Below are 72,089 nucleotides of genomic sequence, written 5' to 3'. Positions count from 1 at the left end.
TTACTGACCAATAAAAACAAAGCAGGAGGAATCACGCTATCAGACATGAGACTGTACTATAAATCCATAGTGATCAAAATAGCATGGTACTGGCACAAAAGCAGAGAAGTAGATGTCTGGAACAGAATAGAGAACCAAGAGATGGATCCAGCTACTTACCGTTATTTGATCTTTGACAAGCCAATTAAAAACATACAGTGGGGAAAAGATTCCCTATTTAACAAATGGTGCTGGGTAAACTGGCTGGCAACCTGTAGAGGATTGAAACTGGACCCACATCTTTCACCATTAACTAAGATAGACTCTCACTGGATAAAAGATTTAAACTTAAGGCATGAAACTATAAAAATACTTGAAGAAAGTGCAGGGAAAACTCTTGAAGGAATCGGCCTGGGTGAATATTTTATGAGGAGGACTGCCCAGGGAATTGAAGCAGTATCAAAAATACACTAATGGGACCTGATCAAACTAAAAAGCTTCTGCACAGCCAAGAACATAGTGATTAAAGCAAGCAGACAGCCCTCAGAATGGGAGAAAAGTTTGCAGGTTATACCTCCGATAAAGGTCTAATAACCAGAACCCACAGAGAACTCAAATTTATTAGCAAGAAAAGAACATGCGACCCCATTTCAGGGTGGGCAAGGGACTTAAAGAGAAACTTCTCTAAAGAAGACCAATGCAAAATCTACAAACACATGAAAAAAAGCTCGTCATCCTTAATCATCAGAGAAATGCAAATCAAAACTACTCTGAGATTTCACCTAACCCCAGTAAGAGTAGCCCACATAACAAAATCCCAAGACCAGAGATGTTGGCGTGGATGTGGAGAAAAGAGGACACTTCTACATTGCTGGTGGGAATGCAAATTAATATATTCCTTTTGGAAAGATGTTTGGAGAATACTTAGAGATCTGAAAATAGATCTTCCATTCAATCCTATAATTCCTCTACTAGGTATGTACCCAGAAGACCAAAAATCACATTATAACCAGAAATGTTGGCGTGGATGTGGAGGAAAGGGCACACTTCCACACTGCTGGTGGGAATGCCCACTAATACGTTCCTTCTGGAAGGATGTTTGGAGAATACTTAGAGACCTAAAAATAGACCTGCCATTTGATCCTATAATTCCTTTTCTAGGTTTATACCCAGAAGACCAAAAGTCACAATATAACAAAGACATCTGTACCAGAATGTTTATTGCAGCCCAATTCATAATTGCTAAGTCATGGAAGAAGCCCAAGTGCCCATCGACCCACGAATGGACTAGCAAATTGTGGTACATGTATACCATGGAATATTATGCAGCCTTAAAGAAAGATTGAGATTTTACCTCTTTCATGTTTATATGGATGGAGCTGGAACATATTCTTCTTAGCAAAGTATCTCAGGAATGGAAGAATAGTATCCAATGTACTCGGCCCTACTATGAAGCTAAATTATAGCTTTCACATGAAGACTATAACCCAACTATACCACAAGACTATGGGGAAAGGGCCAAGGACAGAGCCCTTCTCCTGGCCAGAGACTGTTGGAGCCTTGGGCTCTCTGTGCCAAAGTCACTGAGCGCCAGGAACTCCCATAACCGTGTGTACCACCTCCCACCCTGTTGCTGGATCCAGGTGTGTCACATGCCAGAGCTGCTTCCAGAACCAGAACATCCCCCGAGGAACTACACAGGGTCACTCCCAACAAAGATCCAGAAACAATAGAGTGATCCCGCTGGGGTCTAATCTTGGAGGGACACTTCCCCAACTCTGAGGACATCCAGTGGCAATGGTGAAAAACAATCATGAGGTGAAATCAACAGAAAAACTCTGGCAATATGAATAATCAGAGTAGATTAACTCCCCCAAGGATCAATGGGGCAGACACAGAACAAGATCCCATGCACAAACAAATAGCTGAGATGTCAGAAATCAAATTCAGAATCTGGATAGCAAATAAGATCAAATTAGAATTCCAAGCAGTAACCCAAAAGATATCTCAAGAATTCAACAAATTCAAAGACCAAATGGCCAAAGATTTTGACACATTGAGACAAGAAGTTGCAGCCCTCAAAGATCTGAGAAACACAATAGAATCCCTCAGTAACAGAATGGAGCAAGCAGAAGAAAGGATTTCTGATACGGAAGACAAAGTTTTCGAATGCTCCCAAACTCTCAAAGAGAAAGAGAAATGGAGGGCAAAAACAGATCACTCTTTCAGACAGCTCTGGGATAATTCAAAGAAAACCAATATCCATCTTATGGGGATCCCTGAAAGCGATGAAGTGGCTTCACAAGGCACAGAGTCTCTTCTCCATGAGATTATGAAGGAGAACTTTCCAGACATGCCAAGAGATTCTGAAATTCAGATAGCAGACAGTTTCATAACTCCAGCATGACTCAACGCAAATAAGACATCCCCCAGACACATCATCATCAATTTCACTAAAGTGAATATGAAGGAAAAAATTCTGAAAGCTGCCAGATGAAACAAAACCATCACCTACAAGGGGAAGAATATTAGAATAACTGCAGATTACTCTGCTGAAAACTTTCAAGCTAGAAGAGGATGGTCATCAACACTTAATCTCTGAAAACAAAGTAACTTTCAACCCAGGATCCTGTACCCAGCTAAACTGAGTTTCATTTATGATGGAAAAATTAAATACTTCAATGACATTCACATGTTGAAGAAATTTGCCATAACTAAACCAGCTCTCCAGGATATTCTCAGACCTATCCTCCATAAAGACTAGCGTAATCCTCCACCACAAAAGTAAACCCACCCAGAAAATTTTGATCAAATTCCAACTTCCACAGTCACAAAAGGATTAAAAATGTCCACCGGAATCTCGAAAGGCTTATCAATATTCTCAATTAATGTGAATGGTTTAAATTGTCCTCTAAATAGGCACAGGTTGGCTGACTGGATACAAAAACTCAAGCCACATATCTGGTGCATACAAGAATTACATCTTATATTAAAAGACAAATATAGACTCAAGGTGAAGGGATGGTCATCTATATTCCAGGCAAATGGAAAGCAGAAAAAAGCAGGCATTGCTATGCTGTTCGCAGAAGCACTAGGCTTTAAACCAACCAAAATAACGAAGGATAAGGATGGACACTTCATATTTGTTAAAGGTAATACTCAATATGATGAGATTTCAATTATTAATATTTATAGACCCAACCACAACGCACCTCAATTTATAAGAGAAACTCTAACATACGTGAGCAACCTGATTTCCTCCAGTTCCATAGTAATTGGAGATTTTAAAACCCCTTTAGCAGTGCTGGATAGACCTTCCAAAAAGAAACTAAGCAAAGATATTTTAGCTTTAATCTCAACTATTCAACATCTGGAATTAACAGACATATACAGAACATTTCACTCCACAAAACTGAATACACAAACTTCTCATCAGCCCACGTAACATACTCCAAAATCTACCACATCCTAGGCCTTAAATCTAACCTCAGAAAATTAAAAAAAATAGAAATTATTCCTTGCATCTTCTCAGATCATCATGGAATAAAAGTTGAACTCAATAACAACAGGAACCTGCATACCCATACAAAAACATGGAAGCTAAACAACCTTATGCTGAAGGATAGATGGGTTATAGACGAGATTAAGAAGAAAATCACCAAATTTTTGGAACAAAACAACAATCAAGACACGAATTACCAGAACCTTGGGATACTGCAAAGGCAGTCCTAAGGGAGAAATTTATAGCACTGCAAACCTTTCTCAAGAAAACAGGAAAAAAGAGTTCTTTTGCAAGTGCTTCCTGCACCCAGCTCAGTGGCTCAGTCTGGGGCCCCATACAATGCCCAAAGTTCTCCACACTCCTGCTCAAGCTCTCCCCAAGGCAGTTCAACTGAGTGCCAAGTCCAAGAACACTGAAACAGTTCACAGCCCTGTTTTCTCTCCCAGATTCCCGTAGGCCAGTCAGCTCCCTGCTCAAGAGCTACCGTACAGAGTCCATGCTCCTCAAGTAACCTGAACTGGGGAAAGCGTCCTCCATCTCCACAACTCTAGCATCATGTTCCAGAACACAGAGCTAAGAGTGCTGCTGCCCAGGGTTCCAGGACTGGTACAGAGTCATCCATTATGGGACTAGGAGGAGGAGACTCCATAAAATGTGGCACCAGACTCTCATCTGCCAATGCCTGTTGCTTTTGCGGAATGGTCTTTAGCCAATCTCTTCTCTGAGCCTCAGTTTCTTTTCTTGTAAAACAGAGCATCAATTTGTTATTTATTGATTCCTTTCATGGATATTTTGAGAAGAGAATGAGATCATGTCTACAGTGTGTCTTATGTTTCTTGGATCAAAGATTCTCTGTAGCATTTTAAGGACAAATTTTCTGGATGAGCAGAATTCACCTGACATGGTACCAGCCATGCCGCGGAGGACACAGACTGGTAAAATGAGCCTGCCAGGGTGTTCCTCTTCCTCCCCTCCCAAAGAAAGCACAGGCCCACGAGAACCGAGGGAACAAGTAAGAACTCTCTGTCAACGAGGTCTATCCCCCTCCTCTTCATGTAGGAAATTTGAGAATTTGAAAAAAACACCTGGAGAGAAAAGACACCTGGAGAGTGACAACTGGGAATCTCTCTGTGAAATGCCCGAAGTCCTGTCCTGTCACCTACAGTAAAAAAGCCCTTCCAGAAGCACAGAGCTTTTAATTCCAGCTTCTTGGCAACTTGTGAATGGACAGTTGAGGATCAGCAGAAACAAGAAATAATTTTGAGCAGAAATTCTGCATCATGGATTTTGGAGTATTTGAATAATAATCTATGTTGAATAATCTAAAAAAAAAAAAGAAAGAAAACAGAAAAAGAGAAAGTTAATAACTTAATGGGGCACCTCAAGCAACTGGAGAAGGAAGAACACTTCAACCCCAAACCCAGAAGAAGAAAAGAAATAACCAAAATCAGAGCAGAATTAAATGAAATTGAAAACAAAAGAATTATGCAACAGATCAATAAATCAAAAAATTGGTTTTTTGAAATGGTGAATACAATAGATAAACCTTTGGCTAACCTAACCAGGAAAAAAAGAGTAAAATCTCTAATTTCATCAATCAGAAATGATAAAAACGAAATAACAACAGACTCCTCAGAAATTCAAAAAATCCTTAATGAATATTACAAAAACTTTATTCTCAGAAATATGAAAATCTGAAGGAAATTGACCAATATTGCAAACACGTCACCTTCTTAGACTTAGCCAGATTCAAGTGGAAATGTTGAACAGGTCCATATCAAGTTCTGAAATAGCATCAACCATACGAAATCTCCCTAAAAAGAAAAGCTCGGGACCAGATGGCTTCACATCAGAATTCTACAAACCTTTAAAGAAGAACTAGTACCTATATTACTCAACCTGTTCCAAAATGTAGGAAAAGAAAGAAGACTACCCAACACATTCTATGAAGCTAACATCAACCTCATCCCCAAACCAGGAAAAGACCCAACAAGAAAAGAAAATTATAGACCGATATCACTAATGAATATAGATGCAAAAATATTCAACAAGATCCTATCAAACAGAATCCAGCAACACATCAAACGAATTATATATCATGACCAAGTCAGTTTTATCCCAGGGTCTCAAGGCTGGTTTAATATACGTAAATCTATAAGTATAATTCAGCACATAAACAATTTAAAAAACAAAGACCATATGATTCTCTCAATTGATGCAGAAAAAGCTTTTGATAATATCCAGCATCCCTTCATGATCAGAACACTTAAGAAAATTGGTATAGAAGGGACATTTTTTAAACTAATAGAGTCCATCTATAGCAAACCCACAGCCAATATCATATTGAATGGAGTTAAATTGACATCATTTCCACTCAGATCAGGAACCACACAAGGCTACCCATTGTCTCCACTGCTCTTTAACATTGTAATGGAAATTTTAGCCATCAAAATTAGGAAAGAAAACGCAATCAAGGATATCCATATAGGGTCAGAAGAGATCAAACTTTCTCTCTTCGCAGATGATATGATTGTATATCTGGAAAACATCAGGGATTCTACTACAAAACCCTTAAAAGTGATCAAGGAATACAGCAGCAACTCAGGTTACAAAATCAACGTTCATAAATCGGTTGCCTTTATATATACCAACAATAGTCAAGCTGAAAAAACAGTTAAGGACTCTATTCCATTCATCGTAGTGCCAAAGAAGATGAAATATTTGGGAGTTTATCTAACAAAGGATGTGAAAGATCTCTATAAAGAGAAGTATGAAACTCTAAGAAAAGAAATAGCTGGGAATGTTAACAAATGGAAAAACACACCATGCTCATGGCTAGGAAGAATCAACATTGTTAAAATGTCCATACTACCCAAAGCAATATACAATTTTAATGCAATCCCTGTTAAAGCTCCACTGTCATACTTTAAATATCTTGAAAAAATAATACTTTGTTTTATATGGAATCAGAAAAAACCTTGAATTGCCAAGACATTACTCAGAAATAAAACAAAGCAGAGGGAATTATGCTACCAGACCTCAGACTATACTATAAATTGATAGTGATCAAAACAGCATGGTACTGGCACAAAAACAGAGAAGTAGATGTCTGGAACGGAATAGAGAAGCAAGAGATGAACTCAGCTACTTACAGTTATTTGATCATTGACAAGCCAATTAAAAACATCCAGTGGGGAAAAGATTCCGTATTTAACAAATGGTGCTGGGTGAACTGGTTGGCAACCTGTAGAAGACTGAAACTGGACCCACACCTTCCACCAGTAACTAAGATAGACTCTCACTGGATTAAAGATTTAAACTTATGACATGAAACTATAAAAATACTAAAAGAGAGTACAGGGAAAACCCTTGAAGAAATTAGTGTGGGCGAATATTTTATGAGGAGGACCCCTCAGGCAATTGAAGCAGCTTCAAAAATACACTACTGGGACCTGATCAAATTAAAAAGCTTCTGCACAGCCAAGAACACAGTAAGTAAAGCAAGAAAACAGCCCTCAGAATGAGAAAAGATATTTGCAGGTTATGTCTCCGACAAAGGTTTAATAACCAGAATCCACAGAGAACTTAAACGTATAAGCAAGAAAAGAACAAGTGATCCCATTGCAGGGTGGGCAAGGGACTTGAAGAGAAACTTCTCTTAGGAAGACAGATTCATGGCCTACAGACATATGAAAAAATGCTCATCATCTTTAATCATCAGAGATATGCAAATCAAAACTACCTTGAGATACCATCTAACTCCAGTAAGATTAGCCCATATCACAAAATCCCAAGACCAGAGATGTTGGCATGGATGTGGAGAAAAGAGGACACTTCTACATTGCTGGTGGGAATGCAAATTAATATATTCCTTTTGGAAAGATGTTTGGAGAACACTTAGAGATCTAAAAATAGATCTTCCATTCAATCCTATAATTCCTCTACTAGGTATGTACCCAGAAGACCAAAAATCACATTATAACAAAGATATTTGTACCAGAATGTTTATTGCAGCCCAATTCACAATTGCTAAATCATGGAAAAAGTCCAATTGCCCATCGATTCATGAATGGATTAATAAATTGTGGTATATGTAGACCATGGAATATTGTGCAGCCTTAAAGAAAGATGGAGACTTTAGCTCTTTCATGTTTACATGGATGAAGCTGGAACATATTCTTCTTAGTAAAGTATCTCAAGAATGGAAGAAAAAGTATCCAATGTACTCAACTGCTTATTCAAAATATACTCATGAAAGGAAAATGCCTTTCACCAAATTCTGAGAGAAGATACTGATTGAGTGGTTAGACTTGGATCATTCACCCACATCAAACCAACACTGTGGCCTGTGGGGGATGAAGTATACTGGGCTCCAGGGTAATGTGACCACACCTACTGTCAAACACTGCCAAATAAAAATAGGAAAGGAGAAGTTCCCTAAAGACACACTAAGTAGTTTAAGAAAATAGGTGGGTCACCACAACAGTATTATTTAAATTAGTCCTCTTAGAAGGTTAAAAAGACACTTAGCCCTACTATGAAACTAATTTATGGCTTTCATAAAAGCTATAACCCAGTTATAACCTAAGAATATGGGGAAGGGGGAGAGGGAGGGGACAGAGTGGGGAGAATGGGCAGTGGGAGGGTGATTGGTTTGATTACACCTGAGGTGCATCTTACAAGGGTACATGTGAAACTTATTAAATGTAGAATATAATTGTCTTAATACAATAACTAAGAAAATGCCAGGAAGTCTATGTTAACCAGTGTGATGAAAATGTGTCAAACTGTTTATAAAACCAGTGTATGGTGCCCCATGATCGCATTAATGTACACAGCTATGATTTAATATTAATAAAAAAAAATAAAGAACATTGTGATGTCAAATTATAGAGCAGAGCACAGAGGCTTAACTTTTTCTCATGTATTTCCATTATATAAATATGAATGTAATACTCGTGTCTATATGTACATAACAGTACCTTAAAAATACTTAACAATATACTTTACCAAGGAAATAAATAACTTAAGTGGTGAAATATAAAACACTGCTGAAAGAAATTAAAGCCCACATAAATAAGTGGAATGGCAGCCTATGTTCATTGATTGGCAGAAGTAACATTTTAACATGTCCAAAGTACACAAAGTGATTAAAGACTCAATGAAACTGCTATGAAAATGTCATTTTTTACAGAAATAGAAAAAGGAATTCTAAAATTTTGAATGGACTCACAAGACCCTGAGTAGTCAAAGCTTTTTTGAACAACAACAAAAACCCAAAGTGGGACATGCCATCTTTTATCTCACCCCCCCCACCCCCAAAGATATCACAAAGCTACAATTCTTAAAATTGCATGGTTTGGGCATATAAACAAACCAACCAGTGGAAACAGAATAGTCAGTCTAGAATTAAGCCTATTCAGATATGGTTAGTGGATGTTTGACAGGGGGCCAAGAATACAAAAGGGGGAAAAGATAATCTCTTCAATAAGTAGTGTGAGAAAACTGGATCCACATGAAAAGGAACAAAATTGTACCCCTTTCTTATAGCACACACAAAAACTAACTCAAAGTGGATTAAAGACCTAAATGTAAGACCTAAAACTATAAAACTCTGAGAAGAAAACATAAGGAATAGGGGGTTATATTGAATCTGTAGATCATTTTGTATTGTGATCATTTTAACAATGGCACTTCTTCCATTCTATGAATATGTGATGTAGATGCAGGTCCCCTTCACCTACCCCATTTTCTGAGCTCCCAAAAGCTCATAAGCTGGTTTGATTAATGTTCCTTCTAAGCTGCCACTCTTAGGGAGGGGTGGAATGCCCCAAACATGACCACATTTCTACACAACGACAGTTTTTCTGCCCACAGACCTCTGGCACCAACAGCTGTGACATATTTCATTCATTTATTCCATCTCCTCAAACTCCCCTGCCTTCAGGGTATGAAAAGCTGCGTATAAACCCTTGACAGAGAGCTGAAATGGGCTACTCACTCAGGACCTCCCTCTGCTCTGCTCGAGGCTTTGCCCTTTCCTTTCTCTTTTCTCTAATAAAATCTATCCATTCAATTTCTCATGTGGTACACAAATTCATTTTTCAAATTTGCAAGACCAAGGAGCCAGCAGAGAGATTCTGATAACAATGTCTTTCCACTTGCCTACGTCTTTTTAAATTTCTTTCATCAGTATTTTGGTAAATTTTTTTTTGAAACAGCCTCAAGTTGTCGCCCTGGGTAGAGTGCCATAGTATCGCAGTTCACAGCAACCTCCAACTCCTGGGCTCAAGAGATTCTCCTGCCTCCATATCCCAAGTAGCTGGGATTACAGGTGTCCACCACAATGCTCAGCTATTTTCCTTCATCAGTATTTTATAATTTTCAGTGTAACATAACTGATTTTTTTATGTTGATTTTATATCATGCAACTTTACTTAATACCTTTATTAGTTCTAAAAGTTTATCCTTGAGTCTTTAATGTTTTCTATGTATATGATCATATTATCTGCAAACAGACATAATTTTACTTCTTTTTGTCTGATTTAGATGCATTTTACTCCCTTTTAATGTCTAATTGCTCTGGCTAGGATTTTTCAGTACATTGTTGAAAAGAACTGTTACTTATGTGTGAAATATAAAATAGTCAAATTCATAAAAGCAGAGGATAGAATGCAGAGGCCAGAAGAGGGGAGAGGAAGGAGATGTTGGCCAATGAGTACAAAGTTTCAGTTAAGCAAGATGAGTAACTCCTGAGGATCTAATGTACAAGATAAACATATAATAGTTAATGTGTTATATACTTGAAATTTGCAAAGAGGACAGATTTTACATGTTCTCGCCACAAAGAAGGAAGAATAAGAATGAGAATATGTTAACTAAGTGATGTGATGGATATGTTAATGAGCTTGATTGTGGTGATTATTTCACAAGGTATATGTATTTCAGATCATTACATTTTACATCTGAAATATACAATATTTTTAATGGTCAAAAAAGAATGAATTATTGTTACCAGTAATAATAGGGATGACCATTGCAAATCTAATGTTGATCAACAGAAGGCAGAAACATTGAATGATTCTGTTTCTACAAAGTAAATAAATAGGCAAAATTAAAAATCGGAATGTAAAGGAAAAAATATGTAAGGGGAAAGCTTTTCAGCACTGGTTATGGCAATGATTACCTGGATATGACACCAAAAGAAGAGAAAAGCAAAAATAGACAAATGGTTTTACATCAAACCAACATCTGAACGGTAAAAGAAACAATAGAAAAAATACAAAGCCAATCTACAGAATGGGAGAAAATATTTGCAAACTGTATATTTGAATAAAGGTTAATATTCACAGTGTATAAAGATTTCCTACAAGTCAAAAATCAAATAATCTAGTTAATAAAAGACCATATGATCTGAATAGACACATTTTTAAAGAAGGCACACAAATGGCCCAATAAGAAAATGTGTTCAACATCACTAATCATCAGGGAAATCCAGATAAAAACCACAATAAGATACCACCTCTACCTGTTATGATGTCTATTCTCAAAAAAATCCGAAAAGATAACAAGTGTTGGTGATGATGTGAAAAAAAGAGAACCCTGGTACACTGTTGTAAGGAATGTGAATTGGAACATCTACTATGGAAAACAATATAGAGTTTCCTAAAAAATTATAAATAGAACTACTATGTGATCCAATGATTCCACTTCTGAAATTAAAACCAGAATCTCAAAGAAATACCTGTAGTACCATATTTTTATAGCCTTACAATAATCAAAACATGGGAGCAACCTAAATTTTTATAAATGAATGAATTGATTAAAAATATTTGTTATATACATGCAATGGAATATTATTTTACCTAAAACAATAAAATCATGCTATCTATAACAACATGGATGAACCTGAAGAACATTGTGCTAAATGAAATAAGCCAGATACAAAAGAACACATAGTGTGCAATACCACTTATATGAGGAATTTAAAACAGTCAAACTCACAGAAGTACAAAGTAGAATGATGTTTGCTAGGATCTAGGAGAAGGGGAAGATAGAGAGCTATTTTCCAAAGGTTACAAAGATTCATTTATGAAAGATGTATAAATTTTAGAGATCTAACATCTAGTGTAGTGTCTATATAGTTAACAATACTAAATCATATACTTAACCACAAAGTTATGAATATAGATATTACTCACTGAATCTTTAAGTTTTAGAGAGGCTATTAGAGATATTCTAGTCCAACTTTCTATTCAATACAGGGAATCGTTCTCCTTTTCTGACAGACATCTAATGCATACCAACTAAACATCACCTTAGTAAAAGAATAAAATTCTACAAATTTTGAATTCCCATAAGTATCCCCCCCAAAGTATCATTTAAATTAGAGCTACTGATGCTCCCTTAAAGACAGATGGAATGGATACAGAAATCTGAGTTGAAGAGAGAATAGGAAATTAAAAAAATTAAAATCTTCCTTCTTTCAGAGCACAAAACCCAGTTAGGCTTAAAGTCAGACACAGAAGATGGTTTCAAACAAGAAAAGTGTGTTTTTCTGTTTTGTTTTGTTTTGTTTTGCAGTTTTTGGCTGGGGCTAGGTTGGAACCCACCACCTCCAGCATATGGAGCTGGCACCCTACTCCTTGAGCCACAGGTGCCACCTGAAAAGTGTGTTTTTTAAATATTATTTATGCTCCTGAAAATTACTGTTTGATTATCTTTATTCTTAATTATAGCTTTGGTTAATTTAGGGAACTGACAGCATTAGTGTGAAAATGTATGGGGCTTCTGTAGCCTGATTTCAGAGAAAGGCATTCACAGGACATCATCTCTGCTAAGGAGGACTTTTTGTGCCTTGCAAACTTTTGTATACAAACAAATCATCTTTATCATTTTACATTGGTAAAATGTAGATTCTGATTTAGTCAGTAGGGATTCTGCCTGAAATTTTCCATTTCTTAAGAGCCCCATAGACAGCAATGCCACTCTTCAGAGGGCCATTTGAATAGCAGAGATCTTCAGCTTTTCTCTTTATATTGAATTAATATTTAAAAGATATGATGGTGGTGGTGGTGATAGAAGTCCAAGCTCATCAACCATTTCTCCAGTCAGGCAAACTGAACCTTATTCCAGTATGCTAGTTAGGTTTATAATTACTGATAAACCTCTAAAATTGACTTACAGCTTGTAGAAGCTACTTACTTTCAAAACTTTCAAATATTCTGGTCTTTTAACATCTAAAACTATTCGTTACTTTCAAGTTAGATTTCTATTATAAGTGAACAGTTTCTTAAAGCTTTATTTTTGAAGGAATAAACTTGTGGAACATAACAACTTAGATACATTTAACAAGGTCTTTACTACATGCTTATTGATGGGCAAAACTATTCAAATATGACAAGTTAACATAAAATGGTCATTGATTGAGGACAGTCAGAAATTAGTTTTGGCTCAGTATAGTATTCATTATGGTCAAATAATAGTCACTGTTTTTTAGAACTTGGAGAATTATAAAACCTTTCATTCAAAAATTCAACATCTTCTTGAGTTTCTGTGTATAATTTTTTCCCCAGTAATTAATCATATTTTATTAGTTGAAATGGTGACTGACTAAATCCAAATCTCTCTAGACTTCTTTTAAAAAGTACAGGGAACAGGAAACCAATCAAACACACAAAGCTTTCTACAAATTTTGAATTCCCATAAGTATCTCCCTCAAAGTATCATTTAAATTAGAGCTACTGATGCTCCCTTAAAGACAGATGGAATGGATACAGAAATCTGAGTTGAAGAGAGAATAGGAAATTGAGATTAAAACAATCCCTTATAAAGAAAAATGAATTTGAAGTATAAAATACTAAAAAAGAATTTAGATAGAGCAGATTTATAACTATAAGGAAGGGACTAAAAAGTGCCATTGGAACTTGAGGAGGCAATTTCTGAAAGGTAATGGATTTTGGAGAAAGGAAGGTAAAAAATGATGGCAATGTCAGGTAAAATTAAAAGTACAGGAGAAAGTTTTAAGACTGTGGAAGGCAAAAGCTCCAGAAATTTGAATTACATGCAATTATAGCTCTCCAAAAGTCTAATAAAGAAAATGCAATTAAGTTTTCTTGAACTAAAAGTCCCATAGCTCAGTGGTTAGGACACTGGCCACACACACACTGGGGCTGGTGGGTTCGAACCCAGCTCAGGCCAGCTAAAAAACAATGACAACTACAATAACAACAAAAAAATAGTTGTGGCAGGTGCCTGTAGTCCCAGCTACTTGGGAGGCTGAGGCAAAAGAATCACATAAGCCCAAGAGTTTGAGGTTGCTTTGTTGTTGTTAGGGTCTCACTGAGAAGCGAGTCGTGGAGGATAAGACCCACAATATTGAAATTGTATGGAAAATAAAGGGGACCACCACTCTTTCATGGCATGTGGCAATCTTCATTTCTTCCACCAAAGCTTATATAGGCACATAACTTAATCAATAAACACATGACTTAAACCTTGGCTCCAGGCCTTTTATTGCCTGGTACTTATGGGCCTACTGATAAACCAGATTAACTGATAACCATTTTACTAACATTATCTAAAGCTATCCTTATGGGCTAAGGTTTAACGGTTTAACTGATAACTACTTCACTAAAGTTATTCTTATGCTAAGTAATCAAAAACAAAACCACAAAACAAGATTCTGGGGAAATAAGCTGTTTGAATGTTTGACCACCTGGAGGCTGTTAATCATCTTTAGGAAGTAGTCTGGAAAATCCTGAGATATACAGGTGACTGTCTGCAGCCCTGCCTCTACAAAGCTCCGCCCTAATCACTTTTACATGATTAGGTTTTAAACCACATATGAAGTTCTCTCCAGGATTTTTTCCTTTCTAACTCACAAAAGACTTTAAACTTGCCTTCACAAAATGGAATAATTTAAGGTTTACTTATAGGCTTTTTGCCTATATTGCTGTGAGCTGTGATGTCACAGCACCCTACCGAGGGCAACAAAGTGAGGCTTTGTCTCAAATAAATAAATAAATAAATAAAAAGTTTAGTTAGCCATTTCAAACCACCAGCCTGTTTATGAAATGCAGAGAGAATAGCCTTCACATAACTTCAGATAAGGCTATTATTAGAAAAGTATTGGCAGAAAGAATCAAAATATGAGTACTTCAGCTGCTAAAAGTTCACTTTGCCCCTCAAAACAACTATGAAGCAAAATATCAAGTTAAACTACTATTCTCAAACAAATACTGGGGACTTAAAACTGATTAAAAGCTAAATTAGAATCAAATATTTTAAAATAAGAATAGAAATGAGCCTTACTAGAAATAAATGAAACAAGAATTTCAAGGAATATAAAAAATTCCCAAATGCATATGAAAACTGAATTATACTTATTCAAAGAAGAATGTATTTTTTTTTTTTTTTATTGTTGGGGATTCATTGAGAGTACAATAAGCCAGTTACACTGATTGCAATTGTTAGGTAAAGTCCCCCTCGCAATCATGTCTTGCCCCCATAAAGTGTGACACATACTAAGGCCCCACCCCCCTCCCTCTGTCCCTCTTTCTACTTCCCCCCCATAACCTTAATTGTCATTAATTGTCCTCATATCAAGATTGAGTACATAGGATTCATGCTTCTCCATTCTTGTGATGCTTTACTAAGAATAATGTCTTCCACTTCCATCCAGGTTAATACAAAGGATGTAAAGTCTCCATTTTTATTAATGGCTGAATAGTATTCCATGGTATACATATACCACAGCTTGTTAATCCATTCCTGGGTTGGTGGGCATTTAGGCTGTTTCCACATTTTGGCGATTGTAAATTGAGCTGCAATAAACAGTCTAGTACAAGTGTCCTTATGATAAAAGGATTTCTTTCCTTCTGGGTAGATGCCCAGTAATGGCATTGCAGGATCAAATGGGAGGTCTAGCTTGAGTGCTTTGAGGTTTCTCCATACTTCCTTCCAGAAAGGTTGTACTAGTTTGTAGTCCCACCAGCAGTGTCAAAGTGTTCCCTTCTCTCCACATCCACGCCAGCATCTGCAGTTTTGAGATTTTGTGATGAGGGCCATTCTCACTGGGGTTAGATGATATCTCAGGGTTGTTTTGATTTGCATTTCTCTAATATATAGAGATGATGAACATTTTTTCATGTGTTTGTTACCCATTCGTCTGTCATCTTTAGAGAAAGTTCTATTCATGTCTCTTGCACATTGATATATGGGATTGTTGGCTTTTTTCATGTGGATTAATTAGAGTTCTCTGTAGATCCTAGTTATCAAGCTTTTGTCTGATTGAAAATATGCAAATAGACTCAACCACAAGACTCCTAGAAGTCATCAAAAAATACAGTAATGTTTCAGGATATAAAATCAATGTCCACAAGTCAGTAGCCTTTGTATACACCAATAACAGTCAAGATGAGAAGCTAATGAAGGACACAACTCCCTTCACCATAGTCTCAAAGAAAATGAAATACCTAGGAATATACCTAACGAAGGAGGTGAAGGACCTCTATAAAGAAAACTATGAAATCCTCAGAAAGGAAATAGCAGAGGATATTAACAAATGGAAGAACATACCATGCTCATGGATGGGAAGAATCAACATTGTTAAAATATCTATACTTCCCAAAGCAATCTACCTATTCAATGCCATTCCTGTCAAAGTACCTCCATCGTACTTTCAAGATTTGGAAAAAATGATTCTGCATTTTGTATGGAACCGGAAAAAACCCCGTATAACTAAGGCAGTTCTTAGCAATAAAAATAAAGCTGGGGGCATCAGCATACCAGATTTTTGTCTGTACTACAAAGCCATAGGGCTCAAGACAGCAAGGTCCTGGCACAAAAAAAGAGACATAGACACTTGGAATTGAATTGAAAACCAAGAAATGAAACTAACATCTTACAACCACCTAATCTTCGATGAACCAAACAAGAACATACCTTGGGGGAAAGACTCCCTATTCAATAAATGGTGTTGGGAGAACTGGATGTCTACATGTAAAAGACTGAAACTGGACCCACACCTTTCTCCACTCACAAAAATTGATTCAAGATGGATAAAGGACTTAAATTTAAGGCATGAAACAATAAAAATCCTCAAAGAAAGCATAGGAAAAACACTGGAAGATATTGGCCTGGGGGAAGACTTCATGAAGAAGACTGCCATGGCAATTGCAACAACAACAAAAATAAACAAATGGGACTTCATTAAACTGAAAAGCTTCTGTACAGCTAAGGACACAATAACCAAAGCAAAGAGACAACCTACACAATGGGAAAGGATATTTGCATATTTTCAATCAGACAAAAGCTTGATAACTAGGATCTATAGAGAACTCAAATTAATCCACAAGAAAAAAGCCAACAATCCCATATATCAATGGGCAAGAGACATGAATAGAACTTTCTCTAAAGACGACAGACGAATGGCTAACAAACACATGAAAAAATGTTCATCATCTCTATATATTAGAGAAATGCAAATCAAAACAACCCTGAGATATCATCTAACCCCAGTGAGAATGGCCCACATCACAAAATCTCAAAACTGCAGATGCTGGCGTGGATGTGGAGAGAAGGGAACACTTTGACACTGCTGGTGGGACTGCAAACTAGTACAACCGTTCTGGAAGGAAGTATGGAGAAACCTCAAAGCACTCAAGCTAGACCTCCCATTTGATCCTGCAATGCCATTACTGGGCATCTACCCAGAAGGAAAGAAATCCTTGTATTATAAGGACACTTGTACTAGACTGTTTATTGCAGCTCAGTATACAATCGCCAAAATGTGGAAACAGCCTAAATGCCCACCAACCCAGGAATGGATTAACAAGCTGTGGTATATGTATACCATGGAATACTATTCAGCCATTAAAAAGAATGGAGACTTTACATCCTTCGTATTAACCTGGATGGAAGTGGAAGACATTATTCTTAGTAAAGCATCACAAGAATGGAGAAGCATGAATCCTATGTACTCAATCTTGATATGAGGACAATTAATGACAATTAAGGTTATGGGGAGGGGAGAAGAAAGAGGGACAGAGGGAGGGGGTGGGGCCTTAGTGTGTGTCACACTTTATGGGGGCTAAACATGATTGCAAGAGGGACTTTACCTAACAATTGCAATCAGTGTAACTGGCTTATGGTACCCTCAATGAATCCCCAACAATAAAAAAAAAAAAAGCAAATATGCAAATATCCTTTCCCATTGTGTAGGTTGTCTCTTTGCTTTGGTTATTGTCTCCTTAGCTGTACAGAAGCTTTTCAGTTTAATGAAGTCCCATTTGTTTATTTTTGTTGTTGCAATTGCCATGGCAGTCTTCTTCATGAAGACTTTCCCCAGGCCAATATCTTCCAGTATTTTTCCTATGCTTTCTTGGAGGATTTTTATTGTTTCATGCATTAAATTTAAGTCCTTTATCCATTTTGAATCAATTTTTGTGAGTGGGAAAAGGTGTGGGTCCAGTTTCAGTCTTTTACATGTAGACATCCAGTTCTCCCAACACCATTTATTGAATAGGGAGTCTTTCCCCCAAGGTATGTTCTTCTTTGTTTTATCAAAGATTAGGTGGTTGTAAGATGTTAGTTTCATTTCTTGGTTTTCAATTCGATTCCAAGTGTCTATGTCTCTTTTTTTGTGCCAGTACCTTGCTGTCTTGAGCCCTATGGCTTTGTAGTACAGACTAAAATCTGGTATGCTGATGCCCCCAGCTTTATTTTTATTACTAAGAACGGCCTTAGCTATACAGGGTTTTTTCCGGTTCCATACAAAACACAGAATCATTTTTTCCAAATCTTGAAAGTACGATGTTGGTATTTTGATAGGAATGGCATTGAATAGGTAGATTGCTTTGGGAAGTATAGACATTTTAATAATGTTGATTCTTCCCATCCATGAGCATGGTATGTTCTTCCATTTGTTAATATCCTCTGCTATTTCCTTTCTGAGGAGTTCATAGTTTTCTTTATAGAGGTCCTTCACCTCCTTCGTTAGGTATATTCCTAGGTATTTCATATTCTTTGAGACTATGGTGAAGGGAGTTGTGTCCTTCATTAGCTTCTCATCTTGACTGTTATTGGTGTATACAAAGGCTACTGACTTGTGGACATTGATTTTATATCCTGAAACATTACTGTATTTTTTGATGACTTCTAGGAGACTTGTGGTTGAGTCTTTGGGGTTCTCTAAGTATAAGATCATGTTGTCAGCAAAGAGGGAGAGTTTGACCTCCTCTGCTCCCATTTGGCTACCTTTTATTTCCTTGTCTTGCCTAATTGTATTGGCTAGAACTTCCAGCACTATTTGAATAGTAAAGGTGACAGAGGACAACCTTGTCTGGTTCCAGTTCTAAGAGGAAAAGCTTTCAGTTTTACTCCATTCAGTAAAATATTGGCTGTGGGTTTGTCATAGATAGCTTCAATCAGTTTTAGAAATGTGCCACCTATGCCTATACTCTTCAGTGTTCTAATGAGAAAAGGATGCTGGATTTTATCAAATGCTTTTTCTGCATCTATTGAGAGGATCATGTGATCTTTGTTTTTGCCTCTGTTAATATGGTGGATAACGTTTATGGACTTGCGTATGTTAAACCAGCCTTGCATCCTGGGATGAAGCCTACTTGATCATGATGTATGACTTTTTTGATGATAAGCTGTAATCTATTGGCTAGGATTTTGTTGAGAATTTTTCCGTCTATATTCATGAGTGAGATTGGTCTGAAATGCTCCTTTTTGTTTGGGTCTTTTCCTGGTTTTGTTATCAGGGTGATGTTTGCTTCATAGAATGTGTTGGGGAAGATTACATCTTCCTCAATTTTTTGGAATAATTTCTGCAGTACAGGAATAAGCTCTTCCTTGAAGGTTTGATAGAATTCTGGAGTGAAGCCATCTGGACCAGGGCATTTTTTGGTTGGAAGCTTTTTTATTGTTTCTTTGATCTCAGTGCTTGAAATTGGTCTGTTCAGGAGCTCTATTTCTTCCTGGCTGAGTCTAGGGAGAGGGTGTGATTTCAAATATTTATCCATTTCCTTTACATTGTCAAATTTCTGGGCATAGAGTTTCTGGTAGTATTCAGAGATGATCTCTTGTATCTCTATGGGATCAGTTGTTATTTCCCCTTTATCATTTCTGATTGAGGTTACTAGAGATTTTACTTTTCTATTCCTCGTTAGTCTGGCCAATGGTTTATCTATTTTATTTATTTTTTCAAAAAACCAACTCCTTGTTTCATTAATTTTCTGAATAATTCTTTTGTTTTCAATTTCATTGATCTCTGATTTGATTTTGGATATTTCTTTTCTTCTACTGAGTTTAGGCTTAGATTGTTCTTCTTTTTCCAATTCCATAAGATCTCTTGTGAGATTGTTGATGTGCTCTCTTTCTGTTTTTCAAATGTAGGCATCTAAAGCGATGAGTTTTCCTCTCAAAACTGCTTTTGCAGTATCCCACAGGTTTTGGTAGCTTGTGTCTTCATTGTTGTTATTCTCAAGGAAGTTAATGATTTCCTGTTTTATTTCTTCCTACACCCATCTGTTATTCAACAGAAGATTGTTTAATTTCCATGCCTTTGTGTGGGGTTGATAATTTTTGTTAGAGTTGAGTTCCACCTTTAGTGCCTTATAGTCTGAGAAGATACAAGGTAAAATTTCAATTCTCTTGATTCTGTTGATATTTTTTTGTGTCCCAGGATATGATCAATTTTGAAGAATGTACCATGGGGTGATGAGAAGAATGTATATTCTGTATCTTTGGGGTGGAGTGTTCTATATGCGTCTATCAAATGCAGTTGTTCTAGGGTCTCAATTAAATCTCTTATATCTTTGTTTAATTTCTTTTTAGAGGATCTGTCCAGCTCTGTAAGAGGAGTGTTAAGTCCCCTGTCATTATGGTATTATCAGATATCATATTGCTCAGACTGAGTAAGGTCTGTTTCAAGAATCTGGGAGCATTTAAATTGGGTGCATAAATATTTAGAATTGAGATGTCTTCTTGTTGTATTTTTCCCTTGACCAATATAAAGTGACCATCTTTGTCTTTTTTGACTTTAGTTGCTTTAAATCCACATGTATCTGAAAATAAGATTGCAACTCCTCTTTTCTTCTGAATTCCATTTGCCTGAAAAATTGTCTTCCAACCCTTGACTTGGAGTTTTAATTTGTCTTTTGAAGCCAGGTGTGTTTCTTGCAGACAGCAAATGGATGGGTTGTGTTTTTTAATCCAGTCAACCAATCTATGTCTCCTCAGTGGGGAATTCAAGACATTAACATTTATTGAGATAATTGATAAGTTTGGTAGTATTCTATTCGTCTTATTTTGTGAGAGTCCATTGCTTAGTTTTATCTTTTGCATCAGTGTGGAGGTTAGGTTCTGTCCTTTAATTTCTGAGTTCTTACTTTGCTGCTGATCCATTGTGGTGTTCAGTATGCAGAACAGGTTGAAGTATTTCCTGTAGAGCTGGTCTTGTTGTGGCGAATTTCCTCAATGTTTGTATATCTGTAAATGATTTGATTTCTCCGTCTATTTTGAAGCTTAGCTTAGCAGGGTACAGAATTCTGGGCTGGAAATTGTTCTGTTTTAGTAGATTAAAGGTAGATGACCATTGTCTTCTTGCTTGGAAAGTTTCATTAGAGAAGTCTGCGGTCACTCTGATGAATTTGCCCCTGTAAATGCTGGGGCTTACTCCTGGCAGCTTGCAGAATCTTTTCTTTTGTCTTGACTTTGGACAGGTTTATCACAATGTGTCTTGGAGAAGCTCGGTTAGAGTTGAGGCGACCTGGGGTCCGATATCCCTCTGAAAGCAGTGTGTCAGAATCTTTGGTGATATTTGGGAAATTTTCTTTTATAATGTTCTCTATTATGGCTTCCATTCCTCTGGGGCATTCTTCTTCCCCTTCTGGGATTCCTATAACTCGTATGTTGGAACGCGTCATAAAGTCCCATAATTCTGGCAGTGAACGTTCTGCTTTCTCTATCTTCTTTTCTGTCTCTTTTACTATCTGAGTTATCTCAAGAACTTTGTCTTCTACCTCTGAAATTCTTTCTTCTGCATGGTCTAACCTGTTGCTGATACTTTCCATTGCATCTTTAAGTTCCCTAATTGACTGTTTCAGTTCCTTCAGCTCTGCTATATCCTTTTTATATTCTTCATATCATTCATCTCTTATTTGACTCTGTTTTTGTATTTCCTTTTGGTTATTTTCCACTTTATTAGCAGTTTCCTTTATTGTTTCCATCATTTCTTTCATTGTTTTCAACATGTGTATTCTAAATTCCCTTTCTTTTATTCCTTGCATTTCTTTATAGGTGGAATCCTCTGCAGTAGCTACCTCATGGTCCCTTGGCGGGGTTGTTCTGGACTGGTTCTTCATGTTGCCTGGAGTTTTCTGCTGATTCTTCCTCAGAAGTGATTTCTTTTATCTGTTTCTTTGCCCTAATTTTCCTTTCACTTCCTCTTGCTCTTTACGTTCTCGTGCCTGTGGACTAAGGGTTACGGGACCAGATGGGTCAGAATTTTGAAGAGCAAAAAAGAGATGAAAGAAAGGAGGACCGAGTTTTAAGAAAAAAAAAAATAGGGAAAGGAGATGGGGTGGGTAAAGGGAATATTGACAAAAAGAAGAGACGCACAGAAAGAGAGAGACAGAGCAATATAGGTATACAGTAGGGTACTTTGATACAACCTTAAAAAAACCCCACCTCATGGGGGTGCCCAGTTGGGTGGTTCCCTTGAGGTCAGCAGCTCTTTGCTAACCTGATCAGACACAGTACCCCACCTCCAGCAAGTAGAGAGGAATGACAGAAATACTACAAATCAAACCAAAACAAGCAAACAGAAAACTTTATGGGGTAAAATTGGGTGAAAAACCTAATAATAGCCGTAGAAACCCTAGCAAAATGAAGTTCTAGTTATTGAAAAGGCAGCAATGGGAAATTATAATTAAACTAGAAAAATTGAGAAAGAAAAAGGATCTGTATGGAAAAGGTTGAAATTAAAAAACAAAACAACATCAACAACATCAAAATAAACAAAAAAAAGCAACCGAACCAAAAAAAAAAAAACAAATAAAGAAAAAAACAATAAAACACAACCAAAAACAAAGCAGTATGTATATGTTATTGAATTTTGTCTGGGCAATACGTGGTCTTCTGGGGTATGAGATGCTAATCACATTTCTGATAAGACTGGAGGCTGCTGATTTCTCAACCGCCAGCAGGTAGACACCCTAAATCTCTCTTCAGCCCATTTAAAAGGTACTTTGAACTTGTAAACTTGCTGAGCAGAAGCTTTCCCAGGAAAGTGCTTGTGGCTGGAATCACTGCTGAAGTGACTATCCATTTACCCAGTGTGCCAAAACCTGTCTCACTCTGCCCCTGAGGGTTAGGGCTGCAAGGCGGCTCAGACCCCAGCCTTAGGCTACTTGGTCACTGGGTTACCTGCTCCCACCCGATTCTAGCTCTGCGACCCTGAGGGTGGAGCTTGCTGGGGCAGATTGCTCACAATGGCTCCCTGTGGCCCACAGCTAATCACTATTAGCTCCGTCTGGCTCAGCGGCTCAGACTGGGGCCCTAGGCAACGGCCAAAATTCTCCACACTCCCGCTCATGCTCTCCCCAAGGCAGTTCAACTGAGTGCCAAGTCCAAAGACACCAAAACAGTTCACAGGTAAGGCCTTTCTGGTTTGCAGTCTCGTTGCTACTGAACTTTCAGTTGCGGGCGGATTTAGACGGATTCAACACATGCGACCACTTGCCATTTTTCCACTGTTTTAGTCCTCCTCTTGGGGTCCAGAAGTCTCTCGCTGACTCCCTGTATTCTCACAGGGGTGATGATAGGCAGATCCCACCAGCCAGAGATGCCTGGAGTCCTATCGCCCCAGACTCACGGTGCCCAGATGCAAGGAAGCTGTTACTCGGCTGCCATCTTGCTCCACCTCTCTAGAAGAATGTATTTCAATAAAATTGTATTATGATATTAAAATGCCCTCTAATTATCACTATCTTTGTTCCTGTTCTATCGAAATATTCATAATCTACAATATCCAGGCCCACTGATTTTTTGCTGAGGAGGAAGAAGAGCAGTCACTATTTGCCACGTTGAGGTCCATAGTCACAGTAATATGTGAAAACATGGATAAACCAGCTCTACGTTATCCAAAGTAAAATAAGCCACTCATATAAGAACAAATACTGCTTGATGTCACTTATACGATGTATCTAAAACAGTCAAATTCAGAGAAACAGAGTAGAACGGTGGTTGTGATGGCTTGAGGGAGGGAGAAAGGAGACTTGCTATTTAATAGGTATAAAATATCAGTTATGCATGAATAAGTTTCAGAGACCTGCTGTATAGTATTGTACCTATAGCTAACAATACTAAATTGTATACTTTTAAATCTGTTAAAAGTGTAAATCTCAGGCCAGGCATGGTGGCTCACTACTGTAATCCTAGTACTCTGGGAGGCCGAGGTGTGTGGTTAGCTTGAGCTCAGGCATTTGAGACCAGCCTCAGCAAGAGTGAGACCCCTGCCTCTATAAAAATAGCTGAGTGCTGTGGCGGGCACCAGTAGTCTCGTCAACTTGGGAGGCTGAGGCAAGAGGATCGTTTAATCCCAATAGTTTGAGGTTGCTGTGAGCTGTGATGCCACTTCACTCTATCGAGGGTGACAAAGTGAGACTCTGTCTCAATTCAAAAAAATGTATAAATCTCATGTTAAGTCTATCATAATGAAATTTATATATACATATTAGTGTGTGTATATATGCATATATATATAAAACTTTTTTTTAAGGAAGATGGCTCCTAAAAGGAGAAAAATATAAAAGGCTTTTGTTGCTGCAGCCTTTGCTTCTGTTGCCAAAATAAGATCCACATCTTCAAAGTTATAGGATAAAAACACCTAAGACACTCCTCTGGAATATGGGATATTTTAATTTTTTTATGTGTGGCATATTTTCAAACAACCCATTAAAGCAATCCTTGTGATGTGAAGACCTTTAACTCTCAACACATATTTGAGAGTCTTTATAAGTTTAGAAAAAGACCCCAAAAAACAAAAAGTAAAATTGAACCAAAGAAAACACCTGAATACAAGTGAAGGAAACAAAACCAAAACAGAATTCCACAATTTGAACTTATTAGAAACCAAAATTCACTAAGATATTTCATACAAAAAAATAAGGTTTCTGGTAGTCTTTTACAGCTCTACAAAACTAACTTTAACATGCTGAAATGCACCAAAACAATTCTTGATAGTCTTAATCCATACCAAGACTCAAATTACAGTTATATGTGGAGATTCCATTAAATTTCAATGGGTTACCAAATTAACTAATTAACATTCATAAGATAATCTTGTCCCAAACAGAATATATAAGGAAGAAATATGACCCACAAAGCATATCCCAATAAACATTAAAAGATTCAAATCCTAAGAACTATATTCTTTAAACCAAATCAGTAATGATACCTGGAAACTACAAAAATATTTGGAAATAAACAATTGTGAAAAAAATGAAGCATTAAAAAAATACAAAATATAAAGTATTTAAGCTGAATGAAAACAAAAAATTTTCATATCAAAATCTGTGTCATGCAGCTAAAGAATGCATAGTCAGGAATTTAAAGTACTACATTCTTAGATTAAAAGATGTATCTCAAAGCAGTAAAATTCCATCGTAGGGGAAGAAAAACAAGTCAGACCCAAAGTAAACATAACACAGAGAAGAATAAAGATCACGGAAGATATCAACAAAATAGAAAATCAAATAAATACAGAAAACTGATGAAACAAGATCTGCATTTGAGAAGATTGATTAATTTGATAAACATCTGTTACAACTGATATGAAACAAACTAAAGACAAAAATTGGCCATATTATGAATGGATAGAGCATATCACTACAGATTCTATAGTGTTTTGTTTCGTTTTTCTTTTTCTGAAGCAGAGTCTCACTATGTTTCCCTCAGAGTGTTTCAAAGCATAAGTTATATTAAGACTTTTAACAAGACCCCAAATATTCCATTTTGAGACCAAAGGTAGAAGGAGTTTGAGCTGAAGTTCTGTCCCCTGTAGTAAGGGAGAGAAGAAAAGAATCATTGGTAAGCAGCAAACACTGAAGAAAAACATATGAGAAAAAAAAAATTTTTTTTTTGAGACAGAGTCTCATTATGCTGCCCTTGGTAGAATGCAGTGGCATCAGAGCTCACAGCAAACTCAAACTCTTGGGCTTAACCGATTTTCTTGCCTCAGCCCCTCAAGTAACTGGGAATACAGGTGCCTGCCACAATGCCCAGCTACTTTTTGGTGGCATTGTCATTGTTGTTTGGCAGGCCCGGGCCAGGTTTGAACCTGCCAGCTCCAGTGTATGTGGCCAGCACCATAACCACAGTGCTACAGGCGGCAAGCCTGAATTCTATAGTTTTGAAAGGAAAATAAGGGAATATTATAGACCATTTTATACTACTAAATTTGAAAGTGGACAAATTCTTTCAGAATTAAGTCTCAAGTTTCACTGAAGATAAAAACAGGTAGCATAAAAATTCCCATATCAATGAAAGAAAATGAATATGAAGTAAAAAAGTTTCACACAAAGTAAATCCCAGAACCAGTGATAAATTCTACCTAAGATTATAATTCCAATGTTATTCATATGTGCATGGAATAGAAGTAAAAGGAACATATTCTAGTTGTTTTTCTTTTTTTTTTAGGCTAGTAACACTCTAATACTAAAACTTTACAAAACATTACAAGACACAAAAAATATCCATGCCAAGGTCAGAACTTAGAAAAGAGAGAAAAGACAAGACTCAAAAAGTACAGGCCAATACTGTCTTAGAGTAGACATAACATTTTTAACAGAATTTTATCAAATCATACTCAAAGCAGAAAAATGATATTGTATCATGATCAAATAAGTGTTATCCCAAGAATGCAAAGTTGGTTTAACATAAGGAAACTGAGCAATGTAATTCATCATAGTAACTGACTAACAGTCTAGAAAGGAAAAAAAAAATCTCATATGATTCTCTATGTATTTGCCAAATACTTTGGACAAAAATGTAACCCATTTTCATGACTAAAACTTCTAGGCTACTGAGGAATAGGACACAACTTTTTCAGTCTTATAAAGAGCTTAAACGAAAAGCAATGTCTATTATCATATTTACCGGGGGAAAAACTAAACATATTACTCCTAACATGGACAAAATGGCAAAGATACTCTTTCTACCTATGTCTTTTCACTATTGTACTGAAATTTCTAATATAAAAAGGCAAGGAAAGACATACAAGTCATACAAATTGGAAGGAAAAAGTGAAACTTATGTAAAAAATCCTAAGAAATCTATCAAAAGTACACCACAGCAAATTTGGGTGTGAAGCACATTTCCAAGATATGAAAATATACAAAAAAATCCATTGTATTTCTATATACTAGCATTAAAAAATTAGAAATTGAAATCATGAATAAACACTATTTACAAAAGTGTCAAATAAAGATAAATTTAAATAATACATGTAATTCTTTTCACTGAAAACTATCAAACATTACTGAGAGACATTATAGAAGAGCTAAATAAATACAGAAATATATCATATCAATGAATTGTATAATTCAGTATTGTGGACTAAATTGATCTGAAGTTTTTAAGAAATCTTATTTAAAGTTTTATCAGTTTTTATTGTAGAAATTAGGAAATTCTAAAACTTACATAAAATACAATAGCCAAAATAATTTTTTAAAAAAGAAGAGCAATCGCTTCTTGGCCTTTTGGCTAAGATCAAGTGTAAAAAAGAAGAGCAAACCTATATAATTTATACTATTGGTTTCAACACATTAAAAAGCTACATTAATCATGTCTGGCTTGCAGTGCTATAAAAATAGACATATAAACGGCACATATATACTCAATAGGTTTTGACAAAGTTGTCAAGGCAATTCAATAGGGAAAAAGATAAGCTTCCAACAAATGATGCTGGGTTAGCCATTGCAGCAGAAACAAACACCCAATGTCTACTTCATACTATATACAAAAAATTAACTTAAAATGAATAATAGATCCAAATGATAAGTCTTTTAGAAGGAACAGAATAAAATTGTGGTAACCTTGGGTTTGACAAAGTTCTCTTAAATAGAACACAAGCAGCATGAAGTACAAAAGAAAAAGTGCTAAATTGTATTTCATCAAAATTTAAAAATATATACACTTTAAAAGTCACTATTACAACATAAAAAAAGCAATTTTCTTCATTGGCTGAAAGAAAATGTCTGTAAAATTTATGTGACAAATGATATTTTCTGCCGTATGATTAAGAACTCATACAACTTGATAAACATCTAAGAACTTATCTAAGAACTTGATAAAAATGATAACTTACAGATACATTACCAAGAAAATATTTGGATACTGAATAACCATGTAAAAAGACACCCAATATCATTAGTCATTAAAATTCAAAATACAATGAAGGACCACTATGTATCTATTTTTCTCCTAGTTTTTATCCAGGAGAAATGTAAACATATCCATACAAAGAGGAATACAATTGTGGAGCATACTGCATACCAATGGGTACTTTTTTATTTTATTTATTTATATTTTTGTAGTTTTTGGCCGGGGCTGGGTTTGAACCCGCCACCTCTGGTATATGGGACCAGCACCCTACTCCTTTGAGCCACAGTTGCCACCCTAGGTACTTTATTTTTAATAGCAACCCAAATGTCAAGTAACAGATAACTAGATAAATAAATTGTGCTATTCTCCTCTAATGAAATGCTATTCAACAACAACAAAATGAAACTAGTAATTCATACAACAGTAAGCATGACTTTTGAAATATTATACTGTTTAAAACAAGACAGAAAAAATACATTATGTATGTTTTCACTTATATAAAATTTTAGAAAATGCAAACCTATCTATAATGACAGAGAGCAGATGAGTGTTTTCCTAGGGAAAGGAATGAGGGGGATCAAATGGGAATATTGATTTGTTGAAACTTTCCAAATTGTATACTCTATAAATATATCTAGTTTATTATACTTTCTTTATGCTTTAGTACAGATGTAAAATATGTATAATTTCTTTTGTGAAAAATTTATTGTCTTCATAATTTTTTTTTACATTAAATTGTGGGAACTTCTAAAAATTAATCTTAACTTTGATTCTAATCAAGTAAAAGACAATGAATTCAACAGATTCACTTTATAGTGATTCAATTTTAATTTCTTTTATTCATCCATACACTATACATAATATTTAATGACTATAATATTTCTATCCTATCATGACACAGGTGTTAGAATAATTTCAATAATTTTAGAACAGATTATTTGACAAAGAAAGTTTTAGTTTTTTAAGAAATATTCTCTTTAAATAAATTAACAACTACTTTATTGCTTTCCAAAATGGAAATTTGGAAGGAGTCCTCGTACCTATTATTTTTTGGCATGGACACAGCACCCAGTTTGTAACTGAGCAGATGGATATTCCTCATGATTCCTCATCTCTCTCTCTCTCTCCCTTTTTTTTATTAAATCATAACCGTGTATATTAATGCATTTATGGGGTACAATGTGCTGATTTTATATAAAACTTGGAATGCTGACATCAAACTGGTTAACATAGCCTTCACCTCACTTATTTAATTATTGTGTTAAGACATTTATACTCTACTCTTAATAGATTTGAAAGGTAACCTTGCAATATACACCATAGGTGAGGTCCCACCACTTAACCTCCCTCCACTGACCTTCTCCCTTCTCTTCCCCCTCTTCTTCCCTCCTTCATCCTAGTTGTGTTTTATCTTTCATATGAAAGTGTGGGTGATTATATGTCTGTTTCATAGTAGTATTGAGTATATTGGATATTTTTCTTCCATTCTTGAGATACTTTACTAAGAAGAATATGTTCCAGCTCCATCCTTGTAAACATAAAAGAGGTAAAGTCTCCATCTATGATTCTTCACATCTGAAAAGAAAACTAATTTTAATATTTGAATTCATTTTAATTCAGTCTCTTTATTCCAGAAATAAATTTATTTTCTACATAGCTTTGATCTTCCTCAAGGCGAATGCATCTTTTCTCTTCAACAACATAATTGCTCTTCCTCTCTTTAAGGGGGTTTTAAAGAAAATTACATTTATAAATCTATTAGTTTGATAGAGCTATACTAACTTAAAGTCATAAAATTTATAAGAAGGAGATCACAATCTGTAGGCAGGAAGTGATGCCTCCAGCTAAAAACCAAAAGCAAGTGCTTTGAGGGAAGCAGGGTAGAACAGGAATTTATGCTGAATGGGTTGGCCAAGTATACATATTCAACAGGTACCAGAGGAACTATAAATATTCATGAATGGGAGGTCTAATACATGATAATCATGTATGACTCAGGTTCACTTTGGGGTGGAGACAAATTTTAAATATATCACATTTGGACTTGTATGTCAAAGGTGAAGCAGGGACATGACGGCCCTGGGTGCACAGCCATGTGAACCAGCCAAAGTCAGTCCGTGGTGGTTTCTTATCTGGAAAGAGGTACAGAAATCAGTCTCTTATCCAATCAAGACTATAACTATGGCTTATGGAAGTGGGGGGACCCAGTTAGTCAGAGTCTGGCAGTGAATGAGGTACAATTGTTTCAGTATTTCTGATCTCAATGCCAGGGCTTATTTATCTTCTAGATAAAGGGAAAAACCTTGCAGCAGTTAGAATTTAGCTTATTCTTTAAACGCAGGGGTGTGTGACTTAATCCTTGCCTGGCATGCCCTGAGGTCCTATTTATGTATTGTTAGGTAAGGACCTCTGAGACTCTCCCAAGGGACACAGCGGGTGCCTTGCCTTGGTGCTGGCTCTGGTGATTGCCCCACCTGGGAAGAAGAACAAAAGTGGCCTCATTTAGGATGTTGACCCAACAACTAACTGCTACATCTAGGGGAAGGAGGAATGCCCAGTAGGCCAGGCAGCCCAAGCACAGTAAGATTTGGAGAGTGATTTAGATTAGAATATCCTAAGCCTAATTACCATGTCATCTATCCTTCAAAGTGGTCCCAGGAGGACATCTGAGCTGGAGGGGTGCAGGGATCTCTCTGTTATGTCCTTGTCTCAGAAATGTGAACAATGAATTCACAGACCACTACAAGAAAGAGAAAGAGAATAAACATTTTATTAGAAATAAGAGAAAGGAAGGCAGAAAGCCTCTGGCACAGTAGTGGGGAGATTCCCTAGTGAGTGGCCCATTTTGGCTCTCTGTCTAAGGGTTTATATGTAACTTTTCCTACTCTGCAAGCAGGGGTTCTGGGGGTGGGGGGGAGGTAAAGTATGTCACAACTGTTGGGTGCTAGACGCCTAGAGGGCAGAAGTAAAATTTAAAACTTCTCTTGGGTAGGAATGCAGTCCTGTTTGGAATATTCCATTTCTCCCTAGGAGTGGCGACTTAGATGCAACATTGATCAAGCTGGTTTATGAGCCTGTTTGGGCTCAGAAAATGAGGTCTATGTCCATCCCTAGGCAAAGGGGACCTGCCTCAGGAAGAGGACCCAATCCAGATAGTATTAAATAGAACCCAAGATCATTATCAGAATGTTTTATCACTGACACAGGGTTCCCTTGCTCAAGGCTGGACAGGGACCTACCCGTTGTTCTAGGTCTGAGCTGGCTCAGGTCTGGACCCCATCTTTAGGCACTAACAGGCCCTTTATAGGCCACATTTTGTGGACAAACACAGGCATAAAAGGCAGCCTTCCCAGTATCTGATCTGGGCTGCCTCTCCTAGAACACACCTCACTGCTTCCCCCAGAGCAGAGCAGCATGCCTCAGGTGGGACCACATTCCTCTGCACTATGGCAGTTTTGAAATGGATGGTTTGAAATTAATTTCTACCCAAGCACTTGGTACCAAAATGTTGTGACATATTTCAGGCATACATTCCATCTTCCCAAAATCCTTGCCTGCAGGACAGGAAAAGCAGGATATAATCCCCTAGATAGAAGGCCCACATGCACTTCCCACTCGGGTTCCCCTCTCTGCTCCTGGAGGTTCTTTCTCCTCTTTCATTTATCTATCTCTGACCTTCTGCTTCTTTGCTCAGTCTGTGGATTCATTCCTGAAATCCCTGGGACTAGGGACTTGGTAGAGAAATTCCACCTATATCCTAACAAGGAAGGAGAGGTAGGCTTTGTTTATGGTGAGCAAACATGGCTCTGTGAACCTATTATCTTGCTTTTGCTCTGTAAATTCATCTTTCTCTTCCTCAATGAACTTTGTTTCATGATTGTTTTACTTTGCGGTGTATTGTCATTCTTCAGCCAATAGCACTCAAAAAGACACTAGTCAGGCTGAATTAGGTCCAGCCCTAATGGCCTTATTTTAACTTAAAGAACCACTTAAAGTCCCTCTCTGCAAGCATAGTTTTTGAGGTAAAAGGTATTTGTTGAAGGTCTAACCCAGCCCTACATGGACCCCACTCCTCTTCTCCTATGACAAAGGACACAAAAGATGTAGTTAGCTCTACCCCCAAAATCTGTGACAAAGGACAGTAACTCACCAAAGCCCCCTGGGAGACTATAGTATTTGCCTACTCCCAATAGCCCAATCAATATAAGAGGGGTCTCTAACTGCCCCTGGGCGTAGATACCACTTTTGCACACCTTCAATATAACTGACCTGAATATCTCTCCAGTCTCACCTCTGGGCGCTGCCAAACACCTTTCCTATGGTGCTGAAAACCCAGGGCTGGTGGCTGACTGGCCGCCGGCTGCCAGATTGCTTTGTTACCCCAGTTTTCTCAGAACTTAGTCAAGTTGTGCCCAGACCCAATTCTGCTGGCCTGCCTGTTGGAGAATCCTAGAGGATTTTGCCACAAATGTGATTTAAGGCTGAGGAAGGTCCCTAACTAGCTTCAGACAGAACCTCCCTTGGCTCACTCTTTGGCTTGCTTTGTTCCTCTATGTTTTCCAGGCCCCCTCATTTCATCTTTGTTAGTTCACTCACGTTTACCTAGAGAGTTTTGTCCCAGTGCTGTGTTCTCTTCTGGGATCCCAGGGACCTCAAATTGTTTGGTTTTTCAATTCAAACCCAGGGCTGGAGCCTAATTTAGGGTTCTAAGGTCCTGGAAAGCTCATGTTTTCTGGGAAAAAATAAGGATGCCTGACCTTTCTGTCTTTCTTCATTTTCACCCCTCTGAGCCCTGTGTCGTAGGATAAAGGGATGTCTTCTTTTCCCTCCAGGTGAGGGTAGGACATCTGAGACACAGGAGCTCATCCTTCCACCTGCCTCAACAGAGGTACCCAAGGGGTGTCTCCTTTGACCTCAATACAAATTAGAAAATGAGACCTTTAATTTCAATATTGTAAAGAACTTAAATAATTTCTTCAAAAAAAAATTAAAAAAGGCATATGGAATGAAATCTCCACTCTTCAGGCCTTCCTCTCCCTCTGTTCTTGTCCCCCCCACCCCCAATACAAATTGTTGCCTAGCACCTCTCCCTCTCTCTTCCCTGGTCTTTCCCCATCTTCCCCCCTCCAGGGATTCCTCAAGTGCCTACTGCTCCTCTACCTCCTAAGCCACCCACAGAGCCTCAACCCCTCTCTCCTTCCCCATCCCACCATGCCCTCATACTTGCTGATCAAAGACCTCTCTTGGTTTTCTCTCCTGCCCAACAGCCTGTGCTCGTGGGGCTGTGGGGGCAAGACACACAACTGCAATGCTGCAGACCCAGTAGCAGTGTCGTGGGAGGTCATGCGTGCTCCCCAGGCTGCATCTGACATGGGCACGAGTGTGGCAGGCCCACAGCAGTGCAGGGCGAGATGGCCAGGAAGGTGACCCAACAACCACCTTCCTCCTCTTCACCTGGCTTCCCCCGCTTGCTGACTTCCCTCCACCTTGCCACAGGCTTCCCTCTGCCCACTTGGCCTGGCTTCCCTCCACCCTTCCTCTGGCTTCCCTCTGCCCATCAGCTTCAGATGGAGGAAGAGAGGAAACAAGACTGACAGCAGCTTGGAAAGCAGAAAAGTTTTTCAATAGTGGCTACCACTTTACAACTTCTCCAGAGATGGTTACTCAAAAGGCACAAGCCAGAGGACCACACCCATCTAAGGACATAGCTCTTAGAATAGGAGATTATATTCACCTTCTGGGACTGGTGGTTCCCTGAATTGACATCCTCCATCCCCATGGACCCGTGGGAATGCTATCAACTGACCAACATGTCTGACTTGAAAATGGGCTCCACACCAGAATGGCCTTACATAACTTACTCTCTAATATAGGTAAGTAAATTAATTTTAATAAATACCAGAGCCATGCCTTTTAGTCTTCCGAAATTTTAAAGACCTCTTTATACTATCTCCGTCATTAAAATAAAATATAAAATGCAGCCCCCCTCTATATATTCCACAGTTTCTCAGTTCTCTGGAAGATAAAGTTATCTTGCTCATTCTTTTATTTCATTCCTGTTACCCCCATGCTCCACCCATCTTAGAGTCTTGGATGTAATCATGGCAGGGGAAAGGAGCCTTTACACTTTTTTTTTATAGGAGACCCGCTGTTTCTACACCAAAAAATCTGGTCTGGTCTGAGAGAATTTCACCGGGCTCTGGGATTAAGCTACCCACCCGTGCTCTCAAAATGAGGGATCCTAATTCAATAGTCTATGAGGATCTTTCTTACCCCTCTTGGGCCCACCCATGCAATCCTCCTGTTATTAACCGTTGCCCCTATGTCATCTAATTCCTGTCTTCATTTATTCAAGACAGGGTAAAAAAGGTGTCAGCTCCAATTTCTGCTCAATTTCTACCACTCCCTCTTCCAATGTAACCTAACCCACACAATCCTATCAGTACCGAACTCTGAGGGCAAATACGACTCTGTTCAGCCAGAAGCAATTTTGGAAGACTGACCATTGTCCCCATCACCCTTTTCAGCAAGAGTTGGGAATGTTGTGGGGCCTAACATAGCCCTACACGAAATCCCCCTCTCCTTTCTCCCTAAACAAAGAAAACAAAGGATCTAGTCCAATTCCTGAAGTTTGCACCAAAGGACCCTCACTCGCCAAAGCCCTCCAGGCAACCTGTGGAATTTGCCCACCTCTTATGGCCCCATATAAAAGAGGTCTCTACTTGCCCCAGGTGCAGATGCTGCCTTTGCACTGCCCAGGTGGATTGCCCTCCCCTTGCAATAAACAGCCTGACCATTTCTGGGAGCCACAGCTTACACCTTTCAGTATTAAAGATTCAATATCTGAATTTTGGCAGGACACATTTCGGCAAATATGATATCTTTTTTAAAATTAGCTGTTTCTGTTTCCTTCCTTCCTTCTTTCCCTTTTGAGGCTTTCCCATATGATGCTTTGAGATACTGAGCTAAATAAGCAGTTTTTAAATCTCTCAACTTTCCTCCTTTCTCAGCCATCTCTGTGACAATTGGCAGATGAGGCTTTTCATAGTAGGTAGGATGAAGCTTTTCTCTGACATTTTCTTATCTATGTAAATACTTTAACCACCAAAGAGAACATAGTTCCTTTCTATCCTCTCCCTGAAATCTCATTACCTATTTGAAAAAGATAGAAATGCAACCACACCTGGATGGACAGACTTTTCCAAAAAATAATATCTGCCTCCTGGGCTCAATCAAATTTTAGAGAATCATTTACAAGTTAATTTCAGCTTCCTAGGTTCAGTTATTCTTTCTAGCACAAGTTTATTTTTCCTTAAAATAATTTTCTACATTCCCTATCCCCCTTCTTCCCCATGAAGAAGAGCATCTGTGCCCTAATGGGTTGTTGGGTAATCATTCTCCTGCAATCCCTCCTGCTATGCACATTAAATAAACCTGTATGCCATTTCTCCTACTGATCTATTGTCAGTTCATTTTTGGTAAACCTTTAGAGCTTTCCCTTTGCCTCTACCCTTTTTTCTCTCCCTCCTTCCTCCCTTCTTCTCACCTTCCTTTACTTCCTTTCTTTCTCCTTTTTCTTGCTTTGAATATAAGACTACAAAATATTTCTTCTTCCCAATACTTGAGAAAGGAGATGGGAGATAAACATCATAATATTGCATATTTTTTGATTATACGAAGAAAGCAGTCAATAGCTCTTCATTGATGCTGGTAGACAACAGTAATCTGAATGCTGCAGCCATACAATGTTGACATGCTTTTTCTGATGAGCATGGAGGTCCTTTTACTTTGAATCAGCCCTAAGGCATAAAGACTTCAAAGCAAAATGCAAATCATTAGTCTAGCGTATAGCACAGTTCTAAACAGTAATAATACTGGAAGACAATGCAAGTCACAATGTGAGAATAATAATGCTTAATTATATGTATATGGAATATTCTACATTTGTTTCCTGAGAAGAATTTGAAATACTAGCTTCCAGCTAAAAAGAGATACTTGGCAATATTTATTTCTTACCGGGCAACATTTGTAGAGGATTTTGATGATTAAAATCTGGGATTTATAAGCTCTCTAATGTCATTAACTGACCCCCTAATTCATATCATTAAATAAATTTGGCTCTCATACTATTCATAGCTCCTATTTTGCTGTGCAAATGTCATAATACTTTGCTTTAAACTTTAATAAGCATCAAAAAGAACATTGGTCCTTTGTGCTTCTCTGAATTTGGTCAAGCTCCATTTGATATAATTTGCAAATGGATAGGTTTCCACATACTGGCTATAATACTTGTGAAAGCCAACCTGTAGACAATTTTACAATCTGCAGATGGGAAATATGATTATTGCCACCTGTTCTTATCTACAGCACAATTCTCATAAAATATTTCTCTGAATACATGGAACTTTAAAAATTATGTATCAATTGCTTATTGTACCATTTTTTTATTCCGAGATAAATAGTTCATTAATAATATGCTAGTAACAGTCTCCCACTGTTGTGTTATTAATTAATCAGATACAATTTAAATATTTCTTTAAAAAATAATTGTGGAATGATGTCAGAAAGACAGCAGAGTAAGAGTTCTCTGGTTTCTCTTTCCTTCACAGAAATCCAACAAGCAAATATTCACACACAAAAATAGCATCCTGAATATTCCAGAACTCAAGGGTGAAGCTGAGACACCCTGCTTGGACTGCAGAACTGAGAAAAACTATAATCCAATAAGAGGAATGATTTTCTTTTACTGCACTGCTCAGAGAATTTCCCTGGATCCACAGTTTCTATAGAGAAAAAAGTGAGCTGGGAGCAGGCATTTAGCTTTTACAACAATTCTAGAGCCCTTCACAGGAGGTTTAGTGCTGTCTCATCCCACAACATTGGCAGTATCAGCAGGGATGGGTTAGCTGGGGTCAGTTAGAATAAAGGAGTGGAGGTGGGGTTACCCATAATGCAGACCTTGGTGATTGCTCTGCATTATGGCCAACACAGATGCCACAGCAGGGAGAGTAGTCAATAATATCATGCTGCATGAAACATGGTCCATAGGTCTTTCAGGCCAGAATCCCTAGCCAGCATTCCTACTCACACTAAGTTTTCCTTATATTGAGAGGCAACTTGGAGGTCAGTGATTACCTGTAGAAGGAACAGTCAACTCACACTATCGTAGCATTAGAGCAATAATCCAGGTCCAGGTTTCTGTGTTTGCATTAAGTCTACCCCAGACTATGTTTATATCTGACAAAATAGACCTTAAGTAAAAAAACATAAAAAGAGACACAGAAGGACATTACATATTGATAAAGAGTTTAATTTACCAAGAAGATAAAACAATTGTGGATATATATGCACCCAATATTGGAGCACCAAAATACACAAAGCAGTTATTAGATGATCTGAAGAGAGAGATAGACTGCAATACTATAATAGTATAGGGCCTCAGCACCCCGCTTTCAACAATGGGCAGATCATGTAAGCAGAAAATTAATAAGGAAACATTGCTGGTGAGAATGCAAACTAATATTTTCCTTTGGGAAAGATGTTTGGAGAACACTGAGGGATCTAAAAATAGACCTGCCATTTGATCCTACAATTCCTCTACTGGTAAATATCCAGAAGACCAAAAATCACTTTATAACAAAGATATTTATACCAGAATATTTATTGCAGCCCAATTCATAATTGCTAAGTCATGGAAGAAGCCCAAGGGCCCATCGACCCATGATGGATGAATAAATTGTGGTATATGTACACCATGGAATATTATGCAGCCTTAAAGAGAAATGGAGACTTTACCTCTTTCATGTTTACATGGATGGAGCTGGAACATATTCTTCTTAGCAAAGTATCTCAAGAATGGAAGAAACCATATCCAATGCACTAGCTCTACTATGAAACCAAGTTATAGCTTTCAACTTCATCAGGATATGCTATCTTCTTATATGCGCAGGAAATATTCTCTAGGATATACTCATATCATGTTTTACCCCAGAACAAATCTTAACCAATTTACAAGGATGAAAATAATGCTATCTTTTCAAATCTCAATAGCATGAAACTAGAAATCAAAAACAAGAGAACTAGGGAACATATACAAATAAGTCAAAATTAAACAATAGGCTGTTTAACAACTATCATGGTGTCAAGGAAGAAATAAAAAAAAAAAAACCTTTGAGACAGGTGAAAATGGAAATACAACATACTAAAACTTACATGATACCAAGAAAACACCCTGAAGAGGAAAATTTACAGTAACACTGCCTGTAATTAAAAAAAATAATAATAAAATCACAAATAATCTAATATTACACGTGGGGGAACTAGAAAATTAGAACACACCAACTTCAAAGTTAGCAAAAGAAAGAAAATAACAAAATCAGGGCAGAAATAAATGATACCAGTAAAGCAATAGAAAGAAATTAACAAATGTAACAGTTCTTTTTACTGAAAAAATAGACAACATTGTCGAACCCTTACTTAGGTTAAGTGGGAAAAAAGAGATAAATGAAAAGATCAGAAATAAAAGAAGAGAGTTACAATGGACACCATAGAAAGATAAGAAATTGTAAGAAACCAGTAGGAACAATTATATGCCAACAAATTTGATAACCCAAAAGAAATGGATAAATTTATAGACACATACCAAGATTGAATCATGAAGCAATATAAAATCTGAACAAACCAATACAAAGTAAGGAGTTTCAATCAGTGATTAGAAGTTGTCCCCAATTAAAGCAAAGTCTAGGACTAGAAGGCTTCACTGATGAATTCTATCAAACATTTAAAGAACTAATACCATTTCATGTTAAACTCTTCCCCCAAATGGAAGTATAGAGAATACTTCCATATTCATTTTAGGAAGCTAGAATTACTCTGATATTAAAGCTAGACAAGGACATTACAAGAAAAGAAAATTACAGGTAAACATTCATTCCTAATGAACATGGATTCAAAATTCTCCCCAAAATATTAGCATTCCAAATTCAGGAACAAATGAAAAAAATAATTTACCACGATCAAGTGGGATTTATCCCTGGGACCCAAGGAGAATTCAACATACACAAATTGATAAATGTGATGTATCATACTAACAAACTGGATAAAAGTTGTGTGATTATCTCAATAGATGTAGAAAAAGCTTTCAACAAAATTTAACACCCTTTTGTGATAAAAACTCTCGACACAATAAGGGCCGTGTATAACAAACCTGTATGTTAACATTATTGTGAACAGTGAAAAATTGAAAGGTTTTCCTGTCAAATAGGAGACAAGGATATTTACTCTCATTACTTATTTTCAACAGTACTGGAAAACCTTACCAGATCAATTAGGCAAGAGAGAAAAATGAAAGGCATTCTACTAAGAAAGAAAGAAGTGAAATTGTCTGTTTGCTGATGTGATATTATGTATGAAAGACCTACCCCCAAACTCTTATAACTAATAAATGAATTCAGTAAAGTTATAGGGTACAAAATTAATATACAAAAATGAGTAGTGTTTTTATATACTAAAAGCAAACTAACTGAAAAGAAAATTAAGACAACAACTTCATTATAATAGATACAGAACATTAGTTAGGTAAATTTAACCAGGGAGATAAAATACCTGTATATTGAACACTATAAATCATTGATGAAAAAACTTGAAGAAAACACAAACAAATGAAAAATTATTCTGTGTTAATGGATTGGAAGAACTAATACTGTGAAAATATATATACTACCAAAAGTGAAGTATTGATTCAATGCAATCCCTATCAAAATTTCCACATCATTTTTCACAGAAATCGAGAAATTATAAGAAATTATAATTCTTAAATTATATGGGACCATAAAAGATCCCAAGTAGCTAAAATAGTCTTGAGTAAAAGCAACAAAGCTAGAAGCATCATGCTCCCTTATTTCAAAACATATTAAAAAGCAAAGGTACTAAAAACAGCATTGAACTAGCATTAAAACAGATACAGTGACCAATAAAACAGAATAGATAACCCATAAATAAATCCATATATGTACGGCCAGTTTTTTTTTTTTTTTTTGTAGAGACAGAGTCTCACTTTATTGCCCTCAGTAGAGTGCTGTGGCATCACACAGCTCACAGCAACCTCCAACTTCTGGACTTAGGTGATTCTCTTGCCTCAGCCTCCTGAGTAGCTGGGACTACACGGACCTGCCACAACGCCCAGCTATTTTTTTGTTGTTGTTGCAGTTTGGCTGGGAACGGGTTTAAACGCGCCACCCTTGGTATACGGGCCGGTGCCCTACCCACTGAGCGACAGGCACTGCCCATGGCCAGTTTATTTTTGACAAAGGCGCCAAACCCACAATGGAGAAAGAAATGACAGTTTCTTTAATAAATGTTTTGGGGAAATTGGATATTCATATGCCAAAGAATGAATTAGACCCTTATCTTACACTACATACGAAGATCAACTCAATATAAATTAAAGACTTAAAAATATGACTTGAAACTGTAAAGCTAGTGGAAGAAAACACATAGAAAATGATCCATGACTAGTTTGGGGTGGTGACATTTTTAATATGACTCTGAAAGCACAGTAACAAAAGCAAAAACAAACAAATGGGGTAACATTAAACTAAAAAACTTCTACACAGCAAAGAAAGCAATAAAGTAAAGAGACAATCCCTGGAGTGGGAGAAAATATTTGCAAAGCCTGTATCTGATAAGGGGTTAATATTCAAAATAGATAAGGAGCTCAAATAACTCCATGGCAAGAAAAGAAAAATAACCTGATTAAAAGATGCGCAAAAGACCTCATATAAATCCTTAGCATCACTGATTACAAGGGTGATGCAAATTAAACTAACATGAGATATCACCTCTCAGTCTGTTAGAATGGCTTTTATCAAAAAAGTAAAAGATAACAAAAGGATACAGAAATGTTGGTGGGAATGTAAATTAGAATAGCCATTAAGAAAAATGTTATAGAGGTTCCTTAAAAAAACTAAAAACAAAACTACCATATGATCCAATAATTCCACTCTGGGTGTATGTCCAGGAAAATGAAATCAATATGTCAAAGAAATACTTGCCTTTTGTGTTTTTTGCAGTATTGTTCACAACAGCCAAGATGTGGAATCAACCTAAATGAATACTGGTTAGCCTTGAAAAGGGCAGACATCTTGTCATTTGCTATAATATGGATGAATCTAGAGCATTTTATGCTAAGTGAAATAAGCCAGGTATAGAAAGACAAATAGAACATGATCTCATTTATATGTGCATCTAATAAAGTTGAACTCAAAGACAAATAGAACATGATCTCATTTATATGTGCATCTAATAAAGTTGAACTCATGGTAGTAGAGAGTAGAATGATGATTACCAGAGCCTGGGGCTGGAGGTGGGGACAAAGGGAGGATCAAAAGGCACAAAATTTCAAATAGACAGGAGGAATCTGTTTTGAGATCTAGTGCATGGCACATTGATGACAGTTAATAAGAATGTATTGTATATTTCAAAATAACTAAGAGAGTCAATTTCAAATGCCTTTACCACTAAAAATAATAGGTAAGCAAGATTATAGTTGTATTAATTAGCTTAATTTAGTCATTCCACATTTTATATATATATCAAAATATCATATTGTGCTTTATAAACATATAAAATTATTTCTCAGTCAAAAATATTAATATTCTTTAAAACTGTAAACAATTACAGCAGCATATCATCAGGTTATTTAAAACTTAGATGAAAAACCTATCACAATACAAATTATGACTTGCACTATAGAATTCTCTGTTAATGTGAGTTCTTTTTTTAAAAAAACTTGCAATAACAACTGATGATTTATTCTAGAGAGCAATAAAGTAGATACTGTAATGACATTGGACACAAAAGTTCAATTTATAGCATTATTGTCAACAAGGCTGGTATCAATATAATTCATTTAATACATTTTGTCTGTATACAGAGAGACTTCAAAAAGTTCATGGAAAACAGAATTAAAAGATAAAAAATAAAAATTACTAACCTATCTCTTCACATAAATTCAAGACAACTTTGTAAGTGATGATATCAGCCATTTAGTCAACTCCAAGGAACTGAGGGTCCTGGGAATTTAACCACATCAATGCAGTCTTTTGTATATTATTAACTGACGAAAAATGGGTGCCCTGTAAAGATTTTTTAAGATTAGGAAACAAAAGTCAGAGGGAGCCAAATCAGGACTCTGATGTGAACGCCTAATGGTTTTCCATCTAAACTTTCAGATCGGAGGAATGAGAAGGAGCATTCTCACTTTTTTGTTTGTCTTGTTTTGTTTTGTTTTTCCCTTGACTAAAGTGCTGGATAATTTTCTCCCAACACTCTATAATAAGCAGATGTAATTGTTCTTTGGTGTTCCAGAAAGTCAATAGGTAAAACCCCTTAACCATCCCAAAACACTATTGCCATGACCTTTGCTGGGTCGACTTTTGCATGGACTGGACTACTTCTGCGGGTCAGTAGCTGTTGCTTCCTTGAGCCTTGTCTTTAGGATTGTGCTGGGAGAGCCGTGTTTCATCTCCTGTTACAATTATTAAAAGAAATGCTTCACAATCTACTAAACTACTTGTTTAAAACTTCCATTGAAAGTTTTGCTTTTGTTTTTAACTCATTTTGGGCGCAATGACTTCGTTATCCATTGAGTGGAAAGTTTGCTCAACTTTAATTGTTCATTTTTGTGTATGCTGAACCAGTTGAGATGTCTGTGGTGTTGCCTATTCCTGCTATTAATCATGGGTTCTCTTCAATCAGAGCATGAATGACGTAAGGTTTTTCCTCACAAATTATGTGAATGGTCTGCTGTGGGCTTCATTTTTAACATTGTCTTGTCCCTTCTTTAAACCCATTATCTAATTGTAAACTGCTGATTTCTCTGAAGCATTGTTCTCATTAAACTTAATGTAAAGCATCAATGATTTCACATTATTTTAGTAGATTTCATGTTGCTCTGATAGGGGCTCTTTTCAAACTGATATCTTATTCATCATAGTGCCTCAAACTAGATCCTGTTCAGACATGTTTTAACAAATTAGTATGAGTTTATTTTGATGTGAAAAACTTTGAAATCCTTGCTTAGGTTTTTCAAAATATACATTATTCACAAACTCTTTGAAGACCCCTCACACACTAGAATGGGTTTCCCACTACTTTTTAATTTATTTTCCAACTTCTTTTTTATTTTATTTTATTTATTTATTTATTTATTTTTAAGACAGAGCCTCAAGCTGTCGCCCTGGGTAGAGTGCTGTGGCATCACAGCTCACAGCAACCTCCAACTCCTGGGCTTAAGTGATTCTCTTGCCTCAGCTCCCAAGTAGCTGGGACCACAGGCACCCGCCACAACATCCAGCTATTTTTTTGGTTGTAGCCGTCATTGTTGTTTGGTGGGCCTGGCCTGGATTTGAACCCACCAGCTCAGGTATATGTGACTGGTGCCTTAGCCGCTTGAGCCACAGGCACTGAGCTTCCAACTACTTTTTTACACGAATAGAAAACCACATTTAAAAGAATATTTGACAACTTGGTATGTAAAACAGCTAAGTGTGAAACAGTTTTCTTTGCCCAGAGTCCTCCCCAGTCATACTACCCATTTCATCCATTATCTCTCGGGTTAGCTGGAGACAACATCATGATATCTCCAATGTTCAAGGGAATTGAGATTACAATTAAGGCACACCATCAGGGTGAGAGGTGAACATTATTCTACTATATGTGCATCATTCAATGTCAATTAAGTTTAGTATTTTAGTGTATGATATGCTCAAGTTGCCTGTGAGTATCCTCCTTCAGTGCCAGGAATGTTCTGAGAAATAGAGAGCTTGGTAAAGTAGCTTAGGGTTTGAGCTCTGTATAGGAGCCTAGGATGATGGAATATGGTTGTATTTTGGAAGATTACAGCCCCTTTGGTAGCAAGAAACAATAACCTTGATGGAGGAAGCAAACAGGAAAGTTGGTGTCAGAGGGAACCTCTGCCTCAGCTGCTCAATGCTGAATAGAGTGAGGCATTTCAGATCTTAAACTAATTGATAGAAACTCAAAATATTAAAACAGACAATACATTGGATATTTTGCTAAGAAGAGTATGTTCCAGCTCCATCCATGTAAACATGATACTCAGCCCTACTATGAAACTAATTTATAGCTTTCATATGAAAGCTATAATACAATTATAACCCAAGAATATGGGAAAAGGAAAAAGGGGGGGATGGGTGGAGGGAGGGTAACTGGTGGGACCATGCCTACGGTGCATCTTACAAGGGTACCTGTGGAAATTACTAAATGTAGAATATAAATGTCTTAACACGATAACTAAGAAAATGCCAAGAAGGCTATGTTAACCAGTGTGATGAAAATATGTCAAATTGTATATAAAACCAGCGCATGGTGCCCCATGATTGCATTAATGTACACAGCTATGATTTAATAAAAAATAAAAATAAAAAAACAGACAATACTCAAATTTCTGCTTATCTGACACATGAGGCATTAAACTGCTTTCACGTTAATTTGGTGAACTAAAAGAGATAAGATCATGCATGCTATAAAGTTTATGGAGCAGTTTACACTTAATTGTACCAGAAACATTGTAAATGTCCTATAGCAGTAGATAACCTGAGGCTTGATTTAGAATTCCTAATGGTTGAGGAAATTTTTTTCTTCTAGTAATTCACAATAATAGAATGGCTCCTCTGTTTGTGAGACCATGGATTTAAAGGCTTTAATTTTGAACATTTACCATTACAGTAGTAAAATAATGATGATAACAATAATAATAATACCCCAAAGCTTCCAGGTGAGAGTATGAGTAATTTACAAGAACTTTTTCAGTACTCATCCCATCAGCTTATTTTGTTTAGTTATCAATTATGTTTGTCACCAAGATTATTTCCTTCACATTTTGCTTTCAGATTGTGATTTAGGACAAAGAAAAAGAAGTTGATGGAAAGAAGCAGCAGCCATTTTGATGTAGTTTTAACATATTAAATTTCTTGGTCAGCTGTTTTGGAACTCTTTTTAAGCAGGTGAGGATTCCTTTCTTACTTGCCAATAGAAGGCCTATTTCCCTTTTTCTGTTGCTAAACAAAGAATAAAGAATAGACAACACGAGCACATGAAGAGCATTTTCCATTTCGTATCTCACATTCCCTCTTATCCTTTTGCCCTGGGAGCCACAGAAACTGTGCCAGACACAGTAGGGAAATGAGGCGGATGTAGGGAGATGTTGATGTTAGCTGCTCTTCAAGCAGCTTCACACCATTTGGCACCCAACACATGCATTACAGCAGTTCTATGTCTGTATTGTGAATATTCAGGCAGCCTGAAAATTCTGCCTTTTGGTGGACTTTAATACATACGGAAGTAAGTCACCTGCAGTTCTAGTCAATTAAGTTTCCTGAAATTTTTCTGTAATGTGTTCTGCATTGTGAATCATATATTATACCGTCAAAAAGCTATATAGCACAGTTTCAAATCTCTGAGTAATCACTGAATGAAACTGAAGGATTCCTTGCTATGAATCACAAAAGTGATTTCTTGCCCAGGGATAACTCTCCTTAAAAAGTAAGACATGTTGTTAAACAATATTGAGACTGTGAGGTGATTAATGATGGGGGAAATTTGCCATTTGATATTTTCATGCAGGATTTATTTTTGCTTAATTGTGAAAATTAATATTGTTCTAGATTTGAATATTTTCATGTAAAAATGTAAAAGATTATTCATGTAGAAAGCACTAAGGAATGATATATCACCAAAATTTTAGATCACAGTAGTATTCAAAAAAATAAACTTTCATTTCTGTAACCCTATAAAAATATACAAGGTACAGCTTACTAAGAATATAAGATGTTTATATTGGCTATATCACTATAGAAAGATATGCTATAAGAGAAACTAGTCACAAAATTCATTCATTTGTTCCTTCATTTGGTTTCTCGTACTAATTCTATAAATATTTATAATGTCTATTGGTGGCACTATTAAAAAGTGAGATAGTCTTGGGGTGTGCCCCACCTTTTGGGGGCAAGACATGATTGTAAGAGGGACTTTACCTAACAAATGCAATCAGTGTGGCCTGGTTTCTTGTACCCTCAGTGAATCCCCAACAATAAAAAAAAATAAAAACAAAGAAGTTAAAAAAAAAAGGAGGGGTGGAGCAAGATGGCGGCCGAGTAACAGCTTCCCTGCAACTGGGCACAGTGAATCTGGGGAGATAAGACTCCAGGCATCTCTGGCTGGTGGGATCTGTCTATAATCATCCCTTTGAGGATACAGGGAGTCAGCAAGGAACTTCTGGACCCCAAGAGGACAAAAACAGTGGAAAACTGGCAAGTGGTTGCGTGTGTCTGATTGACCTAATCCGGACGGCAGCTGTCAGTACAAGCAGCAGTGAGACTGCAAACCGGAAAAGCCTTCCTTGTGAACTGTTTTGGTGTTTTTGGACTTGGTACTCAGTTGAACTGCCTTTGGGGAGAGCTTGAGCAGGGGTGCAGAGAACTTTAGGCATTGTCTAGGGCCCCAGACTGAGCCGCTGAGCTAGACGGAGCTAATAGTGTTCGGCTGTGGGCCACATGGAGCCACAAGGATTGGGCAGGAGCTAGTAACCTAGTGACTGAGCAGCCTAAAGGCAGGGTCTGAGCTGTCTTATAGCCTTAACCCTCAGGGGCAGAGTGAGACCAATTTTGGCACACTGGAGCATTGGGATGTTGCCCTGGGTAGAGTGCTGTGGCATCACTGCTCATAGCAACCTCAAACTCCTGGGCTTGGCGCCGCCCGTACCTCCATAAGAGCTGTGCTGCAATCCCTGACATGTGACCCACGCCTGCAGGGCCTCCACATGCCCTGACTAGGAACTGTGAGAGCCGCACAACCCTGTGTCCTCCCTCCTGTACCCTCCCTGCCTCCACACCGGCCCGCTTGTCTGGCCAGGGACTCTGGTAGTCGCGTGCCCTCTGTTGCCCTCCCTGCCTTGGTGCAGAGCCCTTCTCCTGGCCAGAGACTGTTGGAGACTTGTGATCTCTGTGCCAAAGTCAGTGGGCACCAGGCACTCCCAGAACCATGTGCACCACCTCCTGCCCTGTTGCTGGAACCGGGTGTGTCACACTCCGGAGCTATTTCAACAACCAGAACTTCCGGGCTGGGGCAGCCCCAGCAGAACTACACAGGGTGAGTCCCTACAAAGATCCAGCAAAAATACAGTGATCCCGATGGGGTCTAATCTTGGAGAGACACCTCCCCAACACTGAGGACAGCAAGAGGCAACAGTGAAAAACAATCATGAGGCGAAATCAACAGAAAAACTCTAACAATATGAATAATCAGAGTAGATCAACTTCCCCAAGGATCAATGGGGCAGACACAGAACAAGATCCCATGCACAAACAAATAGCTGAGATGTCAGAAATCGAATCCAGAATCTGGATAGCAAATAAGATCGAATTAGAATTCCAAGTGGTAATCAAAAAGATATCTCAAGAATTCAACAAATTCAAAGACCAAATGACCAACGATTTTGACACATTGAGACAAGAAGTTGCAGCCCTCAAAGATCTGAGAAACATAGTAGAATCCCTCAGTAACAGAATGGAGCAAGTAGAAGAAAGGATTTCTGACATTGAAGATAAAGCTCCCAAACTCTCAAAGAGGAAGAGAAATGGAGAGCAAAACAGTTCACTCTCTCAGAGAGCTCTGGGATAATTAGAAGAAAACCAATATTGGTCTTATAGGGATCCCAGAAAGTGACGAAGTGGCTTCACAAGGCACAGAGTCTCTTCTCCATGAGATTATAAAGGAGACTTTCCAGACATGCCAAGAGAGTCTGAAATTCAGATAGCAGACAGTTTCAGAACTCCAGTATGACTCAACCCAAATAAGACATCCCCCAGACACATCATAATCAATTTCACTAAAGTTAATATGAAGGAGAAGATTCTGAAAGCACCAGACAAAAGAAAACCATCACCTACAAAGGCAAGAATATTAGAATAACTGCAGATCTCTCTGCTGAAAACTTTCAAGCTAGAAGTGGATGGTCATCAAATTTTAATCTCCTAAAACAAAATAACTTTCAACCCAGGGTCCCATACCAAGCTAAACTGAGTTTCATTTATGACGGAGAAATTAAATACTTCAATGACATTCACATGTTGAAGAAATTTGCCATAACTAAACCAGCTCTCCAGGATATTCTCAGACCTATCCTCCATAAAGACCAGCATAATCCTCCACCACAAAAGTAAACCCACCCAGAAAATTTGGATCAAATTCCAACTTCCACAGTTGCAAAAGGATTAAAAATGTCTACAGCATTTTTATCAATATTCTTGAATTATCAAGAAAGGCTTATCAATATTCTCAATTAATGTGAATGGTTTAAATTGTCCTCTAAAGAGGCACAGGTTGGCTGACTGAATACAAAAACTCAAGCCAGATATCTGCTGCATAAAAGAATTGCATCTTACATTAAAGGACAAATTTAGACTTAAGGTGACGGGATGGTCATCTATATTCCAGGCAAATGGAAAGCAGAAAAAGCAGGTGTTGCAATCCTATTCGCAGACACAATAGGTTTTAAACCAACCAAAATAAGGAAGGATAAGGATGGACACTTCATATTTGTTAAAGGTAATACTCAATATGATGAGGTCTCAATTATTAATATTTATGCACCCAACCAGAATGCACCTCAATTTATAAGAGAAACTCTAACAGACATGAGCAACTCGATTTCCTCCAGGGTGACAAGGCTGGTTCAATTTATGTAAATCTATAAATGTTATACAGCACATAAACAAACTAAAAAATAAGGACCATATGATTCTTTCAATTGATGCAGAAAAAGCTTTTGATAATATCCAGTATTCCTTCATGATCAGAACACTTAAGAAAATTGGTATAGAAGGGACATTTCTTAAACTAATAGAGACCATCTACAGCAAACCCACAGCCAATATTGTATTGAATGGAGTTAAATTGAAATCATTTCTACTTAGTTCAGGAACCAGGCAAGGTTGCCCATTGTCTCCATTGCTCTTTAACATTGTAATGGAAGTTTTAGCCATTGCAATTAGGGAAGAAAAGGTGATCAAAGGTATCCACAGAGGGTCAGAAGACATCAAACTTTCACTCTTCGCAGATGATATGATCGTATATCTGGAAAACACTAGGGACTCTATTACAAAACTTTTAGAAGTGATCAAGGAATACAGCAATGTCTCAGGCTACAAAATCAATACCCATAAATCTGTAGCCTTTATATATACCAACAGAAATCAAGCCGAAAAACAGTCAAGGACTTTATTCCTTTCACAGTAGTGCCAAAGAAGATGAAATATTTGGGAGTTTACCTAACAAAGGACGTGAAAGGTCTCTACAAAGAGAACTATGAAACTTTAAGAAAAGAAATAGCTAAAGATGTTAACAAATGGAAAAACATACCATGCTCATGGCTGGGAAGAATCAACCTTGTTAAAACATCTATACTATCCAAAGCAATATATAATTTTAATGCAATTCCTATTAAAGCTCCATTGCCATATTTTAAAGATCTTGAAAAAATAATACTTTGTTTTTTTGGAATCAGAAAAAACCTCGAATAGCCAGAACATTATTCAGAAATAAAAACAAAGCAGGAGGAATCACGCTACCAGAACTGAGACTATACTATAAATCGATAGTGATCAAAACAGCATGGTGTTGGCCCCCAAACAGAGAAGTAGATGTCTGGAACAGAATAGAGAACCAAGAGATGAATCCAGCTACTTACCATTATTTGATCTTTGACAAGCCAATTAAAAACATTCAGTGGGGAAAAGATTGCCTATTTAACAAATGGTGGTGGGTAAACTGGCTGGCAACCTGTAGAAGATTGTAGATTCTTGAAGGAATCAGCTTGGGTGAATATTTTATGAGGAGGACTCCCCAGGCAATTGAAGCAGTATCAAAAATACACTACTGGGATCTGATCAAACTAAAAACCTTCTGCACCGCCGAGAACATAGTAAGTAAAGCAAGCAGACAGCCCTCAGAATGGGAGAAAATATTTGTAGGTTATACCTCCGATAAAGACCTAATAACCAGAATCCACAGAGAACTCAAACGTATTAGCAAGAAAAGAACACATGATCCCATCTCAGGGTGGACAAGGGACTTGAAGAGAAACTTCTCTAAAGAAGACAGATGCACGATCTACAAACACATGAAAAGAAGCTAATTATTCTTAATCATCAGAGAAATACAAATCAAAACTACTTTGAGATATCACGTAATCCCAGTAAGAGTAGCCCACATAACAAAATCCCCAAACCAGAGATGTTGGCATGGATGTGGAGAAAAGGGCACACTTCTACACTGCTGGTGGGAATGCCCACTAATGCGTTCCTTCTGGAAGGATGTTTGGAGAATACTTAGAGACCTAAAAATAGACCTGCCATTTGATCCTATAATTCCTTTACTAGGTTTATACCCAGAAGACCAAAAATCACATTATAACAAAGAAATCTGTACCAGAATGTTTATTGCAGCCCAATTCATAATTGCTAAGTCATGGAAGAAGCCCAAGTGCCCATCGACCCACGAATGGACTAGCAAATTGTGGTACATGTATACCATGGAATACTATGCAGCCTTAAATAAAGATGGAGACTTTACCTCTTTCATGTTTACATGGATGGAGCTGGAACATATTCTTCTTAGCAAAGTATCTCAGGAATGGAAGAAAAAGTATCCAATGTACTCAGCCCTACTATGAAGTTAAATTATAGCTTTCCCATGAAGGCTATAACCCAACTATAGCAAAAGACTATGAGGAAAGGGCCAAGGAAGGGGAAGGGAGGGGGGAAGTTAGAGTGGAGGGATGGTAGGGTAATGGGTGGAGCCACACCTACAGTGCATCTTAGAATGGGTACAGGTGAAACTTACTAAAGGCAGAATACAAATGTCTATATACAATAATAACTAAGAAAATGCCATGAAGGCTATGTTGAACAGTTTGATGAGAATATTTCAGATTGTATATGAAGCCAGCACATTTTACCCCTTGATCGCACTAATGTACACAGCTATGATTTGACAATAAAAAAATATAAATTTAAAAAATGAAATAAAATGAAATAAAAGGAAAAACTTATCCTTAGAACAAGGATATAAAAATAATAAAAAAAATTGAGACAGTCTTTCATAAGGTTGTAGGGGTGAATTTTGCATGAAGGACACACAGCAAATAATGTGGAAGTCAACTGCATTTCTCTTTAACTAATGTGGAAGTCAACTGCATTTCTCTTTAACTAAAAAAAAATGTTTCGGGGCGGCGCCTGTGGCTCAGTCGGTAAGGCACCAGCCCCATATACCGAGGGTGGAGGGTTCAAACCCGGCCCCGGCCAAACTGCAACCAAAAAATGGCCGGGCGTTGTGGCGGGCGCCTGTGGTCCCAGCTACTCGGGAGGCTGAGGCAAGAGAATCGCTTAAGCCCAGGAGTTGGAGGTTGCTGTGAGCTGTGTGAGGCCACGGCACTCTACCGAGGGCCATAAAGTGAGACTCTGTCTCTACAAAAAAAAAAAAATGTTTCTTTCAGGAATATAGGAGGAGCAGCTGATTGTTTACCTCACTATATTCTTATGATGTGAGTTGACATTTTTACATAAATTTAAATTGCTTATGTCTGATAATTCAAAATCTGTTAAAGATTCTGAAGTAGATAATAGAATCAAAGAAAAATAGTGGCGCCAATAACGATAGAAAAACTTGGGCTTTCATTTTGGAAAGATGTCAACAGTGATACAAAATGTTATATTAGAAAGTGGAGTTTTAGAAGAATGTTAGCTCACCTACTTTTACAGGTCTTTGAGAAACATATTCCTTATCTTTAAAACCAATATATTAATATTAATATGTACATCTCAAAGGAATAGAGAAAATATCTACAATTACAAGTTTTCTAAAGTACAGACTCTAAAACAAAGAATATGGAGGATTTCCATGGTTAAGTCACCTGGATATTCTAAGTGCTAGGGAGAGAGTATCTTTATAAATATTAGTGAATGGAACATACTTGGTATTCAAAACATGATTGTTGAAATAATGTATAAATAAATTAATAATTAAGTGGATATGTATATGAAAAAAGGCTTAAAATAAAATCCTTAGTTTAATACTGCTAGAGACTCAACTAATTTTAAAATATAATACTTGAAAGTATGTGAAAAGAAAAAAAATCAAATTGTTTGCTAGAATTACAAAATCAGAACAGGAAAGTACCTTGAATATTCTTCTAATACTAGCCAGATCACACCTAAATAACTCTAGAACAAGAGTCTCTACTCTTCTAAAAGTAATCTAAGTAAAGAAAGGATTTCAAAATATCCTTTATGATCTACCTTTTTAGTTCACAAATACTACTTCCCAGTAAATTTAACAATAATTGTTTATGTTGGAGATAAAATTCCTTTCATTTTTGCTGCTAGCATACATTGAAAATAGCTACTTGATGGTTTTTACTTAGAAAATTTTAGATTTGAAAAAAGTTATTTTATAATGAAGGTATCTGAAAAGATAGAATTGGTGACGTTTTAAATTTTACATAGCAAATTATGGACTCATAGATGGTTGAATGCTAGTCCACTGTTATAATTTTTTACTCTCTCCTACCACTTTTCCCTTTACTGAGGTAGGTCAGACAATATTAAGCAGATAAGAAGCAAAGTCAAAGACTAACAATTCTGAGTTTATTCTATCTTGCGTATTCCTGAGGGTCAATTACAAAACCTGAAAGAAGGAAAAACCATTATTTTGTGAAACAAAACTCCCTAGCATGCATAATATATTAGCTCCCATAGCTACTGTAATCCTTTAATCAGCAGAGAAGAGTAAGTGAAGTTGTCCCTGGGTTATTCCAGTAGATATTTAAATATAAGGTGACTACTTGTCAGTATTTGTCTTAGCTTAAAAATTAATATAAATAATCTTGTTTTATATGTTAACATTAATATATTTTTGAAAATATACAATTATTATAACTAAGTCCCCAAGAATTATATAAGATATTACTTGTATAAGAAAATGTGCCTAGGAAGATATACAAGTACTAGATAATGCTTCAGTGCTTCCTTAATAATTGTATAGTTTTATAATCATAATTTTAGAAATGTCTTTGAAAATGATTTACATGACAGTGCCACTGGTGCATATGCACTATGGATTCAATTTGGTGAAGGTTTTACGACTTCATAGTGTAGAAATAACAACTAAACTGAAATAATTCTATGGTTTTGGTACAGGATTGATCTTATAATAAAAATGAGCAAATAATATTTTAAAATACCATAAAATATGTTCACCTTTGATTCTTCTGTCCTTAGTAAAGTATAAATAAGGATGGTTTAGATAATCATTGAAGTGCAAATCCATTCTTCACCTATGACTTCTATTATGTTTCTATGGTGGGACAATTTCAGCAAATAAAAAATTCCTTGGTTACCTCTCTCCAAAATTCCATCTAAAGATATTTTTAGGGAACCAACCATTAGTGCTCTTTCAATTTTTTTTTTCCAAAAGACATTAGGTAAACTCTGAAGGCAAAAAATAAATATTTTTGTACAATTACCTTGTGACTAAGAAGATAAATGGAGAGTTTTTAGACATGAAAAGATATAGAAAGTTGTAATTTTATTCACAATTGAAGCCAAAGTATGACTCTTATAGTAGAGGTTTGAGAGAGTGCTAATAAGATTGTAAGGTATTTTAAAAAGTTCTTTGAATTATTCAGAATAGGCTCGCCTATGCTACAGAAAAAAAAAAAAAAAATGGCCCAAGCCCCAAAGCCTTCTTAAAGCAAAGGTTTTCTTCCCACTTCTATAACATCTAATGAAGTTTGGCTAGCCCTTCTGTATCTTACAGCTAAGCCATCTGGAACACATGGCCTCCAAGGTCACTTAGTAGGATAAGAGCAATTCATAAGATTGTATAGGATATTTTTAATTACCAGACTTGGAACTGGCAATCTTCACTTATGCCATTATTTCATTGGAATTCAGTGCCTGGCTTAACCTTCCTGGAAAGCATGTAGGGAAATATGGTTTTTCTACATGCCCAGGACTAGATAAAAATTTGATCAACACCTATCATGTAATCTGTCATAATTGGTTACATTCATATTTTTTCTTCCCTAACTTCACCCCCAAATTGTATCACAAAATCAGTATTCACTAAACATTTGGTGCATTTTTGTAAAGATGTTTAATACTTTAATATTATTCACAGTAGTTATAATATTTATATGTATTCTGTCTGTTTATAAAATATAATTTGAGTTTTTCTAACACTACTACCAAAGTATTTATTATATCATCTTACTTATCAGATTGTAAAATAACATATTATATTTTGAGCTGTATTCAATTCATAGCTGAACTCAAAGATGAATGTAACAAATATGTAACTAGTAAGTGGGAAATAAAAATAAAAATCTAAGCCTCCCAATTGACTGCACAGACCCTCTCTTGGCCAAGGGTACCCCAAAGAAACCTTAAAAACTGAAATCCCAGCCATTACAGAATGGACACGCCTCATTATATCCCATCTTAATTAACTACCACTGAAGTCAAAGAGTTCGAAACTTCACACTTGGATCATGCTAATAGTCATTTTGTGAACATGGGTCACATGAAGTGACAAGAAGCTCAGTTGCACATGCATGTTTCTTTCTTCATAAATATTTATGACTCTTCCTATAGCTTATTAAATATGTATATTTGGCCGCCCCTCTCAGCACAAATTTCTATTCCCCTGTACCCTTCCTTCTCTTGAAGTACTTGCTTTCAGATTCTGCCTGAGGCTACTCCTCTCAGCATGCAAGATGGCCAGCCTACTGAATGCAACCCTTTATGAGAAATAAAGGTCCCCTTTCCCAGTCTATCAACTGCATCATTCTGAAGTTGACATGATAATGACATGCTCTTATGATGACTGTGCTAACTCTAACAGTGGTACATCCAATCATGTCATGAGTAAGACTCCATTTTAGATATAAAATCATTTTTAAGTATAGGTTCTAGTAAGTTTCAAGAATACAATTTATAGATATGTAAAATAGAACTATGTCTGGGTGGCGCCTGTGGCTCAGAGGAGTAGGGCACTGGCCTCATCTACTGGAGGTGGTGGGTTCAAACCCAGCCCTGGCCAAAAACTGCAAAAAAAAGAAAAAAAAAAGAACTATATCAAAAATATTATGATCGTCCTCTGGAATAAAAGTATGATTTAAAAGGCATTTTTTTAGGGGAATATAATTCAGATAAAATTATGAATAATTTTTTTCTTCCTGTATTTCCAGTTCCAGAAATAACTTATAATAACACCTGCATAGGAAGTACAAGTCTAAAATCTCTATTCATTACCCTTGGGGACATATATGATTAGGAATTTAAAATTTTTACTTTTTTTTTTTTTGACTAGAGCTAGACCTTTTTCAATGCTGGAAGGCTGAGGAAGGACAAACGTGAGGTGAGGTGTTTAAGACCAGCCTGAACAAGATCAAGACCCTCATCTTTATCATCATGTGCATACCCTATATAAATCTGTTATATGTTCTATTTTTTCTGTTACTGAAATGTCAAACTCTGTTTGGAGATATAGCACAGCCTAAGTGCATTTATTCTATGAAAAAGTAGGCAAGCAGAAATTTTATGCAACTTTGCACCCAAGTTATAGGATAACCTGAACCCATCAGGTTGCAGACTCTTTTGGTAAAATAGCCTTTTGTGTTGGTAAAATTTGCTTTTTTGATATTATTTCCATTGTGTTTCACAATGCAGTAGAAATGCAATACAAGGGTCTATTCAATTATTCTCTTAACTCAAGCTGCATGAAATGCAAAGTGACATTAGAAAACTCTCCCTGGCATTCTTCTTTTGGAATTTGAATTTGGTAGGTAGACCTATAATGTACCACATGGGCCTAATTATTTATTTGAATAACGTCCAAAGTAGATGCTGTGATTTTTTTTTTTTTTTTTTTTAGATTTGCTGTTCCAGTGGCTGTGAGAATATTTCTCTTTGTTTTCTGCTTCTTGATGCATACATGTATGCTTTGACAGGCATCATGGGAATCACCAGGACAGCAGATGGTCTATGCACAGTCCCCTCAAGCATAAAACACAATTTTTTTAACTTATTGTCGGGGTCTTAAATTGCACACTGTTCTATCTGATTATTTTCAAATTTCAAATTTTCCATAGAGACTTAAATGAAAACTATTTGCATAAAAGAATTGAGAGAATAAGATGAATTAAAGGATCAAGTATATGATTTAAAACTATGTCTTATGTAAAAGTCACTAAAACTGTTTTTTTGGTTATCATTGATACTATTTTCCCATAACCTCTGAAACTATTAGGCAATGTTGGTGTGTACATCTTTATTATACCAAATAAATATCAGACTTATTTCCCCAAATAGAAGAAGAAACCAGAGTGCACATATCTACCTTCTAATCTTAAATTTCAAGTGATTCACAGAGTTAACAAGGGTAATTAAAGTGATATAAAAACATAACATTAAATTTACATTTAAACTGTTTATCATACTAATTTGTTGTGTGTATTGTAATTTGAGTATTTGTATTATACAATTTTTTTATGATAGTTTTTCTTACCCAGATATTGAAATAGTGAAGGGTTAGATTTGTGGATGTTTGAAAAACTTTGTATTCATTAGGAAATAGACCACAAAGCCTTGAAAAAAAAAAAACCTATTGGGCTTAAACAGATTGTTTAATTTGGATTTCCTACTTTACTCTCAATTTCTAGCCTTTAATGTCTTACTCTTTCAACGTACTTTGAAATAGGGTAATATGTTAAGTGTGCAAAGAAATTAGAAATTTGGTTCCAGCAAAGAAATTGTTTCCAGGGGAAAAGAAAGTTTAGAAGGAAATGTTTTAGAAATGAGGGTAACAGTATGTAATGGGAATGGGAGATGTGAGCATTTGGGTTCTCATTACCACATGAATTTCAATCCTGACCTGAATAGCTCTTATCTAAGTGCAAGTCCACATTCCGTCAAAAGACTTGGTTTTCTGAGTCATCAACCTTTCACTATTGCATGTGGGAATTACTACAGTAAAACACAATTGTATGCGTCTTTATTGGGCTCCTCACATTGCCGGGACTAGTTTCATACTTTAAAATTTTCATAAGAAATGTGATGGAGGAGAAGATTTTCAGTTTAAATGATCAGAGGATAAGGCTCTATAGCTAATCCAGGCTGTTAAAGACACAGAAAGGGGAAAGCAAGAGTGTTCACTCAGAGAATTATGGAACTTCATGAAGCATTCAAACATATGAATTATAGGTATCTCTGAAAAACAGAAGAACACCTCAAATGAATAGAAGCCCTGCTGGAGGATATAAAAAATGAAAAATTTCCAAACATTACCAAAGATTCTGACACATTCTTTTCAGAGGGATATCAAACCCTGGGTCATCTCAAATCAAACAGAGCTTCATGAACTGTTCAAAGTCAAGACAAAAGAGAAAATTCTGTAAGCAGCCAGAAATAAGTTCCAATTGACCTACAGGGGCAGATCCAGCAAGATGACAGCAGACTTTTCAGCTGAAACCTTTCAGGCCAGAAGAGACTGGTCATCTACCTTTACCTTTCTTTCTTTACTTTTTTTTTTTTTTGAGACAGAGTCTCACAATGTCACCACTGTAGCATTACAGCTCACAGCAACCTCACACTCTTGGGCTTAAGTGATTCTCTTGCCTCAGCCTCCCAAATAGCTAGGACTACAGGTGTCCACTACAATGCCCAGCTATTTTTTTGTTGTTGCAGTTGTTTAGCTGGCCCAAGCTGGGTTTGAACCTGCCACCCTTGGAGTATGTGGCTGGCACCATCACCACTGTGCTATGGGCACTGAGCCAGCCTTCAACCTTCTTAAATAAAACAATTTTCAGCCCAGAATTCTGTAGCCTGCTAAACTAAGCTTCAAATTTAATGGAGAAATCAAATTTTTTGCTGACATGAAAACATTAAGGAAATTCACCACAAGACCAGCTATACAGGAAATACTTAGACCTATTCTCCACACTGACCATCACAATGGACCACCAGCAAAGTAAACACCCAGAAACTAAAGCATCCACAACAGCAACAAAGGGTAAAACAATCAACAGATGTTCAACAAGTAAGATGAACAGTATTGCACCATATTTATCAATTCTCTCAATAAATGTAAATGACTTGAAGTCTATACTGAAGAGACATAGTATGGCTGATTGGATTTAAAAAAGCACAAGTCATTCATATGCTGTCAAAGGAAACACATCTAAACTCAAAGGACAAAATAAGTCTCAGAGTGCAGGGTTGGAAAATAATATTTCAGGCAAATGGAAGTGAGAAGAAAGGAGGGGTCAATATCTTATTTTCAGATATAAGTAGATTTAAAGCAATTAATGTTAAGAAAAATAAAGATGGTCACTTCACACTGGTCAAGGGAAAAATACAACAAGAGGACATTTCAATTCTAAGTACTCATGCACCCAACTTAAATGCTCTCTGATTTATGAAACAGAACTTAATTGGTCTGAGCAATATGATATCCTGTAATACTGTAATAACTGGGAACTTACACACTTCTCTGACAGAACGGGAAAGATCCTCTAAAGAAGCTAAACAAAGAAACAGGGACTTAAATGAGACTCCAGAACAACTGGGCTTAATAGACATACAGAGAACATACCATCCCCAAGTTACATTCTTCTCATCTGCTCATGGATCATACTCCAAAATAAATCAGATCCTAGGACACAAATAAAACCTAAAACAAAACAAACAAACAAAAAAAACTGAAATTGTATCTTTATCTTTTCAGACCACAAGACAATAAAGGTAGAAGTCAACTCCAACAAAAATTTTTATTCCATCACAAAGACATGGAAACTAAAAAACTTTATGGTGAATGACAGTTGGGTCAAGGAAGAGATAAAGGAGAAAATCATTAACTTCCTTGAATGTAACAACAATGAAGACACAAGCAACCATAATCTGTGGGACACTGCAAAAGCATTAGATACCTATATCTGAAAAACAGAAAGAGAGCACATCAGTAACCTAGTGAATAATCTGAAATAAATGGAAAAGAAAGAACAATCCAATCCGAAACCAAGCAGAAAAAGAGAAATAACCAAAATTAAGTCATAAATAAGCGATTTAAAACAAAAGAATCATTCAGAAAATTAATGAAATGAAAAGTTGGTTCTTTGAAAAGATAAATAAGTTTCACATATACCCTTGTATGTCTTAACACAATAACTAAGAAAATGCCAGGAAGGCCATGTTAACCAGTGTGATGAAAATGTGTCAAACGGTCTATAAAACCAGTGCATGGTGCCCCATGATTGCATTAATGTGCACAGCTATGATTTAATAAAAAAAAAAGATAAATAAAATTGATAAACCATTGATTAACTAGAAACAGAAAAGTAAAATCTTTAATAACCTCAATCAGAAATGAAAAGAGGGAAACAACAACTGACACCACTGAGATACAAAAGATTATCTCTGCCTACTGTAAAAGACTCTGTGCTCAGAAATTTGACAATGTGGAGAAAATGGATTAATGACTAGAATCATACCATCTTCCTAGTCTTAACCAGGAAGAAATAGATATCTGGTGTATGTGGCTGGCACCATAACCACTGTGCTATGGGTGGTTATCATATGGTGATATCTGCAGTGAGATTGCAGACCCATATCAAGCAGTGAGATTGAAGAAACAATAAAAAAGCTTACAACAAAAAAAAGCCTAGGACCAGAGGGCTTCATACTAGAATTCTATCATACCAGATGAACTTGTACCTATTCCAAAGCATTGAGAAGAAAGGAAACTTCTCCCAACATGTTCTATGAAGCATACATCACCACAATCCCAAAACCAAGAAAGGATTCAACTAAATGGGAGAAGTACAGACCAATTTCAGTAATGAATATTGATGCAGAAATACTTGACATAATCTTAGATTTCAGCTTATACATTAAAAAAATTAATACAACATGATCAAAAAGGATGTATTCCAGGAATGCAAGGCTGGCTTAATACACACAAAACCATAAATGTAATTCATCATATGAATAGAAGCAAAAACAAAGACCCTATGATCCTCTCAACAGATGCAGAAAAACATTAGATCAACATCTTTAAGAACACCTAACAAAATAAGTGTAGGTGGCATATTTCTTAAGCTGAATAAAGCCATCTATGGCAAACCCATAGCTAACATCATAATGAATCAAGTAAAATTGAAAGCTTTTCCACTTAGAACTGGAACCAGACAAGGATGTCCACAACTTTCAGAATGCAAAAAGATATTTTCATTGTATGAATCTAACAAAGGGTTGATAATTAGAATCTACAGAGAACTCAAATTAATCAACAACAACAAAAAGAGACAACAATCCCATCTACCACAGGGCAAGACATATGAATAGAACATTCTCTGAGAAAGACAGATGAATGGCCAACAAACATTTGAAAAAATGCTTATCATCTCTGATCATCAGAGGAATGTAATTCAACTGCTCTGAGATATCACCTAACTCCCAGTGAAAATAGTCCACATTACCAGGTCTCAAAGCTGCAGATGCTGGTGCGAATGTGGAGAGAAGGGAACACTTTTACACCGTTGGTGGGACTGTAAACTAATACAAGCTTTTTAATGAAAGTATAGAGAATCCTCAAAGAACTCAAATTCGACCTCTCATTTGATCCTGCAATTCCATTACTAAGCATGTTACCCAGAAAAAAAAAATCATTTTATCATAAGGACACTTGCACTAGATTGTTTACTGCAGCTCAGTTTACAATCACTAAAATGTGGAAACAATCTAAACGCCCACCAACCCAGGAATAGATTAACAATCCATGGTATCTGTATACCATGGAATACTATATAGCCATAAAAAGATGGTGACTTTATTATCTTTTGTATTAACCTGGATGGAGTTGAAACACATTTTTATTAGTAAAGCATCAGAAGAATGGAGGAGCAAGAATCCTATGTACTCAATACTAATATGAAGCCAGTAGATGATCTAATAATACATTCCCACATAAGAGAAAAACTTAAGTCAATTCAAAGTGGGAAGCAGGGGAATAAAGGAGTGGGGAGTGGGGAGAAGTGAGGGAGATTGTTATATTCCTACTTAATGGGCATAATGTTAAGGTATATGGCACACCTTTTAGGGGCAGGACATAATTATAAGCGGGATTCTACCCAAGAAATGCAAACATTGTATCCTAATTCTTTGTACCCTCAAATTAACCTGAAACAATAATTTTTTTTTTTTTTTGAGACAGAGTCTCACTATGTTGCCCTCAGTAGAATGCTGTGGTATCACAGCTCGCAGCAACCTCAAACTCTTGGGATTAAGCAATTCTCTTTCCTCGGCCTCCCAAGTAGCTGAGACTACCAGTGCCCACCTGTAGTCTCAACACCCAGCTATTTTTTTTGTTGTTGTTGTTGTAGTTCTCATTTTTTTTAGCAGGCCTGGGCCAGGTTCGAACCGCCAACCCCAGTGTATGTGGCCCTAAACACTGAACTACAGGCACCAAGCCACAATAAAAAAAATTTTAAAAATGTGAATGTATTTCCAAAGCCAGCAATGATAGTGTAATTAGAACTCAATTTACCGTTGTATGGTATATAACTAGAAAACTGACCAATGTATACAATGTTTTTCAAACATCGGACAACAATATCCTGATCCATAAAAGAAAGAAACAAAAGATTAGCCTTACTATTTCCATTTTGTTTTCCTTCAGCAGTTTCTACGTCAGATAGTGAGGAAGGGAACCCAAGTGTAGCCTGATCAGAACAGAGTTCGGAAATGTGAAAGTGATCAGCATTTATGAGTAGAGGACCGGAAAGATGCTACCCCGTTTTCCCAAAAATAAGACATCCTCTGAAAATAAGACCTACTCACAGGAAAGAATGCATTAGAGGAAATCACTAAGGCCAGGTAATAAAAAAGCAACGGTTTTGAAGAATTTTCAAAACCCACAAAGGGCCGAAAATAAAGTTACCTCCAGAACAAGGTCTTATAATGCATTGGGGGTGGTGTTCTGAAGGGTATCACCTTGGTGGGAGAGATAAATTGGCATTAGGAGAAAAGCTGTTCTAGAAGCAACCTAAAAATAATTAAAAAATACACATACAACAAACTTTAAGTAACTTAACCAGACAACCGAACAAAGTGTTTTGGGGATTTTTAAACATAACACTGAACGACATGTTAATGTTTAGGGTTCAATAAAAAATATAACGAAAAAAAGAAGGACTATGATGTTTCCAGTACCAAAACCATTAAAGAGTCTGAGATTTTACCCTTCTTTCAAACTAACTAGGTAGCCTGGTACAATTTTATAGATGCTAGTAGAAGACTAACATTTCTGAGCTAGAGAAAAAGAATGTTTTTCACTTTTATCATAGCAGCCTACAAAGAGCTTTAAGTTCACATCATTTCCTTTGCCTCTCCTCCTTACACTTCGACAGGGGCAATGCAGAGGTGGACCCCAGAGGATGTTGTACACACAGTGAAGTTGTGTCACAGATGAGGAATCTAGGGTTTTGGAAACTCTGAGGCTTATAAGGTACTTCCTGCACATCTGCCCGATCTTTGTCCCAGAGAGAGAGACATTGTTTTATGATAATAAACAGGAAATAAATATGCTCTCTTCCCTGGGGGGGTGGGGGCAGACATTATATTCCAAGCTGTTTGCTATAGAAACATCTTTGAAAGAATAATGTGGAACAAAAACTAATGTAAGAAATACAAAAATGCCATAAACTATCTCTCAACATCAAAGGCATAGTAGATAGCAAAACATACTTGGTTCCATAACTCTGATACAGTTATGTGCTAAATAATGACTTTTGGGTCCATGAGAGACCACATATACCATGGTGGTCCCATAAGATACTGAAAAATATCTATCACCTGGTGATGTCATAGCTATTGTAACTATATGTTATATGCTCTATGCTCCATAGTTACAGTAGCTACAATTATACAATGGAACATATAGCATTACTCACACATTTGTGGTGATGCTGGTGTAAACCAACCCACTACCTGCCAGTCATATAAAAGTATAGCACATACAATTAGGTACAATGTATAATAATTCATAATGATAATAAATTACTATGTTACCAGTTTATGTATTTACTATACTATACTGTTTAGCATTACTCGATCAGGGGTCCTCATGGGCCACATGCGGTGGTATGATTATATTTGTTCCTGTTTTGTTTTTTACTTCAAAATAAGATATGTGCAGTGTGCATAGGAATTTGTTCCTAGTTTTTTTTTAACTATAAGACGGCCCTCCAATGGTCTGAGGGACAGTGAACTGGTCCCCTGTTTAAGAAGTTTGAGGACCCCTGCACTTCTTCTGCCTACAAATAAAAACATTAACTGTAAAAAAAACTCCAGGCAGGTTCTTCAGAAGGTATTTTATAGGAGATGACAGCTCCACGCATGTTATTGTCCCTGAAAACTTTCCAACGAGACAAGACATAGTGGAAGTAGAAGACAGTGATATTCATGATCCTGATGATGCTGGGTAGAGCAAGGCTAATATGTGTTTATAACAGAAAATTCAAATATAAAACAGTAAATAATTTTAAAAATAGGAAAAAAGCTTATAGGAAAAGGATATAAAGAAAGAAACATTTTTTGTACATCTATATGGTGAATTTTTGTTTCTAAGTATTATGGAAAAAAATTAGAAAGTTAAAAAATAAAGTTTATGAAGTATGAAAGTTATAATAATTGTTTTTCCATTCTTGGGCTACTCCACTCAGGATGATGGTCTCCAGTTTCATCCAGACTGTTGCAAAAGGCATTAATTTATCATTTTTTTACGGTTGAGTATTGCTCTGTGGTATACAGATAGGATATGCTGTTTTTCTACTCATGAGTCAACGGGCACTTTGGTTGATTCCCCATTTTTGCAATTGTGAATTGTTGTGCATTAAACATTCAAGTGTGGATGTCTTCTTAATAAAATGACTTCTTTTCCTTTGGGAAGAGACTCATTAGTGGGATTGCTAGATTAATGGTAGGTCTACTTTCAGTTCTTTGAGGAAATAAAAAAAGTTACAGTAATCTAAGTTTAATGTGTTATTTAAAAAAAGTTTATTTTATAAATTTAGCCTAAGTGTATGGTATTTATAAAATCTACAGTAGGATACACTAATGTCTTGGGCATTCGTATTTTCTCATTACTCACTCACTGACTCACTCTGAACAACGTCCAGTCCTGCAAGCTTCATTCATGGTAGGTTCTCTGTACAAGTGTATCTTTCTTAATCTTTTATATCATATTTGTGTTACAATTGCTTACTGCATTCGGCACAGTTATAATTAAATGCAGTGAGTTGTTCCTGGTCTAATCCATATAGGTGAGCAGTAGGCTACACCGTTTGTGTTTGGATAAGTATACTCAGTGATATTTACACAACAGAATTGCCTAATAACACATTTCTCAGAATGTATCCCCATTGTTAAGTGATTAAGGACTGTACATAGATTCCTGTGTTCCTATATCTATCTTTTATATATGAATACAATTACTTTAATGTGAGTTTTTTATTTTTATTTTTTTTCAGTTTTTGGCTGGGGCTGTGTTTGAACCCCTCACCTCCAGCATATGAGGCCGGCGCCCTAATCCTTTGAGCAACAGGCGCTGCCCCTTTAATGTGAGTTTTTATACTTTATCTGAAGAAAAGTATTCAGTGAATTTGATGTAAGTTGCATGTTTGCATAAAAGGTAACATAAGCAATTTTATTAATCCTCCTATTTGAACTTGGTGCTAAGATAAAGGATGAATAGATTCTATTAATGATTAATTCTATTGCTGTTGTAGTGGAAATTTGGAAATGTTAACATGGTAAAACCGTGACATTAGCATTTAGTCATAATAACCAGATGAAGGTTTAAAAAATTGTTATATGTGAAGCAAACAGATTTTTTAAATAATTTAAATATTTTCACGATGAAGGTGACCTCAATGAATAATTATGTTACAGAAATCTAGCATAATTATATTGGATGTCATCTATCTTACCAATTAAGATGGCTTCAAGATGAAAATTACAATAACCTGTGAGTCTGGTTTTGTAGAATAAAAGCTATAATAGACTACAAAATGAAACTTTTTTGTCAGGCCTAAGTTACAGATTGACGATTGCTGCTCATATAGTTAAAAATCTCACATTTTTTTGTGTTTCACTCTTTGGTAGAGCTTTAAAAGTATCTAATTTATATAGGTACAAATCATCTTCAGTCAAGTATGAAACTAAATCTGCAGCAAGTTTCATAGAAGTGTAAATAATCCTTATTATTCATGAAAATAGCAAAATTATTTTTATCATTTTTATTTGCATCATTGTAAAAATCTCTGTGTTTAAACATATACACACACACACACTTCTCTGTTTGTTTACTTATTTATTATATGTGGATGTAGGGTCTGCCCAATGACACAATTATCACTCACTGCAGCCTAGAACTCTGGGCTGCAGCTCTCCTCCCTCAGCCCTTTGAGTAACTGGGAATATAGTTGGCATCTGCAATAAATGGGATAATTTTTAAATTTTTATTGTTGCACAGATGTGGTTTTGCTGTGTTGCCCAGGCTGGTCTGAAATTCCTGGCCTCAAGTGATTTTCCCACTATAGCCACCTGAGTGGCTAGGATTATAGGCATGAGCTACAGGACTCAGCTGTTTAAACTTTTTAGATGTACTTTTCATCATCTAGTATTCATAGACAACGTGCAGAGTGGAAGATATAATTTCCTTTTAACAGATGACAAAGAAGACTTAAAGAGGTGTTGTAACTTACCCCAAATTGTATAAATTTCCAGAGGGTGTGAAAACATGTTGGTTTGACTTCAGTAGTCACATTGTTTTCCTCCCATGCCATCCTGCCTTCCTATCTGTTAGTTAGTTGAGGACAGAGTTTAGAAAACTATGGCTTGTGGGGCAAATCTGGTGCTCCACCAGCTCTACCGGTCCATTTATGAAGTGCCTGTGGCTGCTTTAGAACTATAATAGCAGAGTTTAGAGCTGTGATGGATATCATATGGCTCACAATGTCAACAATATTTGCTGTCTGTCCCTTATGGAAATAACTTACAAGTCTATGGATGAAGTAAATGTATGCCATAAAATAAAGATAGATATAAATCAAAGTTTCTTCATTATTCCTTGGAAGACAAAATTCACAAGAAGTTACTTTGGAGTGGAAAGTTTGTGAGTACCTTACTGGAGATTAATGTAGAGATTGCTGAGCCCCAGAGAATTTGGCAACAGTCCTCCTTATTAAAGGAGAAATGTGCTGAAATGATTCAGAGCAGGGGAAGGGCTTAAGAGATTCACATCTGTGATGGTTTACAGGGCTAAGGTTGGAAGATTAGTGTATTTAATGATGTCAAAGTGACCGGGCACTTGGCTGGGTGAGGAGGAAAGGCTGAGAAATGGTAGTGAGCAAAGATAAAAGTTTAGCCACTTGATAATCTTAGACATAAACAGTAATGATTTTGATTTTGACATTGAGTCAGAGAGCATCTGCTTGTTTTGAATAAGGAAATATTTAAGTAAATAAAGAATAAGTGCTGATGGTTTTGTAAAGATTGCAATTGTGAAGTTGACTCAAAAATAGTCTTTAGGTGGTTTCATAAGAAACTGAATTATTTTGTCAAGAGGAAAAAACCTCTTAGTCTAAAAATATATTTGATACCTAAATATTCCTCAGTTAGTATGTGTCTTACCTGAGCAGCAGAAAATCTGTGCTAAACTTAAATTTTCGTTAGCTTGTTACTTTGGTATTGAAAGCTTTAGTACTCTTTTTTCTCCTCCCCAGAGTAATGGGAATACTAAAGAGATAATACAAACCCTACCATTTTACTTATAGTAAGGGAACTTAACCCCAAATTAATTAAAATGACACATCGAATCAGGAAGTAATTACACGACATGTCACAATTATATTCTTTCTAGCTTTCTACCCAAGCAAAATTAAATAAAGATATTTAAATTCTAATTACTTAGACCTCTAAAACAAAGGGAAAACTTTAAAAACTGTAATATATTACAAATATTTTAACAATTCTCATTCTTCTTGGGATATTCTCAGTAAATCAAAAAGTCATTTCCAGTTATCTTTGTCAAACTTTTATTCATTCTTTTCTTCATTTATGCATAAAAGTTCTAAAAAAGATGGAGACTGGGTAAGTAGAAAAGGTTACAAACTAAAAATTATTGAAGAGTTTATAACACTTTCCCACTTATCTGGTTCATATCCTTCTGAGAAGACACTGTATTCATGGTACTAGAAAAGACTAGATTGCTATGTATGATAAAAAGTTATCAGGGTAATTGAGTAAGAAATGAGGATAGCTGATTACCTGGAGGTAGAATTTACCGTTTCACACAGAGGGGAGTGGAAAAGAGATTTCAGCAATTGCATCATTGAATGAGTCTTTTGGGGGATACTTGAAGTAAGCAGGTTTCATTTTCTAAGTTGTGCTGTGGATTGATAGAGTTACACTAGATACTCAGTACTGCTTCTGGGTCCGAATTTTCATTCCGTCATATTGCCATAGAGTAACGTGTCTTTGAGCAACAACAAAATAAGCATGGAATTACGATCCATGTTGGTAAATGCTAAGAACACTAAGTATAGAGTACAGTGACAGCATAATTCAAAGTACGCTATGGAAGATATCACTGAGAAAATTAAACCTGAGATCTTCAGAAAACTGAGTAGGCACAATTTAAGTGAAATACTGGTGTGGACAGAATATTGTTTTGGAGCCTTTAGTAAGAGCAGTTTGGCACAATGCCAAAGATAAAAGCCAGATGGGGAGTGAATGCAGTTTCAATGTGGGCTTAGGAGGTAAAGCAATAAGTGTAAACATTCTTCCCAGTAAATTTGCCTTAAAAACAATGAGAAAATAATAGACATACATATGGAAATTAAACTGGGCTTCTGGGGAGATTTGTTTTCTTTAATGTGAGAGATGCCAGACAATGTTGGAAGGTTGATAGACAAGAACATATGGAAAATGTGTCAAATATTCCATGAAACAAGTGTATGGTGCCCCATGATCATATTGATGTACACAGCTATCATTCAATTAAAAAACAAAACAAAACAAAAAAATAGAACAGTAAATCATATGGTACTATGTCACCACCAATCAATACTGATAATTTATAGTTTTACTAGATGTGCTTCAACTAATTTTTTAAAAGCAATAAAACATTACAGATTAAAAAAAAAAAAACATATGGAAAGAGAGGATATAAACAAAGGTCTTAAGACCCTTAGAAGATGAATAAAAATAGGGTCCACAATTCAGTGGGAGTATCAGCCTTACAGAAGGGAAACCCTAACCATTACATCCATTGTAAAAAGGGTGAATCGGTGCAATAGAGAGAGAGGAAAGCAACGTGAAACAGCAAAAGCTGTGCATGCAGTGACAGTTCTTCATTAGAAAGCTGAGAAGTATTCCTTCTACTCTTAAGGATTTAAATGCATTTGTTTATTATTTTTGTTTGTTTTCTTTAAAGCATACTCTTGTCTTCCATTTTTCAAACCTTCTAATCTTTCATTTCTTAATGATCTTTAAGTTGTCGAAAACAACAGGCAATATTTAAATTATGATGAAAGCCCCAATAAGAAAAGTCTCACCTTTGAAGAAATTAGAAAACTGAATATACTTCCTGTGTTTTTGAAGCATTAATGTTCTGAAAATATTTCATATTCTAAATTCTTTGGTAGAAAATTAATAGAATTGGAAGATTACAAAACCACATGATTTTAGACCTCACACATACGTAGATGCCCTGTTTTGTGTATTACAGATGAGGACAGATTATTAAGTGGTTTGCATTTATAATATATTACTGTAATTAATTAAATATAATTCAAATAATTCTATAACTCAAATTACTAATGTTTTCCTATTAGTTAATACTATGACCATGTAAGATATTATGATTTTTAAAAATTGGAACATTGATATAGATTATCAATGTTGATATATATATATCATGAACCCGGTGACAGATGTCACCAAAGCACTGCCCTTATCTTTTTTATAATCCTTCATTGTCTATCAAATTAAGTACAGTCTTTCTAAAGGCCTTCCATAACATGTTCTAAACCTATTTCTCTGACTTTTCTCTTTAAAATTTGACATCTATTTTGTTAAACTTTTAAGTCCTTGAACATATTTAGTGCTTTGAGATTTCTCATGTCTTTTCATCTAAACTAGGCCATTATCTTTTTCTTTTTTGCTTGTCATTTGATGTCCATTTCAAAATCTAGATCTATCTTCTGTAGAGAGTCTTTCTTGCCCCATCTTTAACTGAATATGCTCTCCCTTTTCCTAACCTTCCTAGGACCTCGTGTCTTTTCTGCCATGTCTTTAGTGAGTACTTGGGATCTGCAGCAAGAAACTTTATGCAAGAATTATAAGTAAATTAGCTCTTTGGAGTTAAGCTTTAAAATCAAAGCTAAGGAATCAATGTGGAGATAGAAGGGCATACAAAGGAGGAGAAATAGTTCTCAGTTCTGAAAGGCTTGATCACATTCTCATTGTGTATATTAGCATATTGAGAGAATGAATGAAACATGCATATTAAATTAAAATCAGATACAATAATGAAGACAAGTTTCAGGCAAACTTTGGCAGTGGTATCCAAAGGAAGTTTAACAGAAAGAAAGTTTTAGCTTCATTATTTGTGTATTTTAGCAAGCAAGCATAACTCTAGGGTGTGTAGGCATTCTTTAAAGCTAAAGAATGTTAAGGAAGATGAAGATTTTATTGCCAAATCAACTCGGTCGTGAAATTCATGCTACCAAATCAAATAAGTGCTTGCAAGTGTATCCCCTCTGTCCTTCTTCCTCCTTCTGTCTTAAGAGAAGAAGGGTTCCTTTTCCAATCCTGACATCTAGGTTCTGGATCCCATACACTTTCCATGTTCTTGTATGTCATATCCCATCCATTATTTCTTTTAGTTCCTTTATCTTTAAGTGTTCAGTTCAGAAGTCAGAAAAATAAACATTCTTGAGATTTTAGTTTAGCATCATCTAAAGGGCAACTATAAGAAAAGGATTCAGGAACAACAAGTTTCAGAGAACAGCACTAAGGGGCCGGGCACAGAGGCTCACACTTATAATCCTAGCTCTCTAGGAGGCTAAAGCAGCATGATCTCTTGAGCTCAGGAGTTTGAGATCAACCTCTGCACCTGTTCTCTACCAAAAATTGAGTGGTGATGATGTCACTGCACTCTACCTGGGACAACAGAGTGAAACTCTGTCAATAAAAAATGAACAAATAAAAAACTAAAAAAAAAAAATCAATAATAGAGCACAGAAATTACACAGGGTATAGGACAAAGCACTAAAGGCGGCCTTTAATGCCTAGTGTAACTATGGTCAATTGAACCTTGATCAGGGAATGGTTTAAAACCCATGCCTGCCTCAAAGTTATTTTACCTAGAGGATACGTACTTCCAGTATGAGAGGGTGAGTTTTGTGGACTTATTTCTAGTGAAACTGATGAGATTTATTTTTAAAAAACTTCATCTTTTAAGTCTTTGGGAAATAGCCCTAAAGGTATAAGAAAAAAAGGAAGAAATGTTCACTCCACAAAAATCTATTAACATTTGGTAAGAACAGTGAATGTCTGTGGTATTTGAACTGAGACCTGCTATTTTCTTTCCTCTTCCCATCTCATTAAGACAAAAACTTTCTTCTGGATTGCTGCAGCCTTCTTTCCTCAGCTCCCAATTAGAGGGCTTTCTGCCATAGAGGGCAGGCTGTTTCCTTCTGCCCCAGTTACATGCTCTTGAGGCTAAGTTCTGGATAATTGCACCTGAAAGTTGAGGAATTCCTTCTTCTCTTCACCTCTTTTCATGGTACAGAGGCTATATGTTAGATATGGAGCCACTGAAATTGCTACATCCCAATTTTCATTACTCCAATTCATAAAGGAGTATCTCTACACTGGGAGAGGTAATGTGAGGCGACTCCCTGCCTTCCAACCCTACTACTAAGCACCCAACTGTTAAAGTGGGGGGCACCACTCATAGAGAAATGCACTATTGTCCCTACCCCCACTTATAGAGCTATGGCTCAGAGATTCTGCCCAGGGAAAGAAGCAAGGAATAAAATTGATAGTTCCTTATCTCTTTCCAAAGGAACTGACTTCATTTTGTAATCTAGGATGGAGAACTTCAAGCAGCACAAGCATTGCAGTGGAGATGAATGTGAAAGGCAATTAGGATGCTATTAATAGATTCACTGGACTTATAGCTTAGGCTGTAGGCCAGTTAGTTTACCCGAAAGACCCCAGGGAACAGACAGAAGGTGGATTCCTCCAGAAATCAACACAAATCTTAAACTCTGGCCTTAGGAACTACCCTTTAAAAAGGAATATATATTTGATTATTTTAATTTGTGTAACAGTTTATGACCCATGGCACTGTTCAAAAAAATACATCATTCAGCAAATCTTAGCAGTTTCGTGTAATAAGGAAAAGAAATAGAAAGTTCTTCAAAAAAAAAAAAAAACCACTGGATGATGGGGGACATCCAATACTGCCTCCTGATTAATGACATTAGGGGCTCAACAGTGTAGAGGCACATAGATGTCACTAAAATCATCCAGTCATTAAACAAACAAATAAGTAAACAACAGTAAGTTGTAGATAAGGGATGACTAGTACATAGTTTACTATAATTTATTTAAAATGTCAAATTTCCAACAAAATTTTTTGGGATATAAAAAGAAATAGGGAAGTATGACTCAAATACCAGAAAAAAAAAAAAAAAAGTATTGAAACTTCCCTGAAGAGTGACCAGATGCCATATTTAACAAACACCTCAAAGTAATCATCATGAATGTTTCAAGAAAATAAAGTGCAATCATGATTAAATAAATAAAAGAAGTTATGAAGAGAATATTGTATCAAATAAAAATAACAATAGAGAGATTGAAATGATTTAAAAGATCCAAGTGGAAATTCTAGAGTTGAAAAATACAATAACTGAAATGAAAAGTTTATGAGAGGTGCTTAAAAGGAAATTTAAATTGGCAGAAGAAATAGTTATTGAACTTGAAGACAGATTGATAGAGATTAC

Source organism: Nycticebus coucang, chromosome 7 (assembly GCF_027406575.1).
Source record: "Nycticebus coucang isolate mNycCou1 chromosome 7, mNycCou1.pri, whole genome shotgun sequence".
Classification (NCBI taxonomy): Eukaryota; Metazoa; Chordata; class Mammalia; order Primates; family Lorisidae; genus Nycticebus; species Nycticebus coucang.
Note: the sequence above shows the minus strand (reverse complement) of the source record.